The sequence below is a fragment of the Eutrigla gurnardus genome, assembly GCF_963514095.1.
Source record: "Eutrigla gurnardus genome assembly, chromosome: 11".
NCBI lineage: Eukaryota > Metazoa > Chordata > Actinopteri > Perciformes > Triglidae > Eutrigla > Eutrigla gurnardus.
Genome location: NC_139925.1, coordinates 26,918,498 through 26,990,586, shown reverse-complemented (window position 1 = coordinate 26,990,586; position 72,089 = coordinate 26,918,498). Strand labels below are relative to the sequence as shown.

General features: G+C 42.4%; 1 protein-coding gene across 1 annotated transcript; it reads right to left on the bottom strand.

The window, feature by feature from the left end:
- Window positions 1-15,748: 15,748 nt before the first annotated feature.
- On the bottom strand, window positions 15,749-53,309 carry LOC311020961 (uncharacterized protein; the record flags this gene model as incomplete). The annotated part of the gene is made up of 5 exons (XM_084021245.1): window positions 52,709-53,309; window positions 42,176-42,294; window positions 41,932-41,954; window positions 16,256-16,384; window positions 15,749-15,894 (listed from the first exon to the last, which is right to left on the bottom strand). Exons 1-5 carry the CDS (start codon window positions 53,030-53,032, stop codon window positions 15,749-15,751), a joined length of 741 nt encoding a protein of 246 aa, XP_083877371.1. The 5' UTR covers window positions 53,033-53,309.
- Window positions 53,310-72,089: the final 18,780 nt, after the last annotated feature.

Below are 72,089 nucleotides of genomic sequence, written 5' to 3'. Positions count from 1 at the left end.
AAACAGCAGCCAGTTCAAATGTTTGGGGCGCCGAGCTTCCGTTCGGTGAACACCGCTGAGAGATCCAAGGAGATATCGTCTGTCAGATGGGGGCTGACTAAAAGACAGGTTGGAAGCATAGGCTGTATATAAGATGTGGATTCAGTCATTGTGATGTCACCCATTGATTTGCGGACTATGGTTTTGAGTTGGGCATTCTGTCCATCGCCATCTTGCAATTTTTGCTAAATGTTACTAAATGAACATGTTTACCGAGATAATAAATCAAGAGAGATTTAGGGTCATTTTCTCATAGAATTCTATACAAAGAGGAGTTCGCCCCCTGATGGCCAGTGCAAATCCTACAATATAAAATGCATAAAAAATAAGTCTAAACATAATGCAGAATTAGTGTGAGCCCTGAACTTGTTTCTCTGCTATGAGACGGTCTCATCTTGGTGTCATTGAGGTGTCATTGAGACAATGACACCCGAAGTGTCTTCCTAATGTCCAGTCTGTTCCGTGGTTGTGTCATGTGACCAAGGAGGGAGAGCGCAAGCAGATGACACGACAGAAGAGAATCCGGTAATTGTCAAAATAAAACAGCTTTCAGGCAACATATTGATTTTTCTCTGCGGCCAGGTGCCACACGGAACACTGTTGGGGACCACTGTTCTACAGTACTACAGTAACATCTAGCAAACAATTCCAGGTCCTCTACGGCACCATGTTCACCTGCACCAACTCTGTTAACACTTGTAGACGTTGTGTGCACAACTAAAGGAGGCACCACCTTGTGGCGCTAAGTGGCTCCGGCTGTTACTGTGTTTCTAGCGACACTTCTCGGTGCAATCAGTCCGAGAAGTCGTAAACCCTACATTCAGACATTTTGCTAAGTCTAATCTCAGTTTGGTAGCAGAGTGCAGGTTCAACATTCAGAACAAAATTAAAACAAACGCCAGAAGCCGAGAAAGTCTAAAGCTGCCACTTTTGAGATCCATGATGGACACAGTTTTTTCCTCTAACAATAAAAGCAGTTGTATGTTTAGAGAACAAAACAGTTGACCAAATGTAAGAATCTAATACACAAGTCTGACAAAAAAGAGAGTAGAAATATTATGTCTTTCTCCCCCAGACCGACAGGAGACACTTCCACCTTTATAAAGTGGACTGCAACATGGTCATAGGTTGGATGTAGTGTGATTTTTCATTATAAATCAGACAGCTTGGACCAATAACCAGCCAGGTGGTGTGAGGTGAGTTTGAGGTCTATGTTATGCAAAATCTCTGACGTCAAAGTCTCACTTCCAGATATAGTGACAGGACAGTGACAGGCCTGTTTGCATTGTCAGCCGAGCAAGTCCACTCACCTTCACGGCCGAGCATTAATCACTCGGCTCTGGAGACTAAATCGTTCAAATTAGCAGATTTGAGTTTTAGGGGAAAAAATGAGTGAGCTGTGTAAATTCACTTTCACACTCAAAGGATTTTCAGCTGCAGTTGTGCAAACAGTGCAGGGGATTTACTGAGGGGTGTGTGTCTATCAGAGGATAAAACTAAATGAACTTTTGCACTCCACTCATGCGCCTGCACCTCTTATTGAGAGCTGGAAAAATCTTTTTATATATATATAAATGCCATGCCCATTTCATACACACACATTCAGTTTCCCAATGAAAGACATGCAGCCATCTGTGAGAGACGAGTGAGGTTAGTTGACCTCTCCTCGCTGCAGCCACAGAGGATTAATAGACCCCAACAGCATTAATACTGAATTCAGATCATAGACAGTATATAGAAGTGGACGTTGCCATGGTGATGTCACCCGTTGGTCTGTGGACTACAGTTTTGAAGCCTCCAGTTCAGCATTTTAATTCCAACTGGTGTTTAAAGTCATTAAAGTAGCTAACTGCATTGGTAGTGCTGGTAGTGTGGTAACAAGGTTGCAGTAGCAACCTGTCAATCAGCAGGTAGCCCCGCTCCTAAAGCATCCCCTGCTTTCTGGTCTGGTGGACTCTAAATGGACCATAATGTACTAAATGAACATCATGCTGGATTGAAGAAGACTTGAAACTAGAGATTGAGACCATAAACTCATGTTTACAATGTTTACTGAGATAATACATCAAGAGAGAAGTAGGACCATTTTCTCATACACTTCTATCAGACTTCTTTTTACAACCAGAGGAGTCGCCCCTGCTGGCCAGTAGAGAGAAAGCGGTTTATGGCAGTTCAGGTTATGGACTGGTTCAGAGCCCCCGCCACGGATCACTGAGAAAAAACAGTATATCAAACGCCATTTCCCTTGTTCATTTCCAGCCTGTCCAGTAAATAGAAGAAACGTCCCAAGCAGACAGAGACGGACAAAGGCTCCCATTCTTCATCCTCTGTTTATTAACACTTATAACTTTGTTGCCTTGTAAAACATGAAGTCATAGTTTAAACGCTGCCTGTGATTTCCTTGGCTCCATGTAAACCTGCTGTGGTTCTAATGTGAAGGAAAAGGGAGCACGCTAATATGAAAAGATGCTGCTGAAAGGCCACTTGAAAACTCGAGGAATGATATTGTTTTGGCTGCCGGACAGATGGTGAACCTGCACATCCAGTCAAATTTCCTACTTGTCGTTTATTTTGAGGAGGGAGGTCCATGGCCAGCAGAATTCAGCATCTATAGCCTCTTTGGGATACGACACCTTCAGAGTCCAGACCGTGGAGCCAACATGCACTGATGAAATCTCCATGTGCGGACTGTAAAAGTACCATACTGCAGGATAGCTGACACATTAAATCAATTACAAGCCAAATAAGCTGCCCTGTATTATCCAAACAGCTTCTCATTTTAAAGCCAAACAAATGGGGGAAATGAATGAGCGTAGCTTTTTGCTGTCAATGCCAATTTTTTTGTTGGCAGAGTGTAATATTTTCCAACCACAAAAACAACAACAATGCACAGCCTGGGATTAAACAATTACACAGCAGCTCTCACAGCAGAATGCCACAAACGCAGCATTGTATCTTTGCCAGAAAAGCCACTATTAACCTGACAATTATTCTCTGAAATTGCTCTCAGGAGGAGGAAAACGCAGGCATTAAAAACCTTCGCTCTGAAGACGAGGCTCCAAATGCAAATCAAGGCAAAGTGTGCGACTGAAGTAGAAGGCTATAAATCATCATACCTTTGTTTAGACTCTCAGCCCACACTTAAAGCTGCATTAACAGCTTATTTTGGCCACTCAGGGACAGAAAACACATGCATTACCACCTCAAACCTGTTTAACCCGACGGACCCAGGACCGGATCCAGCTGCATGGTGGATTTACAAAAAAAAAGTCTTCAGCTTTCAGATTCTGTGAACAGGACTCTGTCTTATTGAGAAGTATTTAAAGAATCAAGTCGTACAAATTGAACCTTCATAAATATACAAGCAAACTAAGTTCAGAAGATCACAAATACATTGTTTGGTATTGGTGGAAAAGAGAAATCCCAAGCTTTCTAATACACTTGAACACATCTCACATTGAAACACACAGCAGCTGCTTTCATGAGAAACTATCTTCACATGTTTGGCCTTGTCAGGTTCCCCAGAAGATGCACTAAGAATGTTCACATACTGCTATGTAGCAGTAACAGTTTTGATAGTTCTCCATCCCAAAAGCAACTAAAGCTTAGCTAGTTTGAAAAAACCACAACGTGACAAACAGCACATTAGCTGATAGGACCTTGCTAATGTTATAATGCTAACGTCACAGGTGGACATTCCACTTTCTGTGAACCTTTCTTACAGAACTATTTTTTATTTCACTTATCAGCATTGTTATGCTATGGGTAAGTTAGTTTATATTGTTACTTTTCTTTTCTCTCCTGTTTTTTGTCGGGGGGCCAGCCCAAAGGACAAACACACGAATATACTCATACAAATAAATAAACCAATAAATAAAAATAGTTAAAGTAAAATAAATATAATATAATTGAAAGAAGGAAAATAATTAAATATAAAATAATAATAATATCACTGTATTGGTTACTGGGGGCTGTAATGCGTTCAGGTAGAAGTTCTCAATGCTCCGTTGTCGTCAACCTTTCATATCACATAGTTATCTGATCTATTGTAGTTTAAAAACATGTTTTAAAAAATATGAGCAATGGGCAATAGATATTTACTTTCTACCCATCCGTCCTCTTAATCCTATTTGAGTGCATTGGCTGCAGGTTCTCATGCTACAAACACTTGGAAGCTAACAAAGCCCAGGGTCTGTCATTTGGAAATTAGGCTAAACACCAGGGCCTCAGGATACAAGTTACCTCTCCCCGACTTGCTAATTCATCCAACCACGAGAAATGCATCGTCAGCGCCTCTCTGCTTTTAATGAGCCTGCAGTGCTGACTCCTTTTTCATTGACTTAATGGTGGGGTTGCATTCAGGCACAGTCAACTCTAGCTTCTGAGCATGGTGAATTGTTGTTCGACCTCAGGGCAGGAATTAGCAGGCTCTGTGGGAGAAGATGTGACGTCTCATAGGTCAGCTGATTTCCAGGGAATAAATGTCAAATCAGCGTACGAAAAAAAGAGAAAATCACACTGGGGAGAAAAAAAGTTAGATCGAAACAGAGGCAGCGGAAAAAAGGCTTCTTCTCAACGCCTTTGGCTGGATGAGTCCGTCTCCCACACTGTAGCCCAAAAGGGCCCCTTCTTTGTTAAATAACCTTCAGAAGTCCATGAGCGCCTGTCATGAAAAGCAATATGTCATTCAGCTCATGCTTCCTCTGCTCCATGTCACTGGTCGGCCGAAAACACACAGAGGAGTGATAAGCAGGATTCATCTGCTTTGGGTTTTTAAAAGTTTTGGAGTCATATACCAGAAGCTGTAGGTGTGGCGCTGGATGTCCGGGTGAAAAGCATTCTGGGTGGAGAAGCTGGAACAGACAGGGAGAAGCTGGGCCAAAGGATGATCCACGAAAGAGACGAATGAATGTAAACAGACTGGACATAGTTAGGAAAAGCATGCTAAGTGTCTGTTTTAATATTCATCATTACACTGATAATTAATATATTTGGATTAGTTGTCTATAAATTGATGATGATGCAGCCGTTGCCTGATATTTCCATGATATTTGTTTTTATTTTAATTTATTTTCTGATATTTTCTCAAAGATACTTGAGAAAGATACCGCTACTGAATTGTTTTCAATGGGTTATTTTATTTTAATTTCAATTGTTTATTGAATAGATACAGTGCCTATTTATGGACATCAGTATGAATATACAATGTAAATATGCTAGAATTAGCACAGTTGCTAGTTTTCAACTATTGTCCCTAGGCAGATAACATAGAAAACAGGTAGTATACATATATACAACACCCTCAATTTTATTTGAGGGAGAGACCCACAATAAAAACAACAGACAAGACAATATGCAGCAGGTTATTTGATACAGCTCTGGAGACTCGATGCTAAGCCAGGTAGCTAGTTAACTATGTAGCTACAGGGCTAGTTAGCTACGTAACTAGGTGTCTTGTGAGGTGGCAGGACCGTTGGACTCAGCTCTGCTGCTGTAACCAGTGTAGCCGTAATAGCCCCTTTTACACAGACGATTCCGCCCTAATGGTGGAAAGGCGAGTCAAATATGCATATTTACACGACTCTTCAATCATAACATGCATCATAAACATGTCGATGCGTACAACGGCGGCCTCGTACTAGCAACTACCGGCATTCTACCTTCTTTGGATCTACTCTTGGAGCTTGTTAAATCCGCCGTGTCGCCCTGGTAACACATCTTCACCACGTTGCGTCTTTTCCACCTCGGGTGTTCGGAGCGTTTAGATAGAACGCCGTGTCACCTTGTCTCACCTCTGCTGCGGCTCGGTGAGCGTTTACACTGATGACAGGGTGGAAGGGGCTAAAGAATGACATAATCACCAAGCTAGCTAACTAGCCAGCTGTCCACTAGTCACTAGCTAGTTTGCTAATTCCGATGCTTTAATCTCGCACCTGTTACAGTAAATTAGCAAAATAAAAGTTGTCCATCATCTGACAATGTCAATGTTGTTTCCTACGGTGTGATCAGTGTGGATGAAGCATTTAGTTGTCAACTGCGACTCGTCTACTCTCTCTCTCTCTCTCTGCTTCGTAACGTTACGACTTCAGTGAGTCCTACACTTGATGTAGGACAATTTCCTGACAGTATAGGAGACAGGTAATCTGTGAAATGAACATTTCCTCTGGTTGTTCACTTCTCATTGTACAGCTAAAGAACAACAGTAATATGTTTCCGAAAACATTGGAGGTGAGAAACAGACAAAACTTAAACAGATTATTGGTTCCTCATCGGTTTTGTCTAGTTTGATCAGAGTTCACCAGCAGTGATTGGCAGTGAACAAAGTTATTTTTCTAAACGTTACCAACAGTAGATGTCGAGAACATTCAACAAATCTAGTAAAGGAAAAGTTTGGTGATATAGACTCAATCTTTCTGAGAGCTGACGTCAGCTTTCATCTTACAGAGCACAAATTGCTAGTTTTACATTCCTGTTTGTGTCCATGTTAAACATCATGTAAATCAGTGAGGTTTGGATGTGTTGTTAGGTGTACCGTTACAATCTTCATGCTAATCTAATACAATAATAGCTTGCTGGTTCCTGCTCCATAAATAATTCAGCAACATGGAAATAGTATCAATGTTTTCATCTCACTCTTGGCAAGAAAAGTGAATTCCGAAAATGGTGAAGCATGTCTTTAATACTGAGACTAGGAAGAGGACCAAAACCTTTTGGGTTTTTATAATACAAATAGGTCTGTTTCCATAAAAACTTTGAGTCTTTTCCTAATTGTCCTGTTTTTGATGTTGCGTGAAGTTCAGAAGCAAAACAAATAAAACACACCAGGGGCCTGTACTACGAAGCGAGTTCAACATACCCAGGGTATCTTTCAGAGATCCAGCTTAAGTAACCCTAACAAAGGCAATCAGAGATAAGCGGTCACACAAAGCTGGTTATCAACTCGTTAACTCAACCCAGGGTTTACCTGTCCAGCTATGAGCGCGTGCACATGAAAGAGGCGGCGTTTGCAGCATTTGACCAATCACATACATGGATCAGTCTACGGCAGCGGAGCGGCGTATTTCACGTACGAGGAGCGAACCATAATCTTACAGAAATATGAAGAAGTTAAACATATAATGCAGGCAAAAGGCAACAGTTTCATCTGCCAAATGCAGGAAGGACAGCTGGCAAAAACTCGCCGACTGTGTGAATGCGGAAGTCGTATTAATAGTATTAGTAGTACTATAATATGACTGCCCCATCATAAGGACACTAGTAGATCTGACTGATTACATGATCACTTTAACTTCGCTGATAGCTTAGTGGTAGAGTTACCGCCCCATGTTACAAGGTTCCTTGCAGCGGCACCGGCTCGAATCCGCCCTACGGCCCTCTTTTAAATCATGTCGTCGCTCTCTCTCGTCCCTTTAACTCTTACGATGTCCTTCCGCAATAAAAGGCCAAACATATAACTTTAAAATAATGAATTTGTTGCTTGGATGTAATCTTATAACGTGGTTTATGACAATATCAGCCTCATTCTTTCAGCTGCAATCCCGGCGGTGTAAAACGGACTTGGGAGCAAATCAAATAAATATAAAAACATGATTCAAAGTGGTAAGTCGGCTGTACGCTGACAAAGAAAAGTCTTTCCCTCTGATGAGAATCTGTATCTCCCATATAAAACATCGTCAGACACATAAAAAGGGTTTTGCCGGTCTCTGTACACTCTATAGTTCTCCTACGAGACCCTCTCACGATCCACCGAGCTTCTTTTTTTTATATCCGCGCACCAAGACAGCTGATTGGTCAGTCGGCGGTGTGTTTCTCCACGTTGATCTCTTATCAGGAACATAACCTGCTCCAGAGCAGGTTAGCTCCACAGCGTAAGTTACCATGGCGATCTACCCCGGTAAGAAGTGAACCAGCGTCGTAGGACGGAAAACCCAGAGTTAACGCTTAAGTTACCTCGCTAAGCCCAAATCCTGCTTCGTAGTACAGGCCCCAGATTCCTAAGTATTTATTCCTCTGACTGCCACTGCCGTCATTTAGATCACAGGAATAATATTAAACTTTAATTAGGTCACTTTTAAAAATCCTGTGTTGTTCCACTTAGCAATGCAAATCAGAGCTGACACAGTTAGAAACACAATATGAATAATAATACCGATTTGTCATATTATTATTTGCGTCATTCGCTTTGTGTCATCCGGCATCTATTTATGCCTTTGCATTGATGCAAACGTGCTACATGAAAAGTGTGTTTTACATTTGTTGTTAATACATGCAACGATTTAGTATGTTGCATATGATATAGTGGCTGCAAGTTCTATATGAGTGTAGTAGGTTTAGTTAAACCTAACTTTGGTTTTGTTGTTTAAACCTAACTTTGGTTTAGTTAAACCTAACGCTGGATTAGTTAAACCTGACGTTGGTTTTGTTGTTCAAAACTAACGTTGGTTTATTTAAACCTAACGCTGGATTAGTTAAACCTAACGTTGGTTTTGTTGTTTAAAACTAATGCTGGTTTTAAGGTTCTAGTATCCTGGCAGTCCTCCCTTTAACAAACTTCCTTCAGACAAATATTAAAGAACTCATTCACGAAATCCTTGCATTAGCATCCATCCATTCACCCATCATCTAACGCTTTATCCTGTATCCAGGGTCGTGGGGGGGCTGGAGCCGATCCCAGCTGTCATTGGGCGAAGGCATGTCTTTGGACTTTGGGAGGAAGCCGGAGAACCCAGAGAGACACACAGAAGGAACCCGGGCTTGACCTGGGAATCGAACCCGGGACCCTCTCGCTGTGAGACGAGAGTGCTACCCACTACACCACGGTGCAGCCTCTTCACTTATATCATGTGCACATATTGTGAATATTTTCCTTACTTTTTCAAATGTAAAACCTGAAATCATCTTCAGGACATGATAACATTATTGCCGATCATCTATTGGAGGTGGTTTCTATTAATAGTCTGAGCTCCTGGCACTTCTAATGAGGGCAGCATCCAGGCGCCACTCTCTTCCTCTCAGAGACTGAGGCCGTCATGGGAGGGAAACCCCACCTCTGCCTGACCCTCAGCACATTACTGAGCCAGACGAACAGCAACTCAGCAAAGGTTAGAACAACAAACTCACCAAGGTAAGCCTTCCGAGTGTTTTATGAGTGGGTTAAGACAACAGCATACATTGTTGCCCTTCCTCCATCTTTTGATGTGCATTCACATTCTTCATTAAGAACTTATCTCAAAATTGTTATTGTTTTCACAACCTGAGGAGTGAATTATTAGGGGGAAAAGACAAACCAGAAGTGAAGCCAGTAAATCAAATCAGTAGCAATGAGAAACATTATTTCATCTTTCATAACAAGCCCTTAATAATTCTGTTTTGTTCCAATTTGTTCAGAACATGACAATTCATTGTTCAATGTTCAATTCAAAACATTCATCACAGTGTACAGACACCTCTGTTCACTGTCAACTATTTAGCTGTGATTTCATTGTAATAAACAGATGGAAAGGATGCTGAAATAACACCATAATAATGGTGATCAGTAAAAAGTGTGAAGACATGCTTTGATAGGTCTGTCTGCAAGACAACAAGCAAACTACATTTAAAATACTGTTGATGATGATGTTTTCTGAATGGAGTATGGAACATTATGGGGACAAATAAAGTTACTGATTGGTTGATTGGTTTCTTTAAGGTTCTGTCGTATGGAGATTTGTCTTAAAACTGTAAATTGAGCATAATCATTACTAAATTCAACTGTGATAATTATCAACATCGATCAATATCAAGAAACATAACAGATGTTTGCTCAAATCATCCAGCCCCGGTGTCATCTAATACTGATGTTTCATTCATGAGTCCTGGATATGAAGAGCAGGATCGTGTTTATTGACTGTACAGAATGGATTTTAATGCAACTCTGTCACTGTGAGCTGGAGGAATTTTTATGAGCTTCAACTTGTGAGTCAGTGTTATTCATTGCGAGGCCGCTGCCATACATCATAATATTCTGAGGAATGTAATCACAAGGTGGATTTAGCATGACAATTAGCTGCTTTCCCGACACCCTGCAATCCTAAAACAACCAAAACACACCGGTTCTCAGTGGTGTCATCTCACCGTACTCTGCGTCCAGCTTTATCACATCGCTGATGTGAAATATCTCCATGATGAGCGGCCGGGCCGGAGCCTCAGCAACCCCACGTGACTTCATAAGTCCAGCCTGTGCCAAGTTTAAGAATGAGGTGCTGTGAGGATTTAAAGAGGTGATTCATTCTTAAATTGAGTTACCAGGCAGGTGAAATGGTAGCCGACACACTACGCTATGCGAGCTATTAAAACGGAAGCTCAGACAGATCGAGGGAGAGAAAGAGACAGAGAGAGAGAGAGAGAGAGAGAGGCAGAGCGATTGCTAAAATAAATGGTCAATGCTTTTACCATGTGTGCCGGAGGAGTTTGACGCTACTCTTCGTGTTAAAACGCAGACTTTCACCCTCACTGTTGGGCTAATAACAAAAGCAGAACCACCACCATAACATCACAAGTACTGGAGGGGGCTGAGGGGGTCTGGCTCCAATCAGGGAGGGTGGAACCAAACTGGAGAGAAGGAAATATAGGAAGTGCAAAATCCAAAATTGTTTGAGCATTTCGAGACGCGGTGATAAATGGAACAGATTAGATTTGAATTTTTAAAGTGAGAGGAAACGTGAGGCCCTCACCAAGCCTTCTCATAATATTTGGCCACCAATGCACAGCCAAGTCCTTGAACTGTCTCTGTTGCTCCACAAAGCTGAAAGGTGAGCAGGAGAGTCAAGCTACCCCCCCCCCCCTGCAGCAAAGCTTAGATTTCAACTTCTCTGAACACTATCAGACTCCTGCTAACACCTTCTACCACCAATATACCAGCCAATATGTCTGCAGTGAAGCCAGAATCGAGTTGGTTGGCATTCTTGGTTTTTCCTGTCAGCTTGAAAAAGCATTTGGACTGTCAGATATTTAAAAGCATCCAAATGAAACAATCTGATATATCAACAGTCTCAAATAGTCCCAATCTATATATCTATCGAAATTTGTGCACGCAGATTTTCCTTGTAAGCTCAGCACGACTTTTAAACCTATGTATTTCAATTGGAAGTATCGGTTGTGTCAGTCGGGATTATATAGTACAAAACCACCTTTAGGTTTAGACAACAAAACCACCGTTAGGTTCGAACCACCAAGGACAAGGACCCTAATTTACTTTCCATCAACACTGTTTTACTGCTGAGAGACAAGTCGAACATGTCCTGTCCATGCACATCAAACCAAGATTGTGTTTTGTGACTATTTTATGACCTGCAATGAGACTGGGCTGGATATACTTAGATCAAAGCTGCTGGTAACTAATATTACAAGTATACAAAAATAAGATGAAAATTATTGCCAAACCTGCAATGCAGTATGTAATGTGAATACACAACTCCCTTTTATCAACACTGTCAATGTATTTTCTAAATTTCAAGATACTGTATATTCATTGTAAAAAAATGAAAGCAGCACAGTGATGGCTGTCTGCCTTGTGTGACAGGAGTCTGAAAAAGGCTTTCAGGCCAGTAAAACTAGTTGTTCTTACATGCTTGGATAAGATGCTTCGATACCAGCCTTCATAGTTCAGTAAAACCTTCCAATTAAGTTTGAGCCAACCAAGAAAGTCCAGAGAAACAGCCTCCATCATCATGTCCAAGTGTGCTGTTTGTCATTACACTTGAATGTCAGAATGGGAGCTGTCATCAGAGACATTAGTCAGCTGGACTCCCGCGTCCAAAGCAAATGAATCAAGCACACATGGAGCTATGATGGGTGTAAACAATCACACAGCAGCCGTACATTCATCTTCAGACCCAAATAGATGCTGGATCTAATGTCAGGCCAAAGATAAATGAGCATCCTTAGGGCTTGTCTAGTTCATACATTTCGACAGATGAGTGATGCCAAGGACCACAAAGGGGACTCAGTTCTGTTTCTGTTCACATTGTCAGTTCATTTGAAAGAGCACTCAGTTCTGTTTCTGGTTCACACTATAGTTCCTCTGGAGCTCAGATATTACTTTGATGTGTTTTTTTTTTTTTTTTTAGTTTGACGTGGCACTGCTGTGTGGCCCTAATAAAATAAATACATTTTACTCATAAACATCTGTGTGGCGTTTTGTAAAGTGCAACTCAACTTTTTAATGCTGCTGCACGATTGCCAAGTTGCCGCCACTGGTGTTTTCAGGTCTTTCAGCATGTCTTCCATCTTTGCAATCAATGAGTTCTTACTGTTTTTTGACAATCAGCTGGTAGCCCCGCCCCCTAAAGCATCCCCTGCTTTCTGGTCTGTTGGACTTTAATGTACTAAATGAACATCATGCTGGATTGAAGAAGACTTGAAACTAGAGATTGAGACCATAAACAATGTTTAAGATAATACATCAAGAGAGAAGTAGGACCATTTTCTTCTACACAACCAGACTTCTTTTTGCAACCAGAAGAGTTGCCCCCTGAAAAATAAATTACTTGATATACTGTTCATGACTTAGTCCTGCGTTATATGTGATCAGCAGTATGTGCTTGTGGACTGTTGTTATTTAGCATGACTCAGCTGAAACACCATCAGGCAGTTAGTAGATGAGGATCCGAGCCACACAGGGGGACATTGTAATTCCTGTGGTAAACCTTCAGGTCAATACTCAGAGGATTGTCTCGCTCTCCTCCTATCAAAATAAACAGTAACGTCTGATGAGGGATGGCATGTCCACTGCAAAGACAAACAAAATGAAAAGCTCAATCATACGATGGGATCAGGTTTCGTACGGAGCAGCACATAATGAGAAAAGCAGGTCTGGCCGCAAAGACGGCAGTTTACCTCCAGTTTGGCAGAGTTATGACTGACAGGACGTTCTCACATTCCTTCATCTCACCACCAGCGACCCCTTCTGCACTTCCTCCTTCCCTACCCGTCTATATACCGGCCAAAGAAGAACTAATGGTATCAACATAGAGGCGGGAGACCAAGAGTCTCCTCATGTGGACAACCAATGTGAGACCTGGGACTGACTTATAACAGAACCCACAGACAGTTTGGAGCATGGACGCATGTGTTAGTCAGGCCTGACAGTGTCGGAAAAGTGATGGGGGCCACAAGAAACTTGTCTAGTATAGCAGGACTCTCTGCAGCACTACAGGAAGGTCTGGCTAAACTCATTATCTTTCTGCTCAACACTGTGTCATGGCGGTTCATTGAATAGTTACAAAATTGAAATCTACTGATTCATCTACATGGCAGGCAGCAAATTCTGCTTCTGAAACGTTGCATTCTCTCTGCTGGCCATCAGGGGATGACCCCTTTAGTTGTAAAAAGAAGTCTGATTATGGAAGCCTATGAGACAATGCCTCTATTTCTCTCTTGATGTATTATCTCAGTAAACATTGTAAACATGAGTTTATGGTCTTAATCTCTAGTTTCAAGTCTTCTTCAATCCAGCATGAAGCATTGAGTTTGTTACCACGCTACCAATGTAGTTAGCTACTAAGATGACTTTAACACTTAGTTGTAAAGTTGACCTTGAATTATGAAGCTAACTTTGTTAACAGCTTCACACCAGAATCCAGATGGATCCAGATCCAGTAAGAGTGCTGCTTATCCACCTGTCGCTCCTCCACAGTCCAAATATGGTCACCAAGTGACCTTGAAAAGCTCCCGAGCTCGCTATCATGGTAGAGAAAATGCAAAAAAGCATTTTTCTATTTCCTTTGTTTATGCAGGGAGACCAGGTGATTCTTATTATTTATTATCATCTTATTTCAGATTCTTATCTATGACGCAATAAAAATGTGTTTCAAAATAATTAATCCTAGTTTGTTGAAGTGCTATATAATAGATTTTTGAGGAACATCAAGAATTGTAATTAATTGAATAATCTGAATAACCTGAATAATCATGCCATGACATTTTAACATCGTACCACGAAGTCCGAGAAGCAATGAACCAATGAAATGCCACATGATGACCTCAGCTTGCAAACTTACGCACCAAGTGACGGGGTGATCGATCTAATAGTTGTTGAGGCATGTCATTCAGAACCGAAAACGTCACCAGAAGTCATTAATAACCACTTTTTTTTGCAGACTCCCCTCAGTTCTCGACTGTTTCCCTCTCTGCTGCTCTGGAAACTTGAAACCTCCGTTCTTCTTCTTCTTCTTCTTCTTCTTCTTCTTCTTCTTCTTCTTCTTCTTCTTCTTCTTCTTCTTCTTCTACATTTATGTCTCCGTCACATGAACATCGGTCCTCTGTTTCCAGATGTCGTCTGCCCATCCACACACACTCAGGTCTGGTCTACATGGGATTTCCTACACATCTGCCTATCAGATCTCCAGCCGAACACACACCTCTACATGCCACCCAGGTTCTAAACCCAAACCAAGCTGCAGCTGGGAATCAACTTGAGGGGATTCATTTTAAAATGTCTCATGTTACGGGACTCCTCTTCCTGTCCAACGACGACTACAATGTCTGATGTGTTGATACAACCCTTTAATTTAATAGCTGTTTGAGTTCAGATTTAGTTCCACGCTTTGTTATCGGTATTAACATTGACGTTTGTGATCTTTCCAAGACACCACTAATGATCAGTTTGACCGACATGTTGATGAAATGTTACATTCTATATCGTAGAAACACTGCTTGAGATTTTGTAAGTTGAGCTGAAATGAAAAATACACCAGTTTGGCTCCACCCACAATATATGTCATTGCTGTTTACTAACATAAAACCTCTGCACCAATCGGCTGTCGGTCTGCCGATGAGGGTTGGTCCATGTGCAGCTCTTTATTTACAGTCCGATGAGAGACGTGAGTTCTCAGAGATCACATTGTTTCACAAGGTGCTAGTTTAGGAGCTAATTCTAAAGCAGAAAGATAAATCATCATACTGCTCGACTCGGACTACCAACGATAAGAGAACACGTCTAATACCAACATATTGACCCAAAACATAACGCATTCATATGCAGAAATTTTCTTCTGGATCAAACCATCTGCGTTGTAAACAGTTTAAAACGTGTTAAACCAACAAAACAAAAAAAAACATATACAAAACTTCAATGTGAGATTTAGACAAGAACGCAACAACAGTCCAGGCTGAGGGAAGTTCGATAGGTCAAACAAACACAGGACTTTCATCCAGGGGAACACTGTTGTAAATACAACTCTTCCTACAGAAGACATCCTAGATCTTTTCAATCGACTTCACTGTCAGTTACGTTCCCAGGAAAACATTTTCTTTTCTAGACCAAGTGGTCTCAGTGTGAAACACTTGAAAAGAAAACCAAGCTACATGGTTCTAATGAGGCAAATCAGTCTCCTGGTGAAAGTCCAGGTTTTGTACTATTCCACCACCCAGACCAGTTTAGTTGTGTTGGGTTTTTAGGAGACCAGGCTGCTCCGTGACGGCGTATTTCATCATTCTGTAAATGTTTCCTGTTAACAATATTCAGTTCAAGTTTTCGGGGGTTCAGCCCAAACAGGTTAATGTAAAAACCTCCTGTCAATGTCTGCGTCCCTTATCTGAACAAGTGATTAAGACCTGGAGGTGGTCTCTGGTCCCTGGTCCTGCTCCTCCAGGGTTTACAGACTTCAAAGCTTTTATTAAAGAACCTTGCGGTGACGATAAAAAGACCCAAGGAAGCCGAGAGGTGGGCTCAGTGCTGATCCAGGTCCAGATCAGGTGGACCACTGACACAGCGCTGCAGGCAGCCGACCTGTGGCGTCCATTTTGGCCCGCTGGAGCGAGACAGGGGGACCGACTGCTCGTCCAGACCCCCTTTAGTGGCATCAGCCTCATCATCTGGGATTTCCATGTCATCACACGTGAACAGGCCAAGAGAGTCGACCGTGACGGCGAATACAAGCTAAGCTCTCGCTGACAGCAGGTAAAGGTGCAGCAGCGTTTATGTCTTAATAACTTTAGTTAAAGGAAAGGAAAGGATAAAGGATTTCTTTGGAAAGATGCAAAGCCGGGAAATATCTTGGATTTGACAGTCAGTTTGTATGCGTCATTTCCTGGAAGCGTTCCCTCCAAATAACACACACAGGAAACACATATCTGATCTGATCTGATCTGATCTGATGTGATCTATCTATCTATCTATCTATCTATCTATCTATCTATCTATCTATCTATCTATCTATCTATCTATCTATCTAACAGACAGAGTGTGGAATGTGTGATCCAGGATGTGGGGAGATGTTGGCCTGGGATCCTGGATCCTCCTCCCTGACTGCCCTCTTGAGTTTATGTTTAAAGGCAGCATCCTGGTCCTTTAGTGAACGAGCAGCTAGGGACACAGAAGTCCATGATCTGGCCAGTGATCTGCTAAGGTGTGTCTGCTTAGTTTGGGAGGGTTTCTCCGTGTGGAGCTTCCCTCTGTCGTTCCAACTGGACCACTGAACTATGTTGGAACGGATGGATCGACTTTGTCACCATCTATTTAGCCAATAGAAGTGAAGCGTATGTTAGACTGCATTATATTGGAACAGAACTGTTCTGACTCACCGGTTGTATCATGAAACTCAAACAGGTTAACGAGACGGACTCCGTGTTACTAGATGGGTCAGGTGGGTTCAGACCCCTCCAACTCTGGACAGTAGACCAGGAGCTGACTCCTCCCTCAGGGAGAGAGAGGGTAAGAAAGCGGCGAGGTCAAGATGAGGGCTGAGACCCTCGAGTCACCTCCAACCCAGGCCTCTCCAAGACCACCTGATATAGCTGGTCTATGGGAAAATGATCTGTTTTTTAGCAGTTTTTATTAGCACAGCCCTGCTGTCGGTCATGAATCACACATACTGGATTAGTCATGAAAATGTGAGTCATGGGAGTGTTCCTTTGTATGAAGCAGCAACTGTAACACTCAGGTCACCGTGTCGATGCTGGTAGGATACGCGGTGCAGCGAGGGGGGAGCGAGCAGGTGTTGTGTTTGCTGCTGTCACCGCTCGACTGCTTTCTCCTGAGCTTTGAGTCGGGATGGGACTGTGATCTGGGTAATCCTCCGCTACATTCAGATTCTGGTCCAGCAGCTTGTACTTTCCACGTCAAAGTCCCAGCTAGCCAAACACACACACACACACACAGCGACCCAAACACACACACACACACATACACATACACAGTGATACAAACTGTTGCTACACACAGGTACGCTGTATGAACCTCAGCCAAGCAAGTTACCCAGCGACAGCACTGTCGGACAGTCACATGATTCATATTACCTCAACAATGAAATCATCATCAGTCAATTATTGCTTTATTTTTTAATTATTTTTTTCCTAATCAGGATTTTTTTTTTACTAAACCTAACTTGTAGTTTTGTTTTGTTCATTATACACGTTTCAAACCATAATAGTGACATTGAGTTGTATCGTAATGTAGTTGAACATTCAGTGCAGTTTACCAAATGAGATCATCACACACACACACACACACACACACACACACACACACACACACACACATACACACACACCGTAGAGCACCACGGGAGAGGGAGCATCAGTAGTGTTCTCGTGCTCGACCTCTCTGGATTAGTCTCAGTCATCACCTCCCTGCTGAGCTGATGTTGACACAAGGTAAACAATAAGAATAACACACACACACACACATTCACACATACACACACACACACACACACACACACACACACACACACACACACACACACACACACACACACACACAGGGGGATTATACACTGAATACTATAAAGGGGGGCCTTGGTGACCTTAGAGTCCAGATCAGACCACCACCCTCCATTCTACTATCATACTTGCTGCTTTGAAAGGCCAACCACACACACACACACACACACACACACACTGCAGTAATAATGATATCAGGCTCTGGTGGTTGTACGGCTGGAGGATGTCTTTACATGTGAGCGTTGGAGCCTGTAATGGGATGTTCACGGTCCAGGACAAACCAGGACAAACCAGAGCTAGTTGCGTCTACCAGCATCAGTGATACTGGCGACACATACTGTATGACCATATCATATTATCAAAGGGATTGATTTAAATAACTCCACAAATCAGAAAATATTGTAAAAGCCATACATTGTTGTAATTAAGTGAAGGGATGAATAATTCAACGTTAAAGATGTGAGGTGAGGGTTAGGGAGTGGATGGCTGAATGTGAACCACGCTGCTGCTAGAAAGCAACACACACTTTCTCCAAGGAAACAACTAAAACAACAACCCCCCCCCCCCCCCCCCATCCTCCTCCTCCACTGTTTATGTTAGTGACATCAAACGGCTGATGAGCAAACCAACTGTCCTAAACTACCACACGGCGTTCTCTCACTAACAGCTGAGGGCCGCATGGTGTCGTCATCATCTGCCTTCACACACACACATGCGGCAGCAACAGGTTTGACCTCTGACCTTCAGATGAGAGGCCTGCTAACTACGGATCCCTCCACCTGCAGCAGCAGCAGCTCAGTCAACGTATCCACACAAAACACACACAGGAAGTAGAGTTGTGGTTCTAATGTTGGTATTAGTGCAACATTATTATTATATTGTTTCAGCATCAACATTGTGAGGTGTGTGTGTGCAATAGTCACATGATTAAGACAAACATGTCACATCAGACATGGGCATAGTCCTGGTGATGTCACCCATGTGTTTGTGGACTACAGTTTGAAACCTTGAGTTCGGTGTTTTGATGGAGCAGCAAATTTATTGGATCTGGATCCATCTGTATAATGCCGGCAACGGTAGCGATGCCATGGTAGCGACCTGTCAATCAGCAGGTAAGCCCCGCCCCCTAAAGCATCCCCTGCTTTCTGGTCTGCTGGACTCTAAATGGACCATAATGTACTAAATGAACATCATGCTGGATTGAAGAAGACTTGAAACTAGAGATTGAGACCATAAACTCATGTTTACAATGTTTACTGAGATAATACATCAAGAGAGAAGGAGGACCATTTTCTCATAGACTTCTATACAATCAGAGTTGCCCCCTGATGGTCAGCAGAGAGAATGCAAGTTTCAGTCACTTGAGGTTTGGCTTCACTTTTCAGAACTGGAGGTTTCCCTGTTATTTTATTTTATAACTTCATCATTCTGCATTTTGTATATTCTGCAAATTCTATTTTATGTTTCTGTATTCAATTGCAAAAATTCAAACAAGTATTTGGTTGTGACTGTATTAATCTCAATGAACATTTGATGGCAAAATTACATCATAAGTTGCAAATTCAAGTATGCACAAGTTAATAAATACACAAATGCATGAACTTTATGGATGCTAACTCCTTCCCTGAAATATTACTTATCATGCCATGTCAGTCACAAGCGTGAATTATCGTTGTTATGATAGAAACAACATATTTCTTGTAATACTGTGTGTTCTTCCCATTCTGACATGCATTGACATGCTTAGCCTGGGTGCAAGATCTTCTCATTGAAAGTTATTATTAACATCAGCGTGTCACAGATAGGTTTACATGGCTCCCCTCTTTAAAGATGACCCCGGCCTGGCCGGCGTTTGCGCTTCTTTTGAAGTGGCTTTGATGGAAGGACTCTGGGAAAGGCCTCCGTCAGGCTCACGGACTATTCTTAGCTTTTAGCTTCTTTGCTTTTTACGGTGACTGACTGATAAGTGTGCATTGAAGTTTTTGGAGAGGTTTTTCTGGAGAAAAGCTTAATCTGCCTGCAGCCTTGTGTTCCCAGAACCAGCATTCTCAGCCTATCAGACGGGAGACGGGAGACGAGCGGGATAGATGGATGAACTGGTGCGTGTGGAGGACCACACCAGACGGGGCTTTTCCAGCCACTTTGAATGATGGATTGATCAGATTATTCGCCGTGTAAGAACTCCCCGTCTGGATCCAATCTCTCGCACGCAATCCTAGTTTCATCCCTTCTGGTCCCGTCTTGGTCCGCTCCACCGCTCCAGGTTTTCCAGCTCCGTCCCTCTCTGGTAAAGACATAGAGCTCCTGTTGCATTCTTCAGGCGGCCTCAGAGACCTGAAGCACTAACGTCTTTACAAGACAACAAGAAGCTCGTAGGTGGGAGCGGCGCCGCCACATTCTTGGGCTACTGAGAGGAACGCACTTCGGGTCCACGTCCAAATTCACAGGACAACACAGATCCCTCCGGAAGGATGGCATGAGAGAAGTGACTGGGACACCGATGGGGTGATTCTGGGTTGCATTTGCATGATTATTCTTTCCAAGAACAGCAGTGTACCTTGAGGAGGAAGAGTCCCGCGGCCGTTAATCATCTCTGTTTGTTTTCACAGCATCATAAAGTCACAGTGTGAACGACGTCCAAGTGCTTTTCCTTCCTCTCTTCGGCAGCGGCGGAGAGATAAGAGTGATTAAGAGATACAATGAATAAGCCAGCACTTTGTTTTTGTTTCCAGCAAGGAAAGTTGTGAAGCCACAAATAATGTATTTATAATATTTCTGTTGAATAATATCTTGAGGAAGAAGAAATAAAGAAGGGATAACTGCGGTTGGGGATTGAGGGTAATGTCGTTGTGTGACCTTATATGGTAAACCCAGCATTCATAATGGCTCAAAAGTTTCATTTAGTTTCGTTATAAATGTCTCTGATATTTATTTCAGGCAGATAAAGGTTCAGAATCATCTGTAAATAATAATGATAGTGATAACCCACAATTAAAAGCCAGTGTTCTGCTCATTTTCAGAGCAGTGCAAGGCTCTGCAACACAATATTTCAAAGTAAAAGCTTTGTATACTGTGACTCTTCCGTGACAGGTTTCAGGAGAAGATTATGTGAATGGAGGATGTCCTGTAAATCGCCAGAATTTTTCATTTTAGATTTAAAGGAAAGCTACTGGGCTAGGACATCAGGGCTTTCATTTTGAAACACACACACAGGAAGTGTTGAGTGTTGAGAGCGAAGGCCGCTCCACTCCAATGATCAGTTTGAGAATTTTGTTATCATTCTTCACATAAAATAAAATAGATGGATTAGAATTAAAATGACCTTCATCTCCACACTGCACTCTGCCCTGCTCGATGAATTAAACATAACATTAAAGTCTTTATTGTGTCCTTCAGAGCCGCTCTCACATGAAACGGACCTCACTGAAAGTGGTTCAGGTATATTATATACCGGTATGTTTATATATATATATGTGTGTGTGTGTGTGTGTGTGTGTGTGCGTTCCAAGATTATCACATGCAGTTTAAGGACCAGAGTGGGTGGGAAGGTGGTTGGGAGTCAGAGGTCAGAATGACCCCTTACAGAGTCTCTGGAGCTCGTAATGGATCCCCCTTCACTTCTTCTGATTCTCACCTCCAACCTTCCATCAATAGCTGACGCTCTGAAAAGACCCTGGGTCCTCAGGGGGGCCCAGAAAAGACAGGGCACTAGGAGATAGAGGGCTGGTGGGGGAGGGGTCCTGGTGGGTAGGAAGAGGGGCTTATGGGAGATCATACTTGAAACCCAGGACATCAAGGGCCCTAGTTTCGTGGCGGAGGGTGGCGGAGCCGGCGCAATGCAAGTTTCGTCAGTTTGTCAGTTTGGTGGATCGCCTGCGCCAAGATGGGTGTGGCGGCGCAGCAGGGGGAGGCGTCACAGATTCAGCTTGGCGTAGCGGAAGTTTCGTGGCAAAAAGCATCGCCGAGACTGCGCTGAAAGCTCGCCAGCTCCAACCTGGTCTACTTTCGGCGCAAGGCGCAAATAAAGTCCATTCATTCAAGGCGAATCACAGCTGGCGGATCGGAAGTTTGGCTGACGGCGCGCAGTGCGTACACGTCACCGAGACCTCACAGGCAGGTTTCCACAGTTCCAGGCACATTTAAATGCAATAAATAATCACAACAAACACTATTTAATGCAACTCATTGAATCAACACGTGAATTTATATCTATATAGATTGTCCCGTCACATCTGACGTCAGATCAAAGGCGGATGGCACGCGTAACGGAAACTCAGCCTCTCAGACCAAAACATCTCCCTCTCTCTCTCCTGTTTTTTATAATATGGGCATTGTTATTATTATTATATGCACGCACAGCGCGTGATGCGCGTGGTGGGAGCGGCGGTGCTGCTTCTGTCATCGGGTTGTCAAGTGACGGAACTTGCACTGAACCTCCCCTAACGCATTAAAGGAGAGGAGAGGAGCTCATTTGATTGGTGAAGATCTGAATCGGCTGTATTAATCCCAGTCCACGCCTCGTCTCCTCCTCGTCTCCTCCTCGTCTCCCACTCACGCCTTCTTCTCCTCCCTCTTTCCCACTTGCGCCGGTGGGCGAGACGGGAGGTGTACCTGCGCGAGCCTGCGCGGTGCACGAAACTTGCAAAGTCCAGGCGGAAACACCCCGTCGGCGCGGCGCAGGTGCGCTGAAAGCTGACTGCGCCTGGTCTACGAAACTAGGGCCCCAAGACTCAATGAGATTCAAGCACATAGTGTTGCATACGTTATGATAGAATTATTGGGATTCCCTGCTGTTCAAAACGGTCCGATACTAGCAGTGGTTTAAGTATGACAATGCTTTTGAGGGGAATGATTAATTATTTTATTTTTCTTATTATGATGACGTAAGATTCAGCAAAAAAAAGATTGAAGTGTATATTTACCCCAAAATGTGTAGTTCTTGCTCAGCAACTCTACCAGTTATTATATATTCTATATTATCTGCTGCTAAGTGTGTCGGTATTTGGAGAAAACAGATATTAAAGTGGAGCTGATGGAGCATCTCAAAGGGCCAGAGTCGTACTTGGACGTCTCCGTGTGGATAAAGTGGCCCCACAAGCCCCGCGGCTTACGGCCTCATATGAAAAGTCCATTGAGCGTGAGGGGAAATGGAATAAGCCGAGCCTCAAGGCTGATCGGACAAATCAGAGCCGCATGTCTGACACAGAAAAGTAAAGAATGGGCGGGTGAAGCTTCTCATACTGTGAGCATCTGGAAAAGTCCTCACTGCTTAAAAGGCAGCAGAGCAGCACGGTTTTATTCACGACAACTGATCTGTCCGTTGATTTAGCCTTTGAAATATTAGACACTCAACTTCTCTGACATACAAACTTTCAGCTTTCACTTAGAGTTGTGATACTCTATACTGGGGAGGGTTAAGGAGTTTATCACGGGTCGCGTCAAAAACACTGGAAATAAGTTGATTGTGGTTTTCATCATCAGGATGATTGTAAATATCATGATGAGTGACTTGAAGCCGTTAAGCTCACGGTCATGGTAGAATGAAGAATAAAGTCTGAACAATACAGTGATGATTATGATCATCTCATTTAAGATTATTTGATTTTTTTTCCACTAAAAAGGATGTTTACTGAGAAAAGATTTGCCATATGATGCAATACAAATATATGTTTCTTAACAAAATATAAAGCATCCAGTATGTTTTAGCATATTCTGATGATTTTTGGGATAATGTCATGAATTGTAATTCTTTTTGTCAGGATAATGTTGACATGATAATAATGTCCGATAAGATGATGTTAGGCTCGGTGTATCAGGCAGAATGGTCTCATGGTCATGATGGCGTATGTAAGTTGGGCATGTGGAGTCCAGCATCATTCCTGTCAGAATCCTGTTCATATCGGACCCTTCCACACGGGGCGTATGGAGAAAAGCCAACGGCACAATATGTTTGACGAAATACCTCCATATAGATGTTGAGATGCTACTTTAGGGTTGACCTTTTGATGCTTTCACACAATATTTACACAATGGCATTTTTGATAAACAATCATCAGTAAAGACTTAGTGGGGAAAGAATGGAAAAATTCAAAACCACTAATATTGACCTTTCATTGTCCGTCTGTACCGCCATCAAAACAGGAAGGACGTGGTTCACAGTAAAGCCTGCCTCCTCACACTAAAAGTAATTAATTCATTCTCTGATGAAGGCAATCAAACACAGTTAAAGCTCCAGAAACCAGAACATAAAGTTATATGTCCCAAAAGACTAATATCTTGACCTTGAATGGGATTTTTTTACACATTCATGGACATGAAATCTTAATTTTAAAATAGCCTAATTTACTTGTTGTCTTGGCGCTGCTCTGAATGCATTTGATGTTGCATTCAAGGACACAATGGAAGGTGAGGCCACATGAATGGCGCATATAAGAAGGAAAGTCCTCTTTCAGAGTGTAATAGTTGTGCTGAGACAGAAGGAAGCTGAACATCGGAGCCATGTTTGGCAACAACTCCTCTTCCTGTCATTCAGGTTGGAGGTTTCAGCTTTCAACATTCCTCAACTCTCTTCCAGAAGCCAAATATGTGGAGTGCTTCTCCAGCAACCACAGGAGTCAAATCAGAGAAATCCATCCTCAGCAAACTCCAAAATTCAAACAACGTTGTTCCACTCAGGCCTCGGGTTAGAGAATCACGTCAGTGGATGACAAGATGTGTCAGAAGGAGAAACATCTTGTGAAAAAGATCCATCAGCGTCACCACTCCGGAATCACATGACCTCTATTACAGGTGGACATTATATTATCCAAGGTTTCAGTCCAATGAGATGGTGAACCAGATCCACTGGTCCAGTCCCTTACACGTAACAACCACTGAAAAGTGAAGCCACATCTGAAGAACCTTAAATTTGCATTCTCTCTGCTGGCCATCAGGGGGCGACTCCTCTATTTGCAAAAAGAAGTCTGATTGTATATTGTTCACATATTTAACAATTAACGTGCTAACAAATCTATTTCTTTATATTTATATCAAATTCCAATATTTTCCCCCTAGAAAACAAAATATGATGTGCTTCAATCAACTGATATCATGACCTCCATCCGTCAATCAGCTGGAACTTTTAGCATCACAGAGTTAGAGAATGTTGTGAGCTCTTTTCAACCATCCCGACGTTGTGTCCCGTCGCTCTATAATGATCTTTTATATTGACAAACATATGTGTAATTCATGTCACGATTCAGGATTCAAACAGTATTTGTCTCTCTCCATTGACACACTGGACAACTGGTCCCATTGAGGACACAGGAAGGGGCGGGACTTCACCTCTATAAATGAATTGCAGCACAATTTAATTTTAATGATCATTGTTGACAATCACTTTGTTGTGGAAGGCTGATTTATGTAATGACCAGCCAGTGCTGAGTGACCGACGCCTTGTTCTACAGAAACCCTCTGTTATTATACCGTTACTCATTAAGATACATTTATTCAATAATGGATGTTTACAGGAAACACTGAGCCAAAATGGATATACTGTAAGTTGTCAGGAGAATGAGTTGCACACACACACACACACACACACACACACACACACAGTCTCAGTTTGGCATCCAGACATCCTGTGGGTATCGGAGTGATTTCGCTAACCCACAGGGAGCACGCGCTCTTATGTTAACTGAGCTGGGCTGCAGGCCAACAACAGCACGTTTCAGGCGCAGTTTTCAGGAGTGTTTTTTTTTTCTTTCGTTCAGCTGGCTGCAGGAGGGCAATGGGAATGGTAGTTCAAATGTGCAGTAGCTCATTTGCAAAAGGTCATGTATCACCTTCAAAGTTCAGTTGTAATTAGGGGCGCTTGAAAGAAACACACACTCACACACTCATAACATATTTAAACAATCCTAAAAATCCATAGAAAGTCTAAAAATATCACATGCAGTCTGACATGAAGTCAAGTAGTTAAATCCAGGGGACTCCCTCCAGATACTGAAGCCGTCTGTTCTCTACGTGACCGTAGGTATGGAGGGAGTCAAGGAGGAAGTGCGGTGACGTAGTATGGAAAGCGATACAATCTCCTCAGGAGGGAGGTCGGTGGCGATGGATGTATCCAAATCCACAGTACTGACAACCATGCACCGAAACTATATTGTGAATTAGGTTTTGAGGGAAATTAATTGGTTTATTATTATTTTTGCTCTTACAACATATCACAAATTAGTTTCAAATTGAGTGAGTATTCAGCTCGTTAAATGTATAGTGTCTTTTCCAAATAAACTACCAACGTGGGTTTACCCCGATTTTTTGTCTTGTCCTACTAGAGGCCAATCACAAACACTCTAGGAAATGTGATGTTAGCGGACTTCTGCAGCTCAGCTCTGTTGCAGGCCAGAGGCTACATTGCTGATGCTAGCATAACACACCCGGACAAAAACTTAGTAGTCAAGTTGCATTCTGGGATTGTGATTTTGTCAGTGACATTACGTTACTTTATGTAACAAAACCTCTTAGTTAGCGATTCGACTTTTGGACATGCAGTGTCCAACACCAGTCTAGTGGTTAAAAGTGCTGTGTTGGTGGACCATCCCCCCACCCCTACCATAATTACCACCTTTCTCAATATTTAATACTACATCACAAGCTCTAGATGTTGATTTGCCAGGTGGAATTCATGTGTCCACCATGAAAATTGTTTTAGTGCTGAGCGAGAAGATAAAGTCCTAAAACCGTAAGATCATCTAAAGCACGGTGTTTGTAGGGAAAAACAAAAGTGAACAGCTGCAGGATGTGGGTCTGTATACTGATAATAATAAACAGTGATGATAACTGTTTGACTGACATGGAGGATGTTTACAGTCTGATTGTCTGAGATCATCTATACGACACTATTACAGGCAGGAATGATGGCGAGAAGTACAAAAGCAAAGCAATAATCAGAATGATCCTTTAAGAAGAAGAGGATTTATCTGGATGTTTATGTCCATCTGTAATAATTCCCAACACGTGGACCGGTCCAACCCTTTCTAGTTGGTGCACTGGTGGAAATGTTGGCTGCTCAGTGGAGCAGAGTAAAAAAAAACCTTTGTTTGCATTGGATGAAGAGCACTTACACATGCTCCTCAGCTTCACTTTCAAAGTCAAAGGTTATTCTCATGGACAGCCGACTTGTTTTCCAGATGGTCCTGAAGGTCCCGACTAAAGAGCTTCAGGTCTCACTTCTAGCCGCTGGATCTGACGTTTAATTGTTCACATATTACCACGAGTCCATTAGAACTAATCTGCAGCCGGAGAGTAGAAAGGCAACGGCTCCAAAACAAAATGTGTTTGTTGATCACACGTCGCTGACACGTTGCTCACGTTCACACGTTGCTCACGTTCACACGTTTCAGGCTTTCTTCAGTGTTAATTAGCCCCTGTGTGAATATCACACTATCGCGACGGCAGCGGCGGCCGGTACAAAAGGGCCTTTCACACGTGGGCTGCAGCCCTGAACATCACTGGAGGGGACGCACTCTTCTGGGTCGGTTAAACCGAACGCTCACCAGACTCATGTCAATGTCTGATGAAGACCATGTGTGACCAGAGAGAGGTCACAGTAGGTGGTGCTTCTATCATGTGACTGGTGCCAAACTGGAAGAAGGGTCAGTTTGGAAACACGAGGTTAACGAACAAAACCAGACACGCTACAAAATACGTAGTTAAGTTTAATAAAATCATCATGGTTTGGATTCAAATTATTATTAAATTGAAACAAAAAAACAACTTGTTTCTAACAGGACACTAACCTCGGTCTCCTGGTGAAAGTCCGGTGTTTGTTGACCCACCACCACCCAGACCTCCTCCCTACCTGGACTTCCACAGACTTCTTTGGAACTAATTCATTATACATCAAGAGCGGACATAATCCACGACTAAATGTGTTTCCCTTGAAACAAAGCAGTTCAGTTGTGTGGGGACAAACTTTGATCTGCTGAAAATGTGGGTTCTCCTTTCAGGTAAGTACTTCTAGCAAACTATGCCACAAAAAATAAGCTGACAGGAGGAATAGTCAACAATTTAGGGGTGCACCGATCGAACTGGTGGCATCTGCCAACACAGAGTACTGACACCAGTGCTCTCCTTTCACCAATTATGGGGAATTGGAATCATTTATCCAGGGTGTCGTGAGGCCAAGCAGCACTGTGGCTACAAAATAAGAGTTTGTGGTGGACCTAGCAAATTATTTAAATTGGATGGGACACCTCAGGGTCTGTAATCAATCCTCTTAAAGATTAACTAAACCCGCAAGCCACTTTTTTTAGCTGAAAACCAAAAAAGTCGGGATTCAGTTACATCTAATTTCACCTTGTTGTATTCACTAGCATGCTTTTATTTGGAGCAGCAGAAATGGCCGCTCGTTTGTGGTCAGCTCTGGCTGAATGACTGCGCATTTCCTCAATCCCATTCACACAAACATGCAGTGAATGAGCCAACATGAAACCAGATACACAGCAGCCTTCGGACAAACGTCTCATTCACAAGTGTCTTTAGTGGCCGTGCTCTTTGAGGGGGGGGGGGGGGGGGGGGGGGGGGTCACTCTCCTTAGGGTGCACCGCGCACAACACAAAGATATGAATTTGATTTTATTCGGATTTGAAATGAAAGATTTGTTATGTATCCTCCTCGTGTACACAGAGGTAGACTTAAACCTGAAGACACGCACACACACACACGCACGCACACACAACATCCCAATTTGCATTTGCAAGAGGCCAAATGTCTCGTAAAGTAATTTGTCTCTGACTTGGCTGTGAACTCTTTCCAATCAAGATGCTAACAAGGGGGGGGGGGGGGGGGGGGATCAGGTGGCTGAACACTCACTACAGTATTATTATGAGGAGACCAGATGGTGTTTTCTTTCCTCACCTACTGTCTGTAATCACCTCTTCAGGTCGACTTTCTCTTCGACCAGGAGGCAAGACCGACTGAAATGTTCAAAATAGATCTATAAGACTTCAAATAAGAGTAGGTCGGATTAACTACCCCATATCCCTCTCCTCCTCCACTGGCTCCCTGTTGCAGCACGCATCCAATTCAAGACGATGGCACTGGCCTTCAAGGCCATCAATAGAACGGCACCCATCTACCTTCAAACACTGGTCAAACCAAATACTCTAACCCCTCTGATATTGCATGTGCTTTTAATAATTATTTTGGAAATATTGGCACAGTTCTATCTCAGAGGATTAATCATATTACCGGGTCTCCATCAGAGTTCCTGAAAGGTTGCTATCCTTCTACTCTGAACTTTAAACCTCCTACTGAGAAAGAAATTGTGGACATAATTATCAGTTTGAAAGATTCAGCTGCGGGTCATGATGAGATCAGGTCCAGCCTAATTATTAAAACTAGTTCTGCCATTATCAAGCCATTGACTTATATCTTTGCTAAATCCCATGAAACAGGAATAATTCCTAACCACCTCAAGATTGTGTCCCTGTGTACAAATCTGGAGACCATAGTCTTTTATCGCCCAATTTCTGTCCTTCAATGTTTCTCGAAGATCTTAGAGAAATTGGTTTATAACAGAATGATGGAACATCTCCAGGAGTGCAATATTCTTTATGAACATCAATACGGGTTTAGGAAAAAGTATTCTACTGATATGGCTATGCTTGAACTGGTTGATAGAATTCATACAGCAATTGACAATAATGAATACAGTTTGGGGATTTTTCTTGACTTATCCAAAGCCTTTGATACTGTTAATTATGACATTCTACTCCAAAAGTTGTCACATTATGGTTTTTCTGGAACAACTCTTATATGGTTTTATAATTATGTTTATAATCAACAACAGTTTGTTTCCATTAATGGCTTTGTATCAGAGCGAGTTAATTTAACCTGCGGTGTCCCACAGGGATCTATTTTAGGACCACTATTATTTCTTATTTATATCAATGACTTGGCAGCAGCGTTATCTTTTATGTTTCCTTTGATTTTTGCTGACGATACTAATTTATTTCTCTCACATACTGATTTATCTGTACTTATGGACAAAGCTAATAATGATCTTGATAATATTTCCAAATGGTTTAAATTAAATAAATTATCTCTCAATGTTAAAAAAATCAAATTTTTTATATTTACTTCAAAAAATAAGAAATACTGTATTCCTAACACTTGTCTGTCCATAGGAAATAATCCAATTACTCAGGTTTCTTCAACAAACTTCCTTGGAGTTTTTATTGATGAACATTTAAGTTGGAAGAGTCATATTCACTTTGTCTGTAATAAAATATCGAAATCTATTGGAATCATTTGTAAATTTCGAACTTTGGTTCATCAAAAATGTCTCCTAACTCTATATTATAGTTTAATCTATCCATATCTAACATATTGTAACATAATCTGGGGAGCTATATACCCTACCTATCTCCATAAACTTTATATATTACAAAAACGATTCTGCAGAATTGCTACATACAGTGACTGGTCTGCTCACTCAGCCCCCTTGTTCAAACAACTGAATATCTTATCAGTTTTTAACTTAAACAAATATCTAATTTGTGTATTTATTTTCAAAAATATATTTCAGCCTCAACAGTTTTCTTTGCCCTGTAAAGCATTTTTTAAGTTAAACAGTGACATACACAAACTCAATACAAGACAGGCTAATTGGTTACACCTCCCCAAGTTCCGTACTGAACTCTGTCGATTTTCTATAAGATACAGAGGGGCAGAACTATGGAACAGATATATTCATATTTATAACCCAGTCTACCTCTATAAATCAATTCAAACATAAGCTTAGGTCATTCTTGATGAACCTGCCTTGATTTACTGTACTTATGCTTAAGTTCACATGTTTTCATACACATACACACATTTTTTTATTTTATCTTATTTGTATATTGATTTAATGCTCTAAATTACTTTAGGGCTACTGGTTATTTTGTGGATTCATTATCATTGTTATTGTTTTATCATTATTTTTGTTATTATTATTATTATTATTATTATTGTTGTTGTTATTATGGTTATTATTTCTATCATTATTATTTATGAGTTGACGTGGATTATTATTTTTAAGAAGGTGAGATTCATTTTATAAACCCCACCGGGTTTTCTGATCTCACCTGCACAATCTGCTTATTTGAGATGTTAATTATATTTGTTGTTTAGTGCAAATAAAAATGTTTTATTTATTTTTAAAAAAAACCACATGCCCTGACGCGAGATGTAATAAAGGTGTGAATTAATCTCTCAAATATATTTCTTGGGAGATAGAATTTTGCTTTTGCCAACAGCCTTAGTTGGAAAAAGCTTGTCTTGGCTATGGAGGATATCTGTTTGTCAAACCTAAATTCATTCTCTAAAATGAAACCATTCCTTGCAAAAGGATGACAGTAAAACTTAAGGGAGCCAATGGCGCTGTCACATCCATCAAGGAGATTTTGTTGCCCGAATAAAATGATTTCAGTTTTGTTTTTGTTCGAAGACAGAAAATTAACTTCCATCCAAGTTTGGATATCTTTGAGGCAGTCTAGTAGAGCCTGAACAGAGGCTCGCCCATTTATCTTTAGGGGTAGATAGATTTGTACATCATCGGCAAAACAATGCAGTGCTATAGAATGATGATAGTCATGAAATCCAAAGATAATTACTAAACACTTGCTTTATGTTCACTCCAAGTCCACCACTAAGTGCTGGTCACTTATTTCTTATTTGATTTGAATCTATTTTATTTCATTTCTCATACTTTGTACTTAATTTTTTCCTTTCTTTCATCGTTTTATTGTATTTTTACATTGTGTTTTGTTGCCTTTTATGCACCTTGTATGAATGATGTGCACCTGTAGTGGTGCATCCTACTCTCGTACAAAGCACTTTGGGTCAACTATTTGTTTAGCTTTATATGAACTGACTTGACTTTTGCTGCATTTGTTTGATAGCTGGCACTTTACGTGAGATACCCATCATCGCTAGACAGTCCAGGCCTCCTCGTCCCCCTCCTCCTCCCTGTTTGTCTGTATAACTGTGGGGATCCTGTCTTTTCCCTCTAGCGGCCACATTCCTCCCTCTATTGCCACACTGGCAGCTGCGACGTGAACTTATCACGGACGAAGAAAGGGGATCTGCCATGCTCTCTTCCTGTCAGCACAGATGTCAAGGTGAACTTGGGGGACGCCTTAAATAACCGGCTTTGCGACCCCCCCCCCCCCCCTCCCCCACCACCCTGTCAGCTGCCCAGATTAGAGGAAGCCTCTTGTATTCAAGGACATTGCAGGGTTTCTTTTTAAGCTGCAACCGTATCTTCCGCAAACAGAATATTTAAGCAGCATTTAAAATGAATCAAGTCAGCTGCAGTTTCATCTTAATGAGCTCAGATTCAGACGCATACCATACTTTTACTGAAGTTCTATTAGGTCTGGGTCTCGTCTTGAGTCCTGGTGGCTCAGGAGTTTAGAGGTTTCATTCTGGCCGAACCCGCATTTTGCTGTTGGCTACGTGTCTCATCCGTTCGTCCACCGGGGCCAATGTGCCATCATTTTCATCATCTGAACATGTCCGCCAACGTTGTCATGGCAACTGGTGTCACTATGGTTGTGCGCTAATCTTTTATCTAATCTTTTTTTCTCTCACAAATGTATGAATCTGTGATTACAGTTACAATCTTGTTAATTTGACATTGATCTAAATTCATGTTTTTTATAATACATAAATGTAAAATAACAGTGACAATCTCATTAATTTATTAATTTAATCTAAATTTTTACTTTTTTTTCTTCAAATTTTCGATCTTTAATTCGCTATTTTAATCGAAACCATTATGAGTTTATCTCAGAATTTATAAATTAGTTACAATCTCACTGATTTTTGACGATCTAAATGAATAATTTTTCTCTGAATTTGAATGCATCCATTGCTAACTTCACTGCCAGTGAACACTTCACCTTCTGAAATTAGATGAGACTATTGTGAGACAACATAGTCATGAAATCCAAAGATAATTACTAAACATTTGCTTTAGGTTCACTCCGAGTCCACCCCTTAGCGCTGGTGGTTATTTCTTATTGGCTTTTAATCATTTTATTTAATTTCTCATAACTTTGTACACGACCAGCGGCTGAGTTGCACCAACACCTAGCAGTGGGTTTTGTACCTTCGGGTGATAAAAGAAAGTCATGTTGTTTGGCACGGCTCCATCTACGTGCTGCCCTCGTGTCCTCACCAGCGGACTATTTACATCTCACAGCTACGAGCACAGCTAAGCTCTCTGGTATTACCATGAAAAGGCTGACAGCGGAGCCGGTTCTGCTGCCCACGAAAGAGTTTTAGAATAAAAGTGCTATGGACAAGCTTCAGTCCATCCCATCTGTAACAACATCTGTGGCAACACCTCGGATCAGCTTTTCATGGAACGTTTGCTCTATGGTTTTGAGTTTGGACCAGCTTGTAGCCCATCGTGCTGTTTTAGGGTGACGATATTTACGATTATCCTGATAATAAAAATGGCCCACAATCAACTTTTTATTGTGATAAACAATGTGCGATATACAATATGCTGCCAAAAGTATTTGCTCACCTGCCTTGACTCGCATATGAGCTTAAGTGACATCCCATTCTTAATCCATAGAGTTTAATATGACGTCGGTCCACCCTTTGCAGCTATAACAGCTTCAACTCTTCTGGAAGGCTTTCCACAAGGTTTAGAAGTGTGTTTATGGGACTTTTTGACCATTCTTCCAGAAGTGTATTTGTGAGGTCACACAATGATGAGGGAAGGCCTGGCTCTCAGTCTCCACTCTGATTCATCCCAAAGGTGTTCTATCGGGTTGAGGTCAGGACTCTGTGCAGGCCAGTCAAGTTCATCCACACCAAACTCTCTCCTCCATGTCTTTATGGACCTTGCTTTGTGCACTGGTGCATAGTCATGTTGGAACAGGAAGGGGTCATCCCCAAACTGTTCCACAAAGTTGGGAGCATGGAATTGTCCAACATCTCTTGGTACGCTGAAGCATTCAGAGTTCCTTTCACTGGAACTAAGGGGCCAAGCCCAGCTCATGAAGAACAACCCACACCATAATCCCCCTCCACCAAACTTTACACGTGGCACAATGCAGTCAGACAAGTACCGTTGTCCTGGCAACCGCCAAACCCAGACTCGTCCATCAGATTGTCAGATGGAGAAGCGTGATTGGTCCCTCCAGAGAACGTCTCCACTGCTTTAGAGTCCAGTGGCGGCGTGCTTTACACCACTGCATCCGACGCTTTGCATTGCACTTGCCGATGTATGGCTTGGATGCAGCTGATCACCATGGAAACCCATTCCATGAAGCTCTCTACGCTGTTCTTGTGCTAATCTGGAGGCCACATGAAGTTTGGAGGTCTGTAGTAATTAACTGTAGAAAGTTGGTGACCTCTGCACACTGTGCCTCAGCATCCGCTGACCCCGCTCCGTCATTTTACGTGGTCTAACACTTCTTGGCTGAGTTGCTGTCGTTCCTAATCGCTTCCACTTTGTTCTAATCCCACTGACAGTTGTCTCTGGAATATTTAGGAGTGAGGACATTTCACAACTGGACTTGTTGCACAGGTGGCATCCCATCACGTTTGTAGAAACAGTCTGCATGCCGAGGTGCTGCTTTTATACACCTGTGGCCATGGAAGTGATCGGACACCTGATTTATATTATTCGGATGGGTGAGTGAATACTTTTGGCAATATATTGTATATCATCCTATCCACAACTGAGATCTGGGGGCTTCGGTTTGTAATCCACTTAATATCCTCACAGAAGTCAAACTGAAATGACAATGAATACTATAGAACTTTACATAGTTCAGTTCTGATGTCTCACGTAACATCATCCTGAAGTAAACTGAAACTATGATGACTGCATTTTAAACGGGTGTGACACTATCCACAGACAGACAGGCAGACAGACAGGAAGGCAGACAGACAGGCTGAGAGGGTTGAAGCCTGAATAATGCCAACAATGCCAGACTGCTGGCAGGGAAACGGTGGAGGGGAGGTGGAGTCAGGTTGTATTCTCCACTAGTGGTTTCCCCTGGGACCCCAGCCAGGTAAACTTCCAGGTCCACTTCCTCCCTAAGAAGAGGTCAGCTTTTAAGGGGCTCAATCACCCCCCCCCCCCCCCCCCCCCCCACATGCCTCTTTTCAGTTTCCTACTGACACCCACCTCCTTCTGCTGTCAACTTAACTGCTATATATATATATATATATATATACACACACACACACACACACACACACACACACACACACACTTTCCCTGCCCCGGACCAGGTTAGTTTCCCCACCATATAGGTTGCCATGTTAACTGAGCTTGTACTATGTGAATATGTGTCATGGGACTGAATGAACCGAACATGAGTCAGACTAATCAAAATAAGCCTGGCTTAGTTCGTGAAATAAGCTCTTCTATGTGCCTTGACAACGAAGCTCAGCCCCTCACAGATCAATACACAGAGCCCCTCCCCCATCGCTTTGTGACTCTGTAAAAACAAAGCAGCTAAACCCTGTGAGTCAGGGCTTCTCCACCAAGAAGGACATGTGATTGACAGGAGAGGGAGGAGGGGCATTATCTGTGTTTCACAATCTATCTGTTTCGCCGCCCCCGGTATCCCTGACAATACGGGGAAGCAAGTCATAGCTCAGAAGAGCATCCCCTGCTTTATGGTCTGTTTGACTCCAAATGGACTATAATGGACTAAATGCTGGATTTAAGAAGACTTGAAACTAGAGAATGAGACTATGAACTCATGTATACAATGTTTACTGAGGCAATACATCGAGAGAAGTAGGACCATTTTCTCATACACTTCCATACAATTAGAGAGGAGTCGCCCCTTGATGGCAGTAGAGAGAACGACAGTTTAAGGCATTTCAGCATGGCTTCACTTTTCAGAAGTGGAGGTTGCCGCCTGGTTTCAACACACACGCTGTACTTGTTGTGCTCAGAACTAACAGCTGTGGGCTTTGTGATTTGGCTCTATGGTGTTCATAATACAAATGTAAACATTATTTATGACAGGATGAGCCATAAATCAGGGATTAATGTATACACGCTGTATCCTTTGTCCTCAAACACAACAATAGGCTGATCTCACTGCAACCTGCAGGCTGTTTATGTGGCTATGAGTTACACTTCCTCTGATGATGATTGCAGTGGAACAACAGTATTCTGCTCTCTGCTCAGCCTTTTAATAGTTCATTGTTGAAGTTACCTTTGTTTACAGTATTTGCATATTATATATAACACATATATTTCCCTCCACTATCCACTTGACTGTGCCCTCCACCCGTCTCATCACCATGGGGAGCAGAGCTTTCAGCCGCTCTGGAACTCATTACAACAACATTACAACTCAGAAATATCACTTCACTTTCACTATTTAAATCCACACTTAATCTGTTTCAGACTGCTTTCCCTCTCGGAAACACAATGGCACTGTTTAACTTATTGTTTGTTTTGTATTTAATTGTTTGTTTTGTACTTTTCTTTATTCACTGTATGGTGTCCTTTATGTATTATTACTATTATTATTATTATTATTATTATGGCCCTGCGATGGACTGGCGACCTGTCCAGGGTGAACCCTGCCTTCGCCCAATGACAGCTGGGATCGGCTCCAGCCCCCCGCAACCCTGAATACAGGATAAGCGGTAGACAATGGATGGATTATTATTATTATTATTATTATTATTATTATTATTATTATTATTATTATTATTATTATGTATTCAAGTTGCACGGTGGTGTAGGTGGTAGCACTGTCGCCTCACAGTGAGAGGAGCCTGGGTTTGAATCCTGTTTCGGGTAAAATGGCACTTAAACATACTTCAATCACTTTACAATGTGTGAGATAACAATATTTGTATTGCTTCACAGATGAGACACATCTTGTTTTTTTAAATCGGGAATCCTTTCAGTGAAAAACAATCAAATGATCTTAACTAATATGATCATAAATCATAATGTCTCGCTGCATAAATAAAGTATAAAGAAAAATAAATTGCAACCTGTATTTTTAAATCATGCTCCATTTTCCCTTCTCAACCATGACAGCCAGCTAGACAGTTTTCAAAGTGACGCATGACGATATTCACAATAATCCTGATATTCACCGCAATCAACTTATTGTGATTGTTTTTTATTGCAATCAGTGATACAAATCAGATATCATTGCATCCCTAAAATAAACTTTGGACTTTAATGGATGAATATAATAAATACATATCGTAACCTATTTTGTTACGTTTCATTTTATCGAAACATTGGGAGTGAATTTCAGTTTTCTGGTAAGCAGTGATGTCAAGGGATTTTATTGTGAAAGGTTAGAACGAAAGGAGCAGCATACACTGTCGTTGTTAATGTGGAGGCAAGAAGCATATTTTATTGAATGAATTCAGTGATTTGTCTGAATCACTCTGCTCTCTCTACTGTCCGTCTGTCATTTTCCCTTCAGAGCAATGCATGATGGGATATAATGCTCTGTTAGTGACCATCGGTTGTACACTACTTTTCAAGATGAATTGTGGGAAACTTTGAGTCCACTATGTAGGGTGTATCTATCCTCACTACACATTCAGACAGAACTACAACATGGAGAAGTCACTGTAGAGTGAGTAGTGAGTGATTTCACACTCAGGCCGATCCAAACCTAATAGGGCCATGTGGTGACTGCACATACACAACAGACCCAGACTGTTGATACGAGGCCCACTCAGCCGTAAGCAATGTGGCGGGTGATTCATCTCCGTCCACTTAAAGACACATACACATATCTTTAGGCCGATTTTCTGTTTCATGATAAACATTGAAAGACAACAGACTCTGTGGCACCTTCACATTCTGCCGCTCTACTTCACGTTCATCAGTCGCAATAATAGAAACACTGAAAGAACAGAAACAGTTGGAATCTCCTCTTGTATAGATGGGGTCACACTTAAAGGTGCCATTCTAATGTTTACTCCATAACATGGGCTGTTTCACATTCAGTCAATCTTCTCAATCCTGTTATATATATATATATATATATATATATATATATATATATCAGTGGCGAGCGGTGACCTTTTACTGTGGTCATGCTGAAGTGTCAATACCATGCGCGCCCGTGGGGGGGCATTATATTTTTTAATAAAAAATATAATATGGTTAGTGGAAACAGCTTGTAGTGATCACGTTGGTCCAGAGTACATTTGATCACTATAAGCGGTTGATTACTAAAACCGAATTGTTATTACAGTATTTCACTTATTTTTTTTATGGAGGACATCATCTAAATGCCAGTTGTATAGTTTTTCAATGAGAAAAATGTAACGAAGCGGTCGTCAGCGCGATCCTCTCGTCAGCTCCAAACTCACCCGTCTGCACCTCAATCACAGACCACAGCTGGTTTTCCGCACAGCATTTACAGTAACTCACTGACACGTCTCAGATCAGTAGGCGCTGCTGCCAGTGTGTTTTTAAAACGAACTAGGCTAGTAGCGCCGCAGATTTCTCATTCCCCACCTTGTTTGACTGAGAGTGTTTCGAGATGGTTTTCATGAATGAACAGGCAATATGTCGCTGTCAGACCGGATCGTTTGACGGGAGGGGGGTCGGCTAGCTAGCCATTTATGTTTCTCATACGTGCTAGCTTGAAAGTGACGGACGAAATTCTTTGCAGTCTTTGTGATATTTACTTCAGGAGTAGGCCGACCACTTGAAATTATAGCTTTCTTTTCCTCAAAAGGTCTCCGCGAAAACGGCACTGAACGCAAAGCCTGAATATAATTAATATTTTCAGCCATTTTGACCAGGCTACACAATGAATGAACCATTGACAGTTTCCCGCTGAACAATTCAAACAAGTCATTTTTGCGCATGCGCGTTGGCAGATAAGCTGCTTCACTGACAGCTTTTTTGCCATTCAAAACGCTCATCTACAGTAAACACAGCCTTTAGCAGTAACTGTACTAGTCGGTGTCACAGTGCGCATGCGCGAAACAAGCTGTCAGCTTTCCAGCTTTTCGCAAGCAAAACGGGACAGATTAGGCACGGATTTAAGACCAAAACAGTAAAACTAAGGTATTGTATAATTGAACACACTGCCAGATTAATATTTTCAATTATTTTTATTGAAGGGCTTGGGCATGCACTGCATTTATAGCTTATTATGACCGCTCGCCCATGATATATATATATATATATATATGATTGTATTTTGTGCATTTAGAAGGTTAGAAGGTAGGTAAGAAAGGGTAAGCCTCCTCCTCTCAGACTTTCATTCAAGCCGTGGTGGGACACAGAATGTCACAAGAAGCTGTAAACGCTGGCGAACATCTGGCAGCTCAGAGTTGAAAGACTTCCACACCTGCAGCGACGGGAGAACCTCCAGCTGAGAGCAAAGCGCCACCTCCACCGGCATTCACAGCCATGTACGGCCACGTTAAAGCACTAACAGACCAATTAACACTAATGTGTGGTGGCTGGCTCCTCCCCCTGTTCTCACAGGGCTGCACACACACACACACACACACACACACACACACACACACGCACACACAGACACACACACACACACACACACACACAGCGTATTTAAGCTAAACAACAGTGTTCAACTACAGCTTCTCAGACATATCTATTTGTTTCTGTTAAACTGTTATTGAGGAACTAAACATTCTTTGTTTCATTATGTTTAATATCATGAGGTGTTCAGATTCCAGTGGACGTAATCATAGTGATGTCACACGTTGGTTTGTGGACTACAGCAGAGCAGCACCCTTACTGGATCTGGATCCATCTGGATTCTGGTCTGAAGCTGCTAACAAACATAGTGTAGCTTCATAATTCAATGTCAAGTGTGAAAGTCATCTTACAGTAGCTAACTGTATTGGTAACGTGGTAGCAACCTGTCAATCAGCAGGTAGCCCCGCCCCTAAAGCATCCCCTGCTTTCTGGTCTGTTGGACTCTAAATGGACCATAATGTACTAAATGAACATCATGCTGGATTGAAGAAGACTTGAAACTAGAGATTGAGACCATAAACTCATGTTTACAGTGTTTACTGAGATAATACATCAAGAGAGAAGTAGGACCTATTGCTCTGCACGGGCTTCACATTTCAGAAGCAGTGGTTGCCTCCAGGTGTCACTTCATCATGTTTTATCTTCAGGCCTCCAGACCGGGTCTACGGGGGCCACTACACTACATCAGAAGTGCTGGTTTGCTGGTGGAATGGCTTGGGACACCACACCCACCATGATTGGACAGCTGTGTGGAGGTGAGAACAGATCCACGGTTTGAACCTCTCCTCTTTTTCATTAGTTACAACTGTCACTTTTCAAGTGAACAACCGAGTTCAAAGCAATGAAGGACTGCGAGGAGAGAAAATGTGCACCATGTGTTCAGACATCATGTCCCATCCGTCTCTAGGACATTTTCCTGTTTGCGCCTAGCAACCAGCTGCGGTTGACAATTGAGAATCTAGAAGGTGACTAACCAGGGAGGCTCCGAGGTAGAGCGAGTCGTCCTCCAATTGGAAGATCGGCAGTTCAAATCACGGCTCCTTCAGTCTGCATGGTGAAAATGACTGAATGTGGTGTGAAGTGTAGCTTTGAGTAGCTAGTTAGCTAGAAAAGTGATGTATAAACGCAGGTCCATTTACTAATGTTATCTGATTGGAGCCAGAGCTTCATGATATATTCCATGTTGATTCAAATCACATCTTCACCGGCACGGATTGAATCAGTCCACCAGTGCGATCCTCTGAATCAGGAAAGGAAGGCTGCATTCCAACTCTTTGAGACCAGACAGTCTTGTCTCAGCCTCCTGGGCACTGCTGAGGGGCCCTTGAGCAAGGCACCGGACCCCCCAACCGGCTCCTATACTAGGATGGGCTCAATGTGTACAATCTGCTATGTGTACAATAACCAAAAGCACAATACAATAATAATAATAATAATAATAATAATAATAATAATAATAATAATAATAATAATAATAATAAAATAAAACAATACGTAAAACCTAACATGAAAAAGTTTTTCTACTAACATCACCGTTGATTCAACCCATAATGCACTTTGATTATCAACAAAACTTGATAACGCAAGCAGTTTTAATGGACACACCGGCCGACTATCTGCAGTCCAGCTGACATGTTATTATTATTATTACTCAGCTGGATGTGGATTCTTCTACCAATATTTTGTAGTTGAGACATTAACAACAGTATATGCTCAAATTACAACCAAGCAACCATTTATTAGTGTACAAGCTCATGTTGATCAATGTGCACAAATAAATAAATACAACTGTCCCAACGCTCCAAAACATGGAACCTTCCCACCGTCCGTCCGTCCCACATGGCTCACAGACACACAGCCCCGTCTGACTAACAACTTAACGACGAACACCTGGAGGCAGACAGACAGGTGACGAAACTCATTCACTCCCAGCACTTCAGCTGCTTTATATAGCGTCGGGATACAACATTTTCATTGAGTGTATATTTTGTTGCATAAATCTCCTGGAATCCTTTAATGATATCTGATCTGGTGAATGAATAAAATGCCATGTGAGCTCGTTGTCCGGCTCTCAGAGAGCAACGCACAACAACGAGGCGGCTCGTTCTCCGGCAACTCCGCAATGATGACGCCTCTCATGACACAAAATGGCCCCCGGCTGCCAGCTGAGACACGCCTCGGCATGTCGTCATGTCTGAGCGAGCCGAGGGAGAGAGGACACCAGCTGGCATGTTCACTATCAGACAACACATCACGTGAGGGGGCTCACGATTAGCACAGACAGACAGACAGACAGACAGACAGAGCGAGAGAGAGAGAGAGAGACAGACAAAGCGAGAGAGAGAGAGACAGACAGATAGCACTACGTGACACAAACAGCCCAAGACAAAGGACGTCTCTGTGTTAACTGTGTAGTAGTACACATGTAGAAATGACTGCATGCATGTGAATGTTGATTATATATCAATAGTGTATATAAGGTGAAGAATCAAATACAGCTGCCTCCTCCGTTTCCATGACGCCTCTTATCAGTTTGTGTAATTTGTCTCCATACTGTATGTGACACAAAAGCAGGTAGGACATTTTCAATAATCCTCCCAAAGTGTCCTTGCATTCTGCCATATTTGAAACAAGCCACCTGTTGGTCACCTGGTGTAAACGCACCTCACCTCCCACTGACTGCACCGATGAGCTAACATGACACAGGGAATGGAAACACAACAGTGAAATACAGAATGTCCCCTGGCCGTACGTCCTGACCTTTGACCTTTGGCTCTGTCGGCCCCCACACGCTGGAAGCTAATGACGGAGCGTCCTCACCTCCACTGTGGCTCAGAGTAATCACAGCACTGCAGCGCCACGCTAGGATGACCTCGTATTTCACAGCCTGACTGGCCAAAGGCAGTGTCTCACCTGTGCTCAGTGTGAGTGGTGTGAGTGGGTGAAGGTGTGAGGAACTTACCTGGGGGACACAGGCAGCCGTGGGGAGCCTCCCTCACCTCGCGTGTCTTCGGTAGTCTCACCGCAAGCTTCTGCACGGGGAAACAGGACAAGACTGTGAGAACTCGCCCACATTTTAACATGGTGTAACGTCTAACATGGAATGTCTGTTGTCAACGACAACACCATTTACAAACTTAAAAATAGAATATAAATATCTGTTATCTAACCTACTTATGTTTTTTGTTATTATATTCGGCGTGGTATTAGGGCCACTGTAGGAAAAGAAATGGAGCCGAGAGAGGAGGGTAATATTCAGAGTGCAAAGTGCAAATTTGCAACTTTATTACAAAGCTAACAACCGTCATCTACGCTAGCTAACTTCCCATGAATGTCGCATTTATTTCTTCTAATTAATACATCACAACGTGTGACAACGCCTCGTTAAGGTCCTTAGGGTGATGGTTGTTGATGGTTTTATTTAAATGGACCAAATTGTCATCTTATGGGTGTTTATTGATCGGGTGGTCAGGCTAAGATGCTAGCGGTAGCTTTCAGGACTAGTTAGAGGACTATGAAGAGGACTATATAGAGGATTAGTTAGAGGACTTTGTAGAGGACTAGGTAGAGGACTATAATAATAATAATAATAATAATAATAATAATAATAATAATAATACATTTTATTTAGAAGCGCCTTTCAGGTCACTGAAGGACACTTTACAATTTAAAACAAGAGCAAACAAATAGGCGATTTATATTACGAAGATGGAAGTAGGCAGTGCGGGTGGTGATGTTGATATGGGATTTGAAGGAGAGTGAGCCATCGAGGATGACACCCAGACTCTTGTAGAGGACTAGGTAGAGGACTATGTAGATGACTAGGTAGAGGACCAGTGTTTCCCCTACCATTGTACAGGCCTGGCGGGCCGCCAGGCCAAGGAGACCTGACACCAGGCCAAAAAAAAATAATCATTACGCCAAAAATAAGCTACCTATCAATTAATTCATTAATCAATAATCATTTACATTAGGAGCGCCTCCGCGCAGCACAGTAGACTTGCTCCGCAAGATGCGCGGCCGCAACAATCCTCGCTGCGCGCTCCCGCTACGTTCTTCTTCGTGTACTTTACACGCTTGATGTTGTTCTGATGCCGTTCCGCCTCGTTAAACCACCACGATGTCGCTTTCTACTTTGAAAACACGGAAAGTTGACACTGTATTTTGACAAGCTGTTGCACTCTTCAGACTCGTGGTGTGAGCGGAACCGGACCGGTACCGGAACCGGACCGGTGCATTTATAAGAAAAATGCCGCTGTGTTTCTCCGTCCAAAATCCGCTTTCCTCGCGCTGCCTGCTCGCACAGATCCGCTCGTGCGCACATTCGCTGATGCAGGTCGAGTGTTTAAAGGAGTCATCACCTGGTTTTATACGTATCCAGCCCCCCTTGGATCGCTTTGGATCAATTCGTAAAACTTATTAGAAAAAAAAAAAAAAATTTTAATCAAACATTGAGCTTGTTCTGACCCTTTTTCGTACCGCGATTTTATCACGCGAGATTACGCGCAAGGTTTTGACTGGTCCGGATGTGCATTGTATAATATGTAATGAGGCGCGCGTTGATTCGCCGCAGGAAGGACAGAGCCGGGGGGGCTTGCCTGCATGCAGACTCCAAAACATAATGGCGGCGCTTCGGCGATTTCAGGTAGCGGACGGGGCGGGGTTGGGTGGTGAAAGAGGGGTGGGCTTATGCAAGTAGCCGCCACGGTGACGTCACCGAAGGCGCAGAATCAAAATCTCGTGCTTTAGGAATGCACACCCTTGTGTGCTATTCCTGTTCGGAAAAAGAGCAGAAGCGAAAAAACGGCGCCACTTTCAAACTCCAGCCTTTCAGGCAAGTTTCAACTGAGGTCAAACACAGATATGCATGTTTTAACAAGAGAAATTGCGATTTCCAGGTGATGACTCCTTTAATATAAATATATGCAGAGACGGCGCTCCTTCAAAACAACATCAAGCCATGCGTGTGTAGTATTAGGACGTGATGACGTTTGTACAACCGGCTAACGGGCCAAAGCCCGTTTGGGCTGGAGCAGTGTGAATGCAAAGCCGCGGGGGACCCCCCTGGGGCAATCGTGCCGAGGCACGCTACTGATCGCGCCCTTAGGCAGCCTATGTTAATAAAATAAGGATTGTTTTTGATAAGCTGTGGAACTCTGAGTTAACCTATTTCTACCTGAATTTCTATGAACTATCAGGCTGTTGAGTAAACCTATAACTTATATTTTACTTGATAAAATAAGACAATATATGCACTCATATGTCGTTATAGTGTTTTACAGTATCTGTAGCTATTAATGTGATGCTCCTCATTTTCCAGACATATTTTTCCAGCCCCTAATTTTGGATCATTTCCATCAACCGGCACCTTAATAAGTCACTCTCCCCTTGAATCCTTGAAAACCTTGAATACACTCTGGTTGAACAAAAATGTTGAATGCAAATATAATAATTGCAGAATTGCAGACTGTTTGCTGTGCCACCTGACTTAATCCAACTGCACCAATACACCATCCCACGCGTCTCGTCTGTATAGGGTTTTTTCGGTGGGTACCACCGGGCCTGAAAAAAATTCTAGGGGAAACACTGAGGACTATGTAGAGGACTAGGTACAGGACTATGTAGAGGACTAGGTAGATGACTATGTAGATGACTAGGTAGAGGACTATGTAGAGGACAAGGTAGAGGACTATGTAGAGGACTAGGTAGAGGACAATGTAGAGGACTAGGTAGATGACTATGGAGAGGACTAGGTAGAGGACCATGTAGATGACCATGTAGAGGACTATATAGAGGACTATGTGGAGGATTATTGTTGACAAGACTAAAACAACACAGGTGATACACAGAAAAATGTAGGGAAAATCACAAAGACTGGTACAACACAGGATGTAAGAACTTAATAATAATAATAATAAGAAGAAGAAGAAAATAATTTAAAATGAGCTTGGCAGGCTGGGTTAGCCTCTTGACTCAAAATAACCAGGGATTCCAAAGTTAAGTGCTGTCGTCATTCTTGAGTCTCATGCAGAATACATTTCAGGACTACACTCTCAGGCACACATTTCACTTGTCCCACTTTCTATTATTCCAGAGTTCTTCCAGGAATGTATTTGATGCTGGCAGAGCCCACTCACACCTGGAGAAGTCTTTTGTCAGACTCCTGCAGCCGGAGCTGCCGGAGCTCCAACCTTACGCTACATCTCCAGACTAGAGAATGGAAGCAATGCAGAGAGAACTGCATTCTGCAATTTCTCTGAAATGTATGCCTTTAATTTTGGAAATTATTTCTCTGAATATTCACTTTTTTAAACTACAATGGCCCCAATACTTTGTTGTCTAAGCGAGATTAAATGAGGAGTATCTTTTTTCCTAGTTTGTCTGCGATCCAGCATTACTGGAGAGAGAGAGAGAGAGAGAGAGAGAGAGAGAGAGAGAGAGAGAGAGAGTAAAACAGATGCTTCGTTGGCTCCGCCCACTGAGCTGCAATTCAACTAATGATATAACGTCTGCCTGAACTAATTCAGCTCTGCATCCTTGTTATCAAGGTCATACCATGACATCGTACAGACTATAGATAGAAAGTATATGTTGAGCAGCTGGTGTGTGTGTGTGTGTGTGTGGTAATCCGATGCCAACGTTCATTAATGTGGTTTTCACATTCTATTTTAAAAGGATGACAAACCTTTTTAGTATCCTGTAGTCTGATTAACATTGAGACCTCCACTCACTTCCTGTTATGGTGTTCTGAGTCCTGGCCTGCTTTCACCCATTAACTGTATGTACACCCATTGGATTACAGTTTTGAAGTTTCAACTTTGGTATTTTGGCCATTGCCATCTTAGATTCTGACCGTCTGCATGTTGGAATTGTTCGCAACCAGTGAAGGAAGTGACCATATTTGGACTGAGCGACGGGTGGATCTAATGAGAAGAATACTGCAAACTGAAATGCTAAATGGAAAAGAGAGGTGTGATAAATAATAACCATTATTAAAACAAAGATGCCTGGCTCTGGTTTTTGAAGCGGCTGCATCTGATGCATGTGTTCACACCGACACATGAAGCAAATAATTCCTGCAACACGAGTGTATACCAAGTCAACGCAAAGACACAAAAATGATGCTGGTTCATGTGTCTTTCTAGATCCAGTGAATCCAGCTTGGTGAAATCCACCGAGCACCTCTGGATGATGTCATGAACTCAGACAGGACTTGTTTGGTTTCCTGATGGATCTGGGACTTCAACATGTACAAAGCAGCAACAGTGTGATTTCAGTCATGATGGAGGAAACCTACATGGAGGTAAGCCCCGCCCCCTTCTACAGAGCAGCTAGTGTGAATGACGCAAATAAACAAAAATAATCTTGCAGTCAAACTCACATGGAGGCACAAATTGCCAAGTACCACTTGGTGTGAACACAGGATTACACTCCAGCAGCTTATAACACATGGGTATCATCTATCACGCTGTCCGGACACTTTAAATGCTGTGTCATGAAATGTCTCTCTGGTCTTCCCGTCTGGACGGTGATGTGATGTCTTCATTAAGAAAAACACTCATGCGTTTGCTCACTGTAAATCTTGACTGTGCTGGATATCTTTCCTGTATCTATGACTGACATCGTGTCTGTTTCCTCTCAAGCTCAACTGATCTTTCAGGTTGGCGAAAGAAGTGTGTGTTCATGTGTGTGTGTGTGTGTATGCGCGTGTGTGTGTGAGTGTGTGTGTGCGCGTGTGTTTGTGTGCAGCCATCACTAACTGTGCTCTGATGAAGTGCAGAGGTGCTTGGGTACTTCTACTTGAGTGTGCTGTTTGCATTAGGCTGTCTGATTATCACATGGCTCATTTATACACACACATCATAGAGGACACACACATGTATTACTGTGTGTGTGTGTGTGTGTGTGTGTGTGTGTGCGTGGACCTTACATTGTATTGGGTGAAAGGTCTGTGGGGAGCAGAGTGAGGAAACCGAGGCAGGGGGAGACTATATTTTTCATGTTTCTACACCTCACAACATGACCTCCAGCTCCCATCATGCCTCTGCTCTCACTCGGCACAGCAGGCTTCTAGCAGGTCCACAGAGAGCACTTTGTGGTTAATTGTAAACGTCACAGGGGCCAAGTTTGAGGTAAGATAATAACAACAGAGGGAGGGGGAGGTCGGGGCGCTTCTCAGGGGTGTTGTTAAGGTTATGGCAGTTGCTTTGGGGAGAACAAGGACCTCACAAATTCTGATTCTTAACTTGGACACCTTCATACGGACTAGAACCTTCATCAGGCTTGAACCTTTATACGGGCTAGAATCTTCATACGGGCTAGAATCTTCATACGGGCTAGAACCTTCATACAGGCTAGAACCTTCATATGGGCTAGAACCTTCATACAGGCTAGAACCTTCATATGGGCTAGAGCCTTCATACAGGCTAGAACCTTCATATGAGCTGGAACCTTCATACAGGCTAGAACCTTCATATGAGCTGGAACCTTCATACGGGCAAGAACCTTCATATGAGCTAGAACCTTCATATGGGCTAGAATGTTCATACAGGCTAGAACCTTCAGGTAGGCTAAACAACAGGCAGTTTTCTAGCCTTGCGTCTCAGTGTGAAGGGCTCCTCACTCGGCTTTAGCACAATACGGTTTGCCTAGCTTAGCAGTAGGTGTGGAAGTAGGGATGGGTAAAAATATCGATTCAGCAATGCATTGCGATTCTTTTCCCCGCAATTCAATATCGATTCAGCAATCTTCTGAATCGATTCAGGCCCCTGGCCAGTGGGGGCGCTGTGACCGACATCCTTGTGTGATTCGCGCTGTACGGACGGGGGCCGCACTAGACCAAACCATTACAATATGGCGACCGGAGTGAGTACAGCGTACACACCGGCCGCGGAAGCGCCGCGAATAGACGCGTAGTGGAGCCCGCTTCCTTTCGGCGCCGCTGTTAAGCGATAGTGTAGTTGACACCAGACGCGGAGCGCCGCGAATAGGCGCGGCCGTCCCACGCCGTGAAGCGATCGTTTCGGCGTCTGCTGTATTTTTTGCGCGTGCCGCGAGCAAACTTTTCAAAATAAAATACCGCGATTGACAAATGCGATCATAGTTGTGTATCTCAACTCGCACTGGGAAACAGGAAGAGAAAATACATTTAATAAATGTTAAGAGTAGATAAACAAATATGTGCATTTCAACGGTATATCTGCACTACTACTGTCTACTACCACAGCTTCCGCGGCCGGTGTGAACCCGTTACATGCACTGTAGTTCAGTGTTTAAGTAGTGTCCTGTTTTATAATGCCATGAGTTATACCACGGCTGTTCATAAGGCATGAAACTAAATAAATTATTTGAAAAAATGATCTGGTACTCTTACTTGTGTATTTCTACTTGATACTGAATCGATATCGAAGCATTTCAATCAATATCGAATCGAATCGATATTGAATCGAATCGTGACCCAACGAATCGAAATCGAATCGAATCGTAAGATTTTAAACAATACCCAGCCCTATGTGGAAGTATAACAACTAACAACAATCACCATTTCTTGTGTACTAGTCACATAACCACTGGCATCAGTTCCATGTCTGTTCTCCTCTTATTTTATTTCTATGACTTCACAACATGTAAAAGCAGCAATGGTGGTTATTTCAGCCATGATGGATGAAACCTATGTGGTAGCAAGCCCCTCCCTCTTCTCCTGTGTAGCTAGTGTGAGTGACGTGAATAAACAAACAAATGGATGGAACTATTTCTTGATGCACAAATATTTTCCTGTGCAGGTGTGTCCCGCTAATACCTGTGCAGCCACTGCACACACGGAGTTCACGATATAGTTCCCCCTAGTGCCTTCTCCTAAAATAAATCTCACTGTGACTACCTGCTTCTTTTTTGTATTGATCCATGATTAAAATAAACAGATCTATTTACTTCCATAATAATTTATTAATACCATATTAAACAGCAATAAAAGTGTGTGTGTGTGTGTGTGTGTGTGTGTGTGTGTGTGTGTGTGTGTGTGTGTGTGTGTGTGTGTGCGCATGTGCGTGTGTGTGTGTGTTCATGCCAGTGAAGGAAGATGTCACGCAGTGCAACATGGTCAAGCAGGGAAACACAAGACCTCCACAAAGCCTGAGACCGAGGCCCAATAACAGCAAACTAGATTAACCACAAACAAAAAAGGGTTCTGCTTTGATCCGGATCTGAGTGGACTAATACGGACCAACTCTACACTGCTGGAAGCGGACACATTTTCCACCCCAGAGGAAATTGGTGATGATTGAAGGGGATGGGGAGGTGGATTCTGGACAGTGTTGGCTGAAAGAACGACAGGAGGACACATCTGTGCTTGTGTCCCATCAATAATGACTATGTATACATGCAGAGCCAAACAAAGAGGCAGGCTGCATCGCCCCAGGCCCGTCTTGACATGAAGATGGAGAGATGCTCCTCACTGGGCCCCATTGGGGAGCTCCAGAGCCAGGACTGGACCATCAGCACGTTTGATTGGACAGTCCTTTAATTCATCAACCCCACTATGATTTAGTGAACACATGAAGGAGTACATACTAGGGCCTGGTCAGTGGCCCTATGCTTCAAACCATGACGCTCTACGTGCACATACTCATGGTGACGTCGCCCGTTGGTTTGAGGACTACGGTTATGAAGCTTCAAGTTGGGCATTTTGGCCGACACCATTTTGGAATTTTTGTAACCAGTGAAGGAAGTGACCATATTGTCACAATGCCGAGGTGCTGTTGTGAAGTGACACCTTTTCTAAACCTAACTAAGAGGTTTAGTTGCCTGAAAGTGTACATAATGGACATTGCAATATGCACATGTTCAGTATTAAATGAGCTCCAGTCGAGGTCGGCCCACCAGTGTCATGATGAATATATTTTTACTCTGAGTGGAGGAGCCTCTCCCCAGCAGATCATTCCCAAAAGACCAGCTATATCAGGTGGTCTTGGAAAGACCCAGGTTAAAGATGATCGATAAAGAAGATCGTTGAAATGGTCTACTGTCCAGAGTGGGAGGGGCCTGAAACCACCTGACCCGTCTAAAGCCTACCACAAAGTTTCATGTCGATCCAACCAGTGAGATTATTATTACATTTGTAGAGCACAACATTGTTTATAGATCTAGAGTCCTAACTTTGCTCTTGAAGTTCATTAAATTGATCCATTTCACTTTAAAAGGAACAACATTTTGTTGTTTTATTACGGTATTGTGCAGCCCTAGTCTGTAGTTCTTTTAAGCCCAACCATGATGTTTGTTCTCAACCTGACTAAGCCGTTTTGGTGCCTAAAGCTAACATTGGTTATGTAGCGTAATGTTAGGAGACCAGGCTGCAGGGCATCTCATACAGAGGAAGAAGGGCACTGACCAAGTGCCGCTAGTCAATGAGGGGGTAGTGAAAATGTCTCCGGTTAGCCTAGCTCAGCATAGAGACTGGAAGCAGCAAAGGTGGCTCTGAAATACACCGACACCTGTAAAGCTCGGGCGAACTAAAACCAAAGCCTGTGCTCAACCATACAGTAACCTGGCAACCAGGGTTGTAGAGATAATACACTTATAAAGACCATTATTGTTGCTTCGGGGTTAAGGAGACTTGTGATCCAACATTACGCTACAAACCCATCATTAGGTTTGGACAACAAATACTCTCAGTTAGGGTTATAGAGACATCAATGCATCTCTTGACAATGCATCTCTTGACAACACAAGTCCTGTGTTGTTGGGGGGGGGGGGGGCTAGTGACGTAATACTACGTCACTAGCTCTGGACGTTGCTTAGTCACATGGATGTGTTTAATTTGTGTCCAACATGAAAAAAGATTCTTATGAACTTTCTTTTGGAACTGTTTTTCTAAGAGACACAAAGAAAATCACCACCACCTCACCTCCATATATTGAAAATCTTTTCTTTCCTGATACTTGCTCGGATTAAATGTCGACTCAGGCTAACAGGAGAGTGTGATCCCCAACAGGAGCCCCCTGAGGTCTTCTTCTGGTAAGTGTATTATATTGGCCCTAGTGAAAGGGGTCAGGGTGGGGGGGCGTTGGGGTCCCTGCCTGACTTCAATCACTGTGGCAGAGTTTGTTAGTGTAGCTGTGGAAGTGGTGAATGACGGGGCAGCAGATGTTGTGAAAGGACCGTGAGGACACACACATGTGGACTGAGATGTGCAGAGACACTTGGACTGAAGACAGTATGCCACCACTTTCTCTATAGGTACTACCTGCTGGCTTGGTTCCTTATTAATAAACTCACAAATCACTATTCGTTTTAAAATCTGTTACACAGGTTTTCAAAAGGAGGATCAGGAGAAGGCAACAACTGTTCATATCCAGAACATTACCCATACAAATGACGGAAAAACATCATTTGAAGGGATTATATTACTTATTGCATCAAGATAAATAATGGATTAAGTGTTGAGCTTATCATCCTTCCTTCCCACACTATAGCACAGCATACCGCCATAAAACTGAATCATTCCATTCATTTCTATAATAATATTGATTTGGTTGATTTCAACAGGGTGACTGAACAACCTGTTATAACTATAAATACAAATGTATTGTAATATATATTACTCAATATGCTTTTTTCGGGGTGAAAACATCATGAAATTCACACTAACGAGGTTAAAACTGACCAGATACAGTTGAGGTTTTATGCCTTAAAAAAACCTTAAACAGTGCAGACAATCCCTTAAAATCCCTGAAATATTTAACAATCCACTCATTTAGACCAAATCTGAACCCTGACAGAGCTGGACATAAAGACCCCCAACATCCTGACGTTGATACCACCATTAATTAATAGGCTTATTAATGGGGTTTTTCATGAACGCCAAATTAATATGTAAAATAAGGAGAAAGAACCTCATCAAAAGCTAGTTTAGGTGGTAATTAGGGGCTAGCCTTTGAAACGTGTTTTGAGGGGTTGATTTGATGTTTTTGTTGTTTTTATTCATGTCAAATTAATATGTAAATGACGTAGAAAGTGCCCTTTTAAATCTATTGAAGGCGTTACATTGGTGGCGTTAGAAACAAAGGTGTGTACAAGGGGTTACTTTACTTTTTTTAAATGCATTTTTACTTCTTTTTTTTGTCATTAATGTCATATGAATATGTACATTGGCAAAATGAATAGAAACGTATTTAATGTGGTGATTAGGGGTTAATAGAATTAAGGGATTCGTTCTCGTCTTTTTTCATTAATGTCAAATGCATATGCAAATTGGCTTCATGAATTAAAATCTACGCATTAATTGGGACTTACTGTTTAAAATAAAGGTGTTTTCAACAGGCTTTGTGTCTTTTTTTTAATTAATATTTGTTGTATTAACGTCAAATTAACGGCGCAGACCACTTGTGGAATGAGGTTTAATCACGACAAAAACCGAACTCTTCCTCTCTCAAACACATATGGTCTCACCTCGTCCAGGATCTGGTCCAGCCGGCCCAGGATAACGGGCTCCACCTGTTCCAGAGACAACATCCACGCGGAGAGCTGCGCGTCCCGCTGCTGCCGCTCCAGACTTACAATCCGGCTCTGCAGTTCCGAGCTCCGCACCAAAACCGCAACGCAAACTCCGACGCACAGCACTGATGCTGCGACGCAAACCGTGACGCCCGGCAGGTCTCTCCAAGTCCTCCACCGCGGCGCCTTCTCCTGTCCTCCCGTCCTCTTGTCCTCAGCTGGGCTCCCAGCGACTCCCCACTTCTGGTCCCCGTCCATGTTAGACCTCGAACTCTGCATTCGGCGACACAGAAACTCCTCTGTGCATCAGGTGAAGAGCAGCAGAGTCCTGCACCGTGGTCTCTCGTTGGGGGGAACTTTAATCTGTTCTCTTCTTCTCCGAACCTCTTCGCTGAGCCGCTACGTCAGACGTGCAGAGCAGACATGGTGCGGGTCTGTGATGGTTCAGCGAGTGGTGCTCCTGGTTCTCGGTGTTCTCGGTGCTCCGCTCTGTCTGTCCCGTGCGCCGCCTCTCCTCTGAGCGCTCCTGTGCCGCAGGTCAGCCGTCAGTGCGAGTCTCTGAAACCCGAGCCGGTCTCTCTCTCCTCTGGATGCCGCGGGCCCTTTGCTCCTCCTCTCGGAGGCTTTAGGTTAAATGCCGGGGCGGGATTCGTGGTCGTGTTGCTGCCCCCTTTGATCCGCGTTCTTGCCGATGGGTATTTTTAGGGCGAGCAAGGCGAGGACGCGCAGTCACACAGGAAGAGTGACGGCCTGCTGACAGCGGCGCTCAGATCCGGACCAAAACAGACCAGCACTCTGACTCCCTGGTCCGGATGCAAAAAGTCACCTTAGCACATTCACATAATAAGTTAGCACCACGGCTTCAAGCAGGTCAAATTATGGTTCAGAGTAAAAAGTAAACTTTATTGGTGATGATCAGGCAGCAACCGCTGACTCTGAACAGTGAAGCCAAAAAGTGCCTTAAAGTTGCATTCTTTCTACTGGCCATCAGGGGGCGACTCCTCTAGTTGTGAAAAGAAGTCTTATTACATAGAAGTCTATGAGAACATGTTCTTACTTCTCTCTTGATGTATTATCTCAGTAAACATGAGTTTATTGTCTCAGCATGATGTTCATTTAGTACATTATGGTCCATTGAGAGTCCAACAGACAGAAAGCAGGGGATGCTTTATGGGGCGGGGCTTGCCTGCTGATTGACAGGTCGCTATCATGCTACCAATGCTAGTTAGCTACTAAGATACTTCAACACTTAGCTGTAATGTTGACCTTGAATTATGAAGCTAACGTTGTTAGCAGCTTCACACCAGAATCCAGATGGATCCAGATCCGGTAAGGGTGCTGCTCTGCTGCTTTTGTTCATCAGATCCACCCGTCGCTCCTCCACAGTCCAAATATGGTCACTTCCTTCACTGGTTGCAAAGAATCCAAGATGGTGACGGCCAAAATGCCGAACTCAACGCTTAAAAACTGTCGTCCACAAACCAACAGGTGACGTCATCATGACTACGGCCACTTTTAGAAGTCTGTGGTTGGTTTCAGGAAAAACACAAAGTTGAATGTTAAAATGTACAACATCATCATGGACTTGTAATTTGTTACATTCAGAAAGTGATCATCTGATGAAAATAAAACATGTTTTCAAAGTAATTGTAAGAACGGTATGTATTTTATATTAATGGTGAAATTAAGTATTCGGTGTCTGACAGTAATTAAAAGTAAGTACTTTCACTTGTACCTAGTCGGTGCATCCAAGGTGTTTGACAACTCTCCCACGGACATTTTGAGGCCTTGATGGACACTTTTGGTCAGTCCGCATTTCTGCAGACTTTGCCTGAGGGAATTACCCACAAATCATAGCGTTGTGACGTTAAACACAGGGTTCATTGGGAAAGACATGAGGCATACAAAAGGTAAACAATTTGAAGATGGAACATAAAATCACCTGGAATCAGAGGTAAGGAGTCAGTCAGCTCTTCTAATGTTGCTTATTGATACTGATTTTACAAAGTAAGTTGATTATTTGACATTTCCGATTCGTCTAGTAAGACAAGAGTCTGGAAGACATTGAAAGCAGGCAGTAAAAACAGTTGAAATAAAAGCAATGTGTATTTCTAGCATTTCAAGCCCTACAGCCTCTCACACTCCGCCAGGTGACATCAGTGCTCAAGGCCTCAGGAGGGACACTGGGACTGGGTCAACGGTCAAAGTGCAGAGGTCAAGATATCACGACTCTTAGTTCCTAATGTTGTTCAAGCTTCAAAACTGTGGCTCCTGCATTTCCCACAATGCAAGTCCACGGAGTGTTTCATCCTCCTGCCAGGTAAACTCTCATATCTGTCTGACTCTCCACCTCCGCTGTGTAACCCTAGCTTTCTAGGCAAAGGCATGCTTGGATCACCCTGATGACATCACTCTGACATCATGGTGCACCTCAGAGGAAATTTTAAATACAATTTTATTAACAATATTTGCATATATATATATATATATATATTATATAAAACTATTCTTTTTTAACTCACTTTTTATTCAACATATTCATGCAGCATACAGTTTAAACAACTAATAACAAGGCAGAGATGGAATAGGAGGTGCATCTGGTCCAGTTCCTTGTCCCTTCTAGTCCAATATCTGTCATTTTAAAAGTATTTTTTTATCATAATTTTATCACTGATTCTTGAGATAAGGGACTAAACATGTCCCACATCAAAATGTTGCAATTTGTCTTAATAAACAATAAATTATTCATTTTAAAAAGGCTTTAAAAGTTGGATATGAAAGACTTTTGTATGTGTACACCCTTAGTTTTGTATTTATATTATTTCATAGTAATTTGATAAAATACCGGCACTGTACTATGAAAGCCCATGCAAATGAACTCGTCCTCCATAGAGGTCTAGGTCAGTATCAAACTGCCGAAGTCAGTTTTAAAATGCCCAAAATGTCCAAATATTAATATGAGCCTGTGAATTTCGGCGTTACTCTGAATAAGGCACATTTGAATATTCCCACCCATTCTAGGTCAGTGCCCACGACCCACCTCCCCATCCTCCGCTCATTAGAGCATTCATAATGTCTTCTTGGGGATCCGCCCAGTATGTCTGCCCAGTATTTGTATGCAGAAACAAAGTCCTTACAGCGATAATGGTGTGTTTTTTTTCTGATAAGACCTACCGTTTTGTCAGAAACAGCCCAAATGTGAGACCAGCGCAGAAGCAGAAAATGGCTCTTTTTCTCCACGTTTCTGTCTCCCTCAGCCTGGTGGGGACTTCAAGTTGCCACGGTAACCCTTTAACTGAGCCTCAGGCCACAGCTACAGTTAAAGGGATAGTTCACCGCCACGCAGGTGGTCAAGTGGTGAGAGCACATGCCATGTACGCATATATGCAGCCAACCCTGGTTCGAATCCTGACTGGAGGTCCTTTGCTGCATGTCACATCCCCCTCTCTCTCCCATGTTTCCTCTCTGACCACTGCTAAATAAAAGGCGTCTATGCCAGAAGAAAAATCTTAACAAAACAAAAACAAAGGGACAGTTCCACAGTTTGGCAAATTGGCCCATTGCCATAATCCCTATATTCACAGCATTATTTGTTGGTGTAAACTATTTTTAGCTGCTCAGAGCTTTGCTACAGAGGCTAATGGGATTTCCTGGTTTCCCTCATCAAACTCATCAAATACACAATCCAACAACTCCAAAATGCTTTCGTGGACAAGTTGTGACCTGCACATTCACCACGCTATGTGAAGAAAATGTAACGTTACGAGACAGAGCTGTTTTAGAGGTAAATTCCTGTTTTTCAGCAAGCAGTCTCTGTATTTGCCTCTAAAACAACTCCGTCTCATTTGAAATCTCTGAAGAATCTCATCATAATGTACACACTCCGGCAGTAGCCCCTGTGGTCCATTCAAAATTTCCCCAGGAACATTTTGACATTTTCATGCGTGCCTTAAAGATCCTGTGACCAGGTACTCCTTGTTTGAAGTTTGATACCCTTTACCTTGATAGTCTCTCCCTTTGCCATGTTCAGAACATGCTACATATCCTTAATCAGTTTGATCTCCATTAATTTGTCAACACCGTCAAATGTGTGTCAACACCGTCAGTTATGTGTCAACACCGTAAGATGGAGGTTTTTCATGTTTATACAAAAATTGCATTTTTCTGTTGTGCAATTGACTGGGTTCATACATTAAAACATCTACTTATCTACATGCATCAGTGTCTTTTGTGCACAAAACCACTGATTGTATAAAAATGAAAAAAATACTCAACGAAATGAAGGTAATTTAAAATGGCTCATTTAAAAACTATGGAAAATAATATTAAAAGTGTATATAATGCAATTTATCACTTAAGCTTGTTGAGGCACACCATTTCTACGCACTTAAAGACTTCACAGTGTTGGTGAATTGATCAAACACACAAAAAACATATTTTCATGTGTCAGACGGAGTTGACAAATGTCAAGTTACTCACTGAGTAAATGTCAATTTTTATAAAAAATTGGTTAAATAAATTGCCTGTTCCTTTTCATGGTAGATTAATGTGGCATTGATTTTTTGTTTGTCACTTTTCAAAAGTACTTTTGTCCCTAATCTCAAGAATCAGTGATATATTTAGTAAGGGTAATTTCTTATTTCCTTATTCTGAGCAGCACATACAGTATCATCAATACTTTGAATAATAATGAATAATAAATATATAAAACATAGATGACTATAAGTCTGTCATTGCTTGTATCACTGGTGTCCATCTTTCATCAAACGTGTTTAAAATTATTCTAAACTAGTAAAACTGTTTTGAAATAAAATGAAATTTATTTTTGCACATTTGTTTTCGTATATTTTATTTTTATGTCGCCTGTCTTTTTCTTATTTTTACTTTCATTTTCTAAATCTGTGTTGTTGACTTTTGCTCTATTTTTATTTGCTCTTAATATGTTTATTATGCACAATGGCAAATTCCTCCTGAATTTTAAATCCCACATAATGATAAAGCTGATGGGAACGTGGTTTATAAATACCAGGCCAAAGTGGAGTGTGGATTTTGTTCCTGGAAATGCCGATGTTTGTATTCTGGGGAAGAAAAAGTCCAGCTGGTTATTCTCCACTCCATCTAGTCGGATCTTTAAGCACCACTCACCGCGCTACACAAATGATGCATATGATGTAATGTAGCAATTAAACTGCCAACATAAACCTTTAACCATCCAGAGAGGAGAGACGATGCTTCACATGCAACTCTGTTCTCCCTCCGCTGCAACAACACTTTCTCTACAGGATTTACAGAAGAGTGTTCATGGAGTTATCCCAAATCACACCCCATTTATAACAAGTGGATGTCGTCATGGTGACGTCACCCATTTGTTTGTGGACGACAGTTTTGAAGCCTCGAGTTCTGCATTTTGACCATCACATCTTGGAATTTTACCAGTGAAGGAAGTGACCATATTTGGAGGAGCGACGGGTGCATCTGATGAAGCACCCATCCTTACTGGATCTGGATCCATTTGGATTGTGAAGCTGCTAACAAAGTTCATAATTCAAAGTCAACTTTACAGCTGAGTGCTAAAGTCCCTCTCCTGGGCCGGTCCACTCACTTGAGGTGGCCTTCGGTCCGGCTCATCTCAAGGTCCGAGAACTTCCTTCTACCATGTTGATGAGTTTATTCTGTCATATGACATAATAACAAACAACAACAAATTAAAACAATAATGCAGCAAAATGCATTTCATCATCATCACACAGAAAACGAGGACAGAAGAGGTCACCGTTTGAATGTGTCCAGGGCTGCAGACTATTCGCGGCCCGCTGATGGTCTGACCATGTGTCCGTGGGCCCATACAGGCTTGATGCTCGTCCATCTGCCATTAAAAAGCTAAATGAAAACTTACAGCCTCCCTATTTTTATGTGGTGGCTTCTAGACACCACGTTGATAAATCCCAAAAATTGAGGGTTGCACTACGCTTAGTGAATCCAGAGTTTGCTGCTCTGCCGCCGCCATGAGATGATCGAACGGCCAGTCAAATCAAGATGGTCGACCTCATGCAGTGGCTTGTCTAATTGCATTAATAAAAAAGCATGCGGGTGGTTTTCTTTATAGTCTCAGACCGCCACAGAAGGCTCTTTAAAAGGCTAATAAAGAATTTCCTGTCCCGTGTTTTTGGACTGTAATTGTAGTCGGACCAAGAGATGTCCCCGCATCTGTCAGCCACATCTTAGGACACCATGCGTCTGCAGAGCTTTATGACGACGGCCAGAGAGGCGACGTAATCACTCCGTGTGCGGCGAGTCCTTGTAATTACAGCGTGGCTCGTCGGACCAGCTGGCTCTGTGACTCTGAGCTGAAAAACACACTTTGAAAACAATTCTCAAAATGAAAGGCACATTTATTGCAATCATGGGATTCTTTCAAATTAAGAATGACTAATCCTGCTGTTGTAACAGCTGGGATGGAGATGTAAGGTGACTTGAGAATGAGTTTACTACTTGTTTTCATACTAATTTGAGTGTGATTGCCATCATTAGATCTTCATTGACAACTTCATGTCTGCTAATCATGTCTGTCAGAGCTTTCAACGAGATATTACACACACGTCTTTCTTCTGATTGATGTGCATGTAAATGTAAAACATTTTTTTTTCCAAAATCATGAATAAAGTAGTTCTTCTTGGTACATCTGGTTCACACTGACTAATGGACTACCATATAATGAGTGTCATTTGCATCATTTGAAGATCATCATTTGAAGATGTCATGTCAAACATTTTAAGATACAAATACGCTGTTTTAGTCTTTAAGAGTGCGGTAACATCTTCCTCAAATGTGGCTTAAACATGTCATGTGATCTGCAATTAAACACATTGACACAATCCGGCCAAAAACCAGGTTTCGTCTAGTCTTGTTTCACACCAATCAGTATTATTATTATTTTTTAATGTATCTATCCCCCCGGGACTTTACTGGCTGTTTTGTGGATAAAATGTCTGACTACTCGACAGAGCATAACAGGTCCCAGACTGAGAACCAGTTTCCAGATGAGAGGAGTCCTGTAAGAACAGAATGAGACAGGTGACAGGTGCTTCCATTCACTGTAATCCATATTCCAATGTTATGTTGTCACTATGTTGACAAGATTCAAACATAAAAACACCTCGGCTAGTCTTTTTTCTACTTTCAAGCTAAACACATGCATCAGTTTCCCATTTAATAATTTTAATTTATTGGTGTATTGCTGCGTATATTCATCCTCATTCAGTACATCGTTAACGCAGCCGCATTTAGTTCACATTAACAAGCAGAAAATAATACTACGGTTTCACCTTTAACCTCGCTCCACGTGCAGAATTAAAACCGAACACATTGCTATTACAGCTTTTTATGATTGCTAAGACAATTTTTTTCAATACTTTTAACAATTTTCCTAAACTCTTAACACAGTTAGTGCAACATCCGTCTGTGTAAGCTATACAATGTTTCTCAGCAATAGAAAGCATCCTTACTGGATACTGAGCCTCCTGAATTCATCCTCCACCCTTCACCATATAATATAGTTCTGTCACTTTCTGTTTATTACCAGCTAACATTGTATTTCCAAAAGAATCTTCACGGGAAATATCCTTTTTAAGGAACAACTACTCAAGAGGTTTAGAAAAAGATTATGGTTTGGGTTGAGGACCTTCGTTACATAGTTCATAGCTACATTTCATAAGTGACGTAACGTTACCAGTGGTTCCACACATACTCATGTGTCTTATTCACTCAACGTAATAGACAAGGTATTTTATTAAAAAGCTCTGTGGGTTTTTAGGTTACACTGATAGAAGTTAAGTTGCATATTGTATGAGTTAGTTGCAGTTTGGAGAATCTGTGCTGTGTTCACATTTAACTAACTTTGAAGTGTTAATGGTCGACTCTGTCGCCGCGGGAGACTGGTGATTCTGTTTTACTGCACCACACAATTGCCTCAATCTGTCTCCAGCTTTTAGAAATTAGGGAAATGTCCCAAGGTCGAAGGGATGTTCACAGCCTCGGAGGCCAAATACGAAATACCACCAATCACCTGAAGAGCCCTGTCCTGTTAAAGTGGACACATGTGTCCACACCAGGCCCTGTGTCCATTAGAGAGAGTGAGACAGAGCTAGCAGGTCATTTGTCTTTGACTGGACCACCATGAACTGCACAATAAATCACTGAAGCCTTTGGACTAACAGGTTCCCCTCCGTAATTTCACTCACAAATGAGGTCCAATGAGGTAGAAGTGGTTGCCATCGTGTTCGCAGAACATTAAACTGAAGCAAATATACAATTATTTTCTTTATATTGGAGATATGATTGGAAACTTGTTGTTTTCATGAATATCCAAACATGGTTTCCATCATTTAGCTGGTTGAGGTACTTTTCAGACATATTTGATTTATCTTGAATATTTATGTTGTTTATGACATGAGTATATTTCTCTATGTTCCATGTTGGAAGTAACCTTGCCAGGTCACCAGTCTGACACATTTACTTCAAACTGGAGCTCATTTGTTCAACTGGAACAAGTGCTGATCAGACCACAAACAAGAGCATCAGTCTTCCTCTTATTCATTCATTCACCTTTGAGAAGCTTCAGCCGAACCAAACCAGATGAAATTCAAGAGCTCACAGAACACAAGTCACCTTCCAGAAAACTTCAAGTGGTTTTTCATCTGTCCCTCTGCGACCACAATATCAGCTGCTGTGGTTTCTAAATATCAAAATTACAACCTCGGGCCCTCGGCGCTGTTATTATACAGCAGAGCAGTCACGGCCTACTCTTGTTCAAAGAGGTTGAGCTTCTACAGAACATCTTTGGTTTGTCTTCTCTAGTTGTTGCTCATCTTTCTTTTCTTCTCAAAAACTATTGGAGGACATTTTCAGCAGACATTCGTGATCCCCAGCTGGAGTGAATTAATGCCTTTGTCCTCATGTGTTTGCAGATCGGCTTCATAAAGAGAGGACAACATACTGCCCAACATCAGTAAAACCAAGGAGCTGACTGGTGACGTTGGACACACATCAGGTGGAGCAAGTGAAGACCAGCATCACAACCAAGCTGACATGGTCACCAAGTCTCCATCCTGGTGAACACAGTTCACTTTTACGCTCTCTTAACACTGTTGCAACATCCGTGTAAGCTATACAATGAACATGTTTCTCAGCAATAGAAAGCATCCTTACAGGAAACTGAGCTGCCTGAATTCATCCTCCACACTTCACCATATAATATAGTTCTGTGTCACTTTCCAGCTTAAAATAAACTTCACAGGAAATATCCTTCAAGGACTCAAGAGGTTTAGAAAAAGATTGTGGTTTGGGTTGAGGACCTTCATAGCTACGTTTCAGCGTGACGTAACGTTATAGTGGTTCCACACATACTCATGTGTCTTTTTCACTCAACACAGACTATGCAGACTTTATCTTCATAGCTCTTCTCACTGCGTGGCCCTCCTCCCTCCGTGACCCCTCCCATAACTACTGCACGTACAGCGTTGCAGATTGTCTCACGGCAGATTGTGAAAAAGGCACGGAATTTAAACTAATTTGTACATGGACAAAAATGTTCCTTTTTTTGTGCCACTCAACATGACTTTAAAACTATATTTGAAAAAACTTTTAAAAACTATATTTATTTCAGTTGGCAGCATCATCAGTCAGGGCGACGTTATGCTACAAAACCAAAGAACATGATGGTTGGACTAAAAATAACTACGTAGAGTTTGGTTTAATTTGTGTGTCCGCCATAAAAAAGGATCCTAATCAACTTTTGACATTGTTTTTGTGCAACACGAAGAAATGTGTGCCCCTGAACATGAAACCGATAGACTTGTCACTAACTCAGGGAACGTGACGAGGAGGGTTCACAGCCAAACATCACTGATCATCTAGGTTCCCTGAAATGAGCAATGGAGTGTGCAGATCAGTCAGTAATGAAAGCCGAGCATGGATGCGTGTCAAGTGTGCTGTGGAGGAGATGATGGAGCAAAACCAAACAGCAGCTGTGCCAGAAGGAACCAGGGAACGATGTGGACCAGCATCTTCAGCTGGGGAGGCCCAGGTGAGCTCAATCAAGCTGACGACCCGCCTTCATCAGCCAGCTGCCTGCTGATTGGCCAGGACAGTCTCCAAGACAGGGGGAAACGGGCTGGTTGTGTTGGACAAAGTTTATTAGCCTCATGCTAAGCTCCACTAATACCGATGTTCTCATCTCAGTCTCTGAAAGGAGCATACTTCAAAAATGTGGAACTTTTCCTTAAATATGGGACTGAATTGTTCCCCATTTAACTCACAAAATGAATTTAGAATAGATTAATATTCATACGTAAGCTTCCTGTCACAACATAATCATTAGGTTGCAGCTATGTCACCTTGTCGCCGCTTCGCAGCTCTAACTCCGTTAACGGTCTCCAAAGTGAGGCTGATCCATGTAACATACTGGACCGAAGTGGTCTAAGTCTTCACCCCTAGGCCTCTGGCGGTTGTGTGGTTTTCTCACTCTTCTATAATTAGTCGCTCGCTCCACCCTTCATGTTGTTTTCTTTTCGCATATTAAAGTATTGCTGACATCCTCTCAAATAAATTATAGGCTCTCCGTTCTGGTCAGGTCATTTAGCCTCTGTGAGCTGGACACTTGCCCTCCTTTCAGCTCCAAATCCTGCAGACCAGAGCAGCACTCACAGTCTTCTCATGGTTTCATCAAGAACTTGTTGTATTAATGGCAATGCATCATACCATATACATCTCACATTTAGTTTTCTTTTTTTAGGCATTTCCACACAAAAAGAGGCTCATAGCTGTATTAACACACAATCTAAGCTCCAAGGCTTATTATAATTAATAATTACAATTAAAATGACAGGTAACAATAAGCTGTAGCAGATTTTTACGAGCCTGTATGTCAAAATGAGAATGTCTAACTCAACCACTGCTATGTCTAAAGAATGCTCCAAGAAGCTGAATAATGTCTTCATTTGAATATGATCCTTTCAGATTGAGGACTAATTCAGAATATCCAAACTGATGATGTTTATATGACACAAAACAAATAAGGAATATTGCTATATTCAGAATATGATTGCATCTATCTGACCTTCAAACTAATGTTAGTGCACGTTTTCTCTGTTTGGCCACTTAAGGTGCAGGACGAGTCATGGTATAAATAGGGAGAATGTATTGTTGTGCAGCTGGCTGCTGTCTGGCCCAGTGTGACCATCTGCTCTGCCTATGATAAAGTACAGGGAGTGCAGCCCAGTGAACTCACCATATTAATAATTATTAGCTTATTGATGTCAGACAGATCGTCTTTTGCTGGAAAAACAGCCAAATAATCAGAGGAGTACAGATGATCTGGATTCTTCGTGGTTTTAGCACTCATATGTAATAGAACTGCTGCAGAAATGTCACTCTCTGACGCCAGTTTGGTTCCGCCCACAAAGTACATCATTGCTGTTTATACACATATAAAACAAATTAGAAGCAGCGAGCAAGCCTGAGGTTTTACTGTAGAAAGTGGAGTTTTAAAGGCACATGTGGAGCAAAGATCCATGTCATGAAGACAGACAAACAAGCGGAGGCCGGCAGCAGGAGGAGCACGGCCGATAATACACAATGTTTGCAACCCTGTTATACAACGACACAACATCGAACACAGTTTATCAGTCGACTATGTTATTCACGCTCAGATTTCCATTCATGTAAACATAAACACTGTCCGTGCAGCCCAGGGTCCCGAGGAATTCTATTCATTTTGGACGATCCCACACTTCTTGAATTACATCCAACGCTGACGTGGGGTTGCCAGTTGAGGAGGGTCAGGGTGTGGAGGTTGACATTTTCATGCTGGAGACCAGACTTGAGTCTAGTAACAGACCTTACAGATCTTTCTGACGTGTTTTGGAAACAGTGTAGTGACTCTACCTGCTGGTTATATCAAATGAGACAAACAACATATATATAAGGTTGTTGATGAGTGATCTTTACTAGTGCTGAAGGCTAGAGGCCTTGATCCCCCACTAGAAGACATGAGACTGGTACTGACTGGTTCAGACTCCAGGATATCAGTCTTGGTACGTTGGTCACTCTCTCAGATCAGCTGATTATAGTGTCATAAGTGTGTGACGTCATATCTACTCTGTTGTTTCTCTCCAGCTTTTGGTTGTGATCGTCCCTCGAGAGACATCAAAGAGGCGGGGCTGTTGTACATAAATGTTTCCTCCATTTCACAACAACATTAGTAACAGTTGTTTACACATCGCTCTGTGCTCCTATTGGTCAAAGTGTTGGCCGTGACGGTACAAAAAAACATCAAACCTGTTAGACTTCCTGTCTGGAACTGGTGAGGTGTCGGTTGTCATCTACTAGGACACACTACACGGTGTAAAACCATAGATTATCGTGGTGGTCAGTAACGTGTTCCCAAGCCCCACCCCAATAATTTAACAGAAGAGAATGGAAGAAGACGATGTCTGTTGCTTTTAACTGGTTACCAGCTGGACTTCTTCACTGGTTGTTGTGTCATTATAATACAGTACTAAATAGATGCAAGTGCAAACATGTTGTATGCATCTTCTGGGGGCTAAGCCCCCTGTCTTTAAGTCCTAGTGACGTCCCTGGTGATAGATGTGATCTGAAGCGTTGCAGCCGTCAGGATAGAATCAGGATGATATCATGGAGTCTGAACCAGGAATAAGAGAGTGGATTCCCCTACATCTCTAACTATTGCTTGAACCGTATAGTTGCCCACAAACCTATATATCCAGTTTTCACCCATATAGGTGACTACAAGCTTCTTCTGAACTAAACCATACTTTGGTTACTACGTGCAAATATTGTACAAAGCAAATATTCTATGAATTAACAAATGTAGGTTTCAGATTCAGGGTCTGGATTTTGCAGAATGGTTAATTATCAACGTCCTCTCCGACAGATCGGTTCTCTCAGTCAAACAGAAGTCGGTTTCATGTCTATTAGTGTCAATATTCTGTCATCTTTTCCGTTGTTGTTTATGTAGAAGTATTCATCTACTCATTCGATGGTATGCTTCAGGGCACCCGTGGCATTCAGAGCTTAATGCAGCCAAGCTAATAAAGATTTATGAAACAAACTCGCAAACTAAAGTGAAATGAAAACAGCCTGAGCCACCTATAATACATCATGACCTTCATTAATGAGAACTCACTGAAGGAGTTAGATTTGTAAATAATCCACGGCTGCACGGTTTAATGAGACCAACCACAACAGTGCATGAGCTCACAGGATGGAGGTTTATTTTGGGGGATGTGATTAAAAGTGCTGCTTCAGCACGAGGTCCTGCTGCTCGGGTTTGCAACCACGTTTGTTTGGTCATGGCCGCTGGCTGCAGGCTGCAATGCTGACTGATTTAGAATCTGGGGTTTGGCCTGATCCAGCACAGCTGAGATGATTCAGATCCAACCACACACACTTAAGCCTGCGGATGGTCAAGATGTCAGGCCTTCAAACTGACTGAGGTCACTGGTATTGCAAATCATTTGTGCCGATTTAGCACGGTGGTATGGTACTATTGTCAAATAGTCCACATGGTGGTTTTCAGCGTCTTTTTTGTAGAGAACGTATGAGGTAAAGAGCCCTGCACCCAGTTTCATTCATTCATTTATACTTTACATTGTTTCTCTTCTGTTTTCCTCCCTTTGTCTTCACATGTGCACAAAAGAAAGTCAGAGTTTCTCTGAGATGCAAAAAACAGTCATTCTTCTCTGCATCTCAAAGTGGGTGAGTTGGTGAACATGTTCCCAACTCGTCCGATGAGTCGGATAGAAAGGAACCGAGACGCTCAGACGTAGTATGAATAGGGTTATGGCATATGGAGGGGGCTGTTTTTCTCTCGCTATCCTGATGTTTTTATATTTCAGTGGCTTAAATAGAGTAAAGGAAGCCGTTGGTGCTTTGAATCCGTGTGCTGTTTCCCATCAGCCAGAATCATTTCAGAGCAGCTCAGTGAGTGGGTTTGGACCAGTCAAGTGGAAAGTGCAGACTCTGCAGCTCCAGGTAGACACATGGAAACATTTCACCTTTCAGGGAACACTCAAACTGTGGACAGCATGTCATACGCTGGATTACAGGTCATTGCATTAAACCAACTCTTTTTTTCTCAGTTGATTAGCATATTGATAGCAGCCTGATGGCCTGATGGCTCGGATCACAACGTTAATGAGTCTCGCTGGTTTGATACTGTGAAGTGGGTCCAGGTGGCAACCTCCGGTTCCGACAAGTGCCATTAACTTGCATTATCTCTACTGGCAACTCCTCGGATTGGAAAAAATTAATCTGCTTGTATAGAAGTCTATGAGAAAATGGTCCTACTTCTCTCTTGATGTATCATCTCAGTACATATTGTAAACATGAGTTTATGGTCTCAACCTCTAGTTTGAAGTCTTCTTCAATCCAGCATGATGTTCATTTAGTACATTATGGTCCATTTAGAGTCCAACAGACCAGAAAGCAGGGGATGCTTTAGGGGGCGGGGCATGCTGATTGACAGTTCGCTCCCACACTACCAATGCAGTTAGCTGACTTTAACTTAGCTGCAAAGTTGACCTTGAATTTTGCAGTTAACAGCTTTATATCAGAATCCAGATAGACTGCTGCTTGTGTTCAACAGATCCACCCGTCGCTCCTCCACAGTCCAAATATGGTCACTTCCTTTAATGACAAACTTGAGGCGCGACTTCACGACAGAAAGTCTAGCATGTTTGCTTTTTTCCAAATGTGGAGTGAGAGCTTGTTGGGGTGTCCTGCTAATGTGAGAGCAGCCTTTGTGACGAAGCCAGAGAACGTTAAGCAGCCGCACCCTGCACCTCTGCCCGCTTTACCAGCTGCACCAGCTGCCTGCCGCCTGAGCCAGGGGAACATAGTCTGAGATAAATGAGAGCAGGCAAAGCTTGTTAGACATGCTCCTCAGTAGACCAGTAGAGACGACTCGGATAGCTCTCTGTGGACTCACGGCTATCCGGCTACTCCTCATTACACGTTACTTTAGGACAAAAATATAATCATTTAACTGGAGCTGCAGGAAGTAACCTAATTGGATATGACATCCAAAGGGCTTTTTTTATAATGTGATATAAACTGTTGTAAGGTTATCCTTTATTTTCCCAGATAGAGGACAGTTGCCAGATAACATCCAATCATAAATTAACCAATAAGTAAAGCCCAAAGGACCTGGTGTCAGCATTCAGCAGGATATTTATAGATATTTGGCAGGACAGTTTGACTTTAACAAAGAGACCTTTGGGTGGAATTTGAGTTCCTGTGCTTTCTGGTTTGGAGACTGATTTATTGAGAAACAGAAGACAAAATGCAGTGAAACTAAGCGTGAGCCGTGCAATTATAGTTTTGATAGGGTGTTGATGTTTATGGAGAGTCTATAAAGTGTGCATGCAAACAAGAGACTTTATATGTAGGCTCTTAGCAATGACAATGTCAGTGAAGCCCCTATTGGATCTGTACGCCTGTATTATTATCATTTCATGAAATTAATTGCCTTTTTTAAGACTTTACCATGCCCCAAACGTCCTCACAGTTTTCACAGGAGAGCATATGAGGACTGCTGAATAAGGAAAATGTATAAAAATGTATAGCAGCCCCTAACATTTCACCTACACATATGGAATTTGGTCGACAAGTGTAACATAGAGAGATGCACAAAAAACCTCTTGGAAGTGTTCCCAAAACAAATATTTAAAGTGTCGATTTAGAACAAGCTGCAACCTCCGGTCTTGTAAAGTGAAGCCAAACTGAAGTGCAATTAAACTTGTATTCTCTCTGCTGGCCATCATGGGGCGACTCCTCTGGATGGAATAATAAGTCAGATTGTATAGATGAGAAAATGGTCCTACTTCTCTCTTGTTGTCAGTAAACATTGTCAACATGAGTTTATGGTCTCAATCTTTAGTTTCAAGTCTTCTTTAATCCAGCATGATGTTCATTTAGTACATTATGGTCCATTTAGAGTCAAACAGACCAGAAAGAAGGGGATGCTTTAGGGGCGGGACTACCTTGTGATTGAAAGGTTAGCTACTAAGATGACTTTAACACGAAGCTGTAAAGTTGGACTTGAATGATCCAACTTGAGCTTCACATCAGAATCCACATGGATCCAGATCCAGTAAGACTGCTGCTCTGCTGCTTGGGTTCATTAGATCCTCCTGGTTGCCAAGTTTCCAAGATGGTGGTGGCCAAAATGATAACTCGAGGTTTCAACACTGTAGTCCAAACCAATGGGTGACGTCACCATGACTACGGCCACTTCTTATATATATATATATATATATATATATATATGGGGTTGAAGGGTTGAAAGAGCAGCTGGGACAGATGTGGAAGGTCAAGGCTAGCGTGGTCCCCGTGGTAGTGGGGGCACTCGGGGCAGTAACCCCCAAACTGGGAGAGTGGCTCCAACAGATCCCAGGAACAACATCTGAAGCCTCAGTCCAGAAGAGTGCAGTCCTAGGAACAGCCAAGATACTGCGCAGAACCCTCAAACTCCCAGGCCTCTGGTAGAGGACCCGAGCTTGAGGATGACACAGATACCACCCCACCAGGGGTGAGAAGGAGATTTTATATATATATATATATATATATATATATATATATATATATATATATATATATATATATATATATAAGAAAAATCGGGGCAACGTCGGGGCGTCGCGGATGTTACAGTGAACTCAAAGTTCACGATTATTAGCTGCTTTTTGAGTTTACAGTTCATAACAATCAGTGTCAGCAGTGGTTGAGTTGTTACTACAAGTTTATTTTTCGTTTTTATTTAATACATTTTAATGTCACAGAAATTCTTTATAGCGTATAATATACAGGTATAAATACTGTACAAAGCCGGAACACCAGCCTCTGTTGGGTAGTTGAAGACAAATATTTTAACCATTTTACCACTATATATGTATAGTGGTAAAATGGTTGTAGGCCATTCTTTGCCTTTTACTTACTGTCAATTTGAACAAACTTCTCCTTCAGATTTAATCTGAGCGACTTCAAAGTTGTCCAGGACATCCTAAAGGCCTTTAAGATGAAAAGTTTGCTTTTTCATGTAACATTTTTGGCTGTGTCAGGTGGCCAAAAAAAAAAATGTTTGCTATAATACAGGAGCTTGAATGCACTTACCCCCCCTCCCCCCAAGCCTGAAGACATTATCCTGCCAATATTGCCACCTCCTGGCCGGCAAAATTCTCATTCTGTCTCCAGAAGCCTTAAGACATTGTTGATGCTTAATCAAGAAGATTGGGAGTTTTTACGGAACGCTGTTGCCATGGCAATTCAATATTCGGAATTTGCATTTTCAGCATTTTCAGCTATGTAAACATCAAAGATGTTCCAGTTGAAGGGTTATCGTAACCTTGAGTTTACGTTTGATGACCAAACTGTGGCATGGTGGCCTTTTTGCATGATTCACCAGGAAACATAAAGTTCTTGTCACTTGAATGTGTGAATTGCTCATGCTTTATAACAGTTCAAGCCTAAACACATTTCCATGCCAATATTGACTCATAAACAACGAACAATAGACCTAACAAAGCATGGCTTCAGACTTTTTACTGATCACCATCATTATGGAGTTATTTCAATCAGCTATATCGTTTATTCTGGGTTCATCCAGCTGTAGTAAACCAGCCCACTTGGGTCTTGCTAGAGTGAATGGGGGGTGGACTGGTACAAAGAAATCAGCCCTGGCATTTTTGGCCCATACCCCATTTGTGCGGCCTCCTTATTCATACACACATACTCATTTTCAATTGCTGCTTCAGAGCAACACCAGGACGTTTTCCCGCCTGTTGCTTACCCAGCTTCCCTGGCTCATTTAATGATTGACAGCACATGAGTGAATGACAATTGGATTTCGATGGGATGTGGGTCAGTCAGCCAACGCAATGAAACATTGTTGGGGTCTACATGGAGGTAAGCCTCACAGGCTTGAGGCCACAATGCTCTTATTTTAACGTTCATAAAAATAGAAAGATTGGTTTGTGGGTCATTCCCTGGTAGCACAGCTCTGAGCCAGGGTAAGGTTAGCAGACGGCTGCCTCCCTTGTGTCCGGCGCTCCAGTGTCCTTCTGGAGAAGAAAAGAGGAAGCGCTTTGATGCTCCCGAGGGTTTTTCCATCTCAACTCACCTCCTATCTGCTGACACGGCTCATCTGTAACTACTGAACCATCACTGCCGTTTCAAGTACAATATACGACGGTGTATTAGTACCACTGTAGGGGGGGAAAAAAACGGAGCCGAGAGAGGTGGGCGCCGAGAGAGTCGCAAATTTGTTAGTTTTAATGTCAAAATTTGCCACTTTTTTAATATAATAAAGAATCTTGCTAATACGCCATCGTATGATCAAAACTTTATAAATAATAATAAAAAAAGTTCTGTACCATATAATCCCTCAAATATGCTTTTGCACGTTGGTTATGGAGGAAACAGACAAATAGTGCAGGACGACATTACGTTAGAAATCCACAAAACGTCTGAGTTAGGCTAAAGAAAACCGTTTCCAACACGTCACTTCACAACGACACTTAGCGAGGAGAAGCTGTCTCGTTGCACCAGGATGAAATGTTTCTACAGGACATGCTCAGACAGACTTGGCTTCTGAAAAGCTTTTTCCAAAGTACCTGTCTGAGCCTTTAATGACTCCTGCAGAGGCTTTATCAGGACATGAAAGGACATTTGTATTCTTGTTGCAAAAATAAGAATCTCAGTCCTTTGTCACTTCCCTGGCTTTGTATGTCTGCAGAGCGGAGACATGTTCTTTGAAATGGACTCCTCTCCGTCTGACTTCAGGCTCCACACACTGCTGCCGAGACCAGCTGGTGACAAAAGCTGAAGGAAAACTATCAAGAAGATTCATAATTAACAGATTGACATCTAGTTCTTGAACATTTCTTCCTCCCTGAGCTCAGCAGACTGTTTCAGCCCTTCTCGGCCAGTAAACCTATAAAAGCACAAACAGGTCCTACCACTGGCCTGCAGCTCACTGTCAGCTGAGGAAACATGAAAGCACCTCTTGTAAATGCTGCAATTAGTCACTCCCAGAAACAGTTTAGCCTGGCAGGGATCAGTGAAATACCAACCTCATGCTGCCGACTCTGTCTCTGCCTCACTTTCACCGTACATCTAGTGTCACTGCATATCCCACACTTCCTCCATCACTGCCTTTTATACGACAACGCAGGACTCCTGGAATCCAGCTCAGTGATTGGATGGTTATGGTTTATCACATTTGTCTCTTCTCGGTCACGGTTTTTGGTCAATAATGTCC